This window comes from Bufo gargarizans, chromosome 9 (genome assembly GCF_014858855.1).
Source record: "Bufo gargarizans isolate SCDJY-AF-19 chromosome 9, ASM1485885v1, whole genome shotgun sequence".
NCBI lineage: Eukaryota > Metazoa > Chordata > Amphibia > Anura > Bufonidae > Bufo > Bufo gargarizans.
The window spans coordinates 140,794,450-140,866,538 of record NC_058088.1 but is presented as its reverse complement, the minus strand read 5'-3'; the positions used below and the strand labels follow the sequence as shown (position 1 = coordinate 140,866,538).

The window sequence follows — 72,089 nt, the reverse complement described above, 5'->3', positions numbered from 1 at the left end:
AAGCAGTAATCAAAGCAAAAGGTGGCTACTTTGAAGAACCTAGAATATGACATATTTTCAGTTGTTTCACACTTTTTTGTTATGTATATAATTCCACATGTGTTAATTCATAGTTTTGATGCCTTCAGTGTGAATCTACAATTTTCATAGTCATAAAAATAAAGATAACTCTTTGAATGAGAAGGTGTGTCCAAACTTTTGGTCTGTACTGTATATAATGGTGTCCATAGTTGGTGATAGATTGTCTACGGATATCTTCACCAAGTTAACTGATTGCAATACGTTATTGCGATATGAAAGCTGTCACCCCAGACCCTGTTTTGAATCCTTACCACGCAGTCAATTACTGCGTGTGAAGAGAATTGTACAGGATCCAGAGAACTTACCTGTCAGATATGGGCAAATGGTTAACAAATTTAGACAGAGAGGGTACCCTCAAAGAAATCTAGTAAAACATCTGAGGAGAATGCAGCACCCGCTGGGGGAGGAGGAAAAGAAATCTAAACCAAAACAGATCCCATTTGTAACAACGTACTCAGAGCAGAGTAAGGATATAGCTAGTATATTGAGGAAACACTGGCCTATCCTAAAGAGTAATTTCCCTAAAATTGAATCACTGGCTAGGCCTCCACTCCTATCATATAGACGGCCGACCAACCTACGTGATAGGCTGGTGAGAGCTGATGTCCCTACTAAAAAGAAGGTGCAAACATTCCTTGATACAAGAAGGACGGGATGTTTCACGTGCTTACATGCGTGAATTGCACGTATATGATTAAGGGTAATGTATTCACACACCCAGGTACTGGAGTACAATATGACATTCGTCACTATCTGAAGTGTGATAGCACGTATGTCATATATGTGTTGAAATGCCCATGTGGTCTCCTCTATGTGGGGGAGACCACATGTGACATAAAAACACGTCTGAATAACCACCGGTTCTCGATAAGACGCAAAAGATTAGATCTACCTGTCCCAAAACATTTTCTGGAATATAGTCTTACTGAAAAAGATCTAAAATGTATGATTATAGATCAGGTGTGGACGAGGTGGGGACCGTACAGTGACACTTAAACAACGGCAACTGCGATGGATACATTGCCTATAGTCACTCAAACCACAGGGCCTGAATGTGGATTTTAAATGGAACATTATGTAGTTTGTTGGGGTTCATGAGGATGCGGGGTGTAGACAACACTCTGTGCCCTGTAGTCCTATAGGTTTGTAGGGATGATCACTTACGTGACGCATCCATATATGCCGCACTCTTTTTCTTCATTAAATACATGTAATGCCCCTATCAAGGACTACAATCCTCCGATATTTATAGTTTGACATCCTGATTTATTCACAATAATCATCTGCAACAATCTAGCTATTAGTAATTGACAACCCGATCATTCCCTATGTGGTCTTTTTTTCCCCTATACAGGCCTCACTGCTGTGCTCTGACCAACCCTGGAGATTGCGGTGCGCCGAGGGTGAACGCTTCCTTGTTGCCAGGCTACGGTTTACATGACTTGTCATGTGACCTGGAGGCTGGGCATGGAGGCGTCACCTCCTGTATCGACATGCTTCGGGGGCGGGGCCTGGCGGCTGGTGCGTGCATCACGACCGACGTCATCATTGAGCGCGGTCTGTGATTGTGTACACCAGTTGCTAGGATGCTGAGCATGCCCGGTGGAGGTCCGGGGACGCCGGGACGGCTGCCATCATGTTGCTCCACGCTGTAAGTTTTTAAATCACGCCGCCTATTGACCGCCTAATTAGCACATTCAGGTGATCACTGAAACTAAAGCACGAGGCACTTTATAAATTAGGCAAACTTTGTTTGCGATCTTTGAAAATTATCTATGAAGTTTCACTATGTATGTAAAATCGTGGCTTTACCATATGATATATGTAATGAATTTACAGACAACTATGGAAAATTTTTATGTAATTAATGTTTTTACACATTATTGATCATGTTATTGTCAATCACTTTGTTAATTTGACCCATTAAGCATTGTGGGTATAAATGTAGATGCTGTGACACCAATTGTTATGCTTGAGAAAGACTGCAATGAGCAGTTAAAATGTTGCACAGGGGAAATAAAGCGGGTCGCTTTTCACTTTTATCCTGGAGTGCTGCCTCTTCTTTGAAAAATCTCTCTATCTATATATATATATATAGAAGGAAAACAATGGCGGCACCGGAATACAAAAAGGGTGCTATGTCCAGGGATGTAGCAGCTTACCCCATCAATAGGAAACGAAAAAAGGACAGCACTCCAAGTAAAAGTGATGATGATTTAATCACCCATGTGCAGGCAACGTTTCAGCTCATACAAGAGCCTTTGTCAACGTTTCAGCTCATACAAGAGCGCTTGACAAAGGCTCTTGTATGAGCTGAAACGTTGCCTGCACATGGGTGATTAAATCATCATCACTTTTACTTGGAGTGCTGTCCTTTTTTCGTTTCCTATATATATATATATATATATATATATACATATTTATATACATATATATATATATATATATATACATATATATATACAGACGTGGACAAAATTGTTGGTACCCTTTGGTCAATGAAAGAAAAAGTCACAATGGTCACAGAAATAACTTTAATCTGACAAAAGTAATAATAAATTAAAATTCTATAAATGTTAACCAATGAAAGTCAGACATTGTTTTTCAACCATGCTTCAACAGAATTATGTAAAAAAATAAACTCATGAAACAGGCATGGACAAAAATGATGGTACCCCTAACTTAATATTTTGTTGCGCAACCTTTTGAGGCAATCACTGCAATCAAACGCTTCCTGTAACTGTCAATGAGACATCTGCACCTCTCAGCAGGTATTTTGGCCCACTCCTCATGAGCAAACTGCTCCAGTTGTGTCCGGTTTGAAGGGTGCCTTTTCCAGACTGCATGTTTCAGCTCCTTCCAAAGATGCTCAATAGGATTGAGGTCAGGGCTCATAGAAGGCCACTTTAGAATAGTCCAATTTTTTCCTCTTAGCCATTCTTGGGTGTTTTTAGCGGTGTGTTTTGGGTCATTGTCCTGTTGCAAGACCCATGACCTGCGACTGAGACCAAGCTTTCTGACACTGGCTAGTACATTTCTCTCTAGAATTCCTTGATAGTCTTGAGATTTCATTGTACCCTGCACAGATTCAAGACACCCTGTGCCAGACGCAGCAAAGCAGCCCCAGAACATAACAGAGCCTCCTCCATGTTTCACAGTAGGGACAGTGTTCTTTTCTTGATATGCTTCATTTTTTCGTCTGTGAACATACAGCTGATGTGCCTTGGCAAAAACTTCGATTTTTGTCTCATCTGTCCACAGGACATTCTCCCAGAAGCTTTGTGGCTTGTCAACATGTAGTTTGGCATATTCCAGTCTTGCTTTTTTATGATTCGTTTTCAACAATGGTGTCCTCCTTGGTCGTCTCCCATGTAGTCCACTTTGGCTCAAACAACGACGGATGGTGCGATCTGACACTGATGTTCCTTGAGCATGAAGTTCACCTTGAATCTCTTTAGAAGTCTTTCTAGGCTCTTTTGTTACCATTCGGATTATCCGTCTCTTAGATTTGTCATCAATTTTCCTCCTGCGGCCACGTCCAGGGAGGTTGGCTACAGTCCCATGGATCTTAAACTTATGAATAATATGTGCAACTGTACTCACAGGAACATCTAGTTGCTTGGAGATGGTCTTATAGCCTTTACCTTTAACATGCTTGTCTATAATTTTCTTTCTGATCTCTTGAGACAGCTCTTTCCTTTGCTTCCTCTGGTCCATGTCGAGTGTGGTACACACCATATCACCAAACAACACAGTGATTACCTGGAGCCATATATAGGCCCAATGGCTGATTACAAGGTTGTAGACACCTGTGATGCTAATTAGTGGACACACCTTGAATTAACATGTCCCTTTGGTCACATTATGTTCTGTGTTTTCTAGGGGTACCATCATTTTTGTCCATGCCTGTTTCATGAGTTTATTTTTTTACATAATTCTGTTGAAGCATGGTTGAAAAACAATGTCTGACTTTCATTGGTTAACATTTATAGAATTTTAATTTATTATTACTTTTGTCAGATTAAAGTTATTTCTGTGACCATTGTGACTTTTTCTTTCATTGACCAAAGGGTACCAACAATTTTGTCCACGTCTGTATATTAATTATATTTAGACTTTAAAATAATATTTATTTATATATGTAGTTAAGGCTGCTGGGCAGCCTGTATTTGTGGGAGGGGCTGAGGCCACGCCCCTTGGCCTTATAACACCTGCAGGTTCAAGGGACGGGACATGCAGCCAGGTACTTCCGGGTTACATTTACATGCCTGGTTCCCTGCACGTCCAGCACCATCGCGTCCAGGTTTAGGTAAGTATCATGGCAGGTCGGCGGTTTCAACATTTCATGCGGCCACAGGTAAGCGGTGGAGTCCGGTGCCGGGCATCGGCGTCGACTGCTCGCACTGAGCATCGCATTTACTTACCCCAATGCAGGGGGGTGGATGTCGGGTCCTCAGCTCGCGACCACGGGGTGGGCCGGACGGTGCAGGCCCTCTCACGTCAGTCACATGTTCAGGGTGCGGCGGTGGCCGCGGGTGCCGGTTGCTAGGCACGCTCGGCGGCTCCACCCCCTGCCACGTTCGCTCCTACTAGGGGGATCTTGTATTGAATTACATCTATCGCCTGCAGGAGCCTCCATATGTTCATGTCCTCCATATATACAGGTCCTTCTAAAAAAAATTGCATATTGTGATAAAGTTCATTATTTTCTGTAATGTACTGATAAACATTAGACTTTCATATATTTTAGATTCATTACACACAACTGAAGTAGTTCAAGCCTTTTATTGTTTTAATATTGATGATTTTGGCATACAGCTCATGAAAACCCCAAATTCCTATCTCAAAAAATTAGCATATCATGAAAAGGTTCTCTAAACGAGCTATTAACCGAATCATCTGAATCAACTAATTAACTCTAAACACCTGCAAAAGATTCCTGAGGCTTTTAAAAACTCCCAGCCTGGTTCATTACTCAAAACCGCAATCATGGGTAAGACTGCCGACCTGACTGCTGTCCAGAAGGCCATCATTGACACCCTCAAGCAAGAGACACAGAAAGAAATTTCTGAACGAATAGGCTGTTCCCAGAGTGCTGTATCAAGGCACCTCAGTGGGAAGTCTGTGGGAAGGAAAAAGTGTGGCAGAAAACGCTGCACAACGAGAAGAGGTGACCGGACCCTGAGGAAGATTGTGGAGAAGGACCGATTCCAGACCTTGGGGGACCTGCGGAAGCAGTGGACTGAGTCTGGAGTAGAAACATCCAGAGCCACCGTGTACAGGCGTGTGCAGGTGTATAGGTGCCGCATTCCCCAGGTCAAGCCACTTTTGAACCAGAAACAGCGGCAGAAGCGCCTGACCTGGGCTACAGAGAAGCAGCACTGGACTGTTGCTCAGTGGTCCAAAGTACTTTTTTTGGATGAAAGCAAATTTTGCATGTCATTCGGAAATCAAGGTGCCAGGGTCTGTAGGAAGACTGGGGAGAGGGAAATGCCAAAATGCCTGAAGTCCAGTGTCAAGTACCTACAGTCAGTGATGGTCTGGGGTGCCATGTCAGCTGCTGGTGTTGGTCCACTGTGTTTTCTCAAGAGCAGGGTCAATGCAGCTAGCTAGCAGGAGATTTTGGAGTACTTCATGCTTCCATCTGCTGAAAAGCTTTATGGAGATGAAGATTTCATTTTTCAGCACGACCTGGCACCTGCTCACAGTGCCAAAACCACCAGTAAATGGTTTACTGACCATGGTATTACTGTGCTCAATTGGCCTGCCAGCTCTCCTGACCTGAACCCCATAGAGAATCTGTGGGATATTGGGAAGAGAAAGTTGAGAGACGCAAGACCCAACACTCTGGATGAGCTTAAGGCCGCTATCGAAGCATCCTGGGCCTCCATAACACCTCAGCAGTGCCACAGGCTGATGGCCTCCATGCCACGCCGCATTGAAGCAGTCATTTCTGCAAAAGGATTCCCAACCAAGTATTGAGTGCATAACTGAACATAATTATTTGAAGGTTGACTTTTTTTGTATTAAAAACACTTTTCTTTTATTGGTCGGATGAAATATGCTAATTTTTTTAGATAGGAATTTTGGGGTTTTCATGAGCTGTATGCCAAAATCATCAATATTAAAACAATAAAAGGCTTGAACTACTTCAGTTGGTGTGTAATGAATCTAAAATATATGAAAGTCTAATGTTTATCAGTACATTACAGAAAATAATGAACTTTATCACAATATGCTAATTTTTTTAGAAGGACCTGTATGTGTTCATGAAGGCATGTGGGTACAGACTTTACTAGTGTTTCCACATGATGGTCCCTGGACAGGGCGTCTTTATTCATTGAGCATTGCTTGGCCATACTGCTGCGGCAAGCATTTATATATGTGCTGCCATATAGGTGGTGAATGCCACATGAAGTTGTGTCTATTTTTTGCACTTTTACCTATTGCTATTGAGTTTTCAGGGTATACATTATGCCCTGTGTCACAAATATCACTAAGTCAATTGGTGCTGCAGGGGATTCTTTAAACTGGTACACATAACAGTAGGTTGCTTGGGGTACTACATGGGACGCGGTCACATTCTGGTTTCTTTTTTTTTAGTCCATGGTATTTATCAGTTCGCTTGTATGCTAGTCTGTGTTAGCTGAAGCTATGGTTCATAGGTTAATATTGCACTAGAGGTTTTGAGTTGATGGGGTCCCCGTTCTGGATCCGCGGTTGGCCGTGTTCAGTTGTAGACCAGTGGCTCCGGCTGGAGGACCTAGCCTGTCCTAAAAAAATAAAAAAAACATGTTCTGGTCTTATTGGTAATTTGTCTCGCCTATACATATGCAGTGCTTTTAATACATCGTCATATTTCAGTGGCTGTGTTCGGGTCACATAGCTGACGCTTTACGCCGTTCCAAGGACATCCTTTACATCCTTTGCAAAACAGTAGGTGGTACGTCCTGATTTACATGCTTTTATGTTCTAGGCCTTGCTGCCCACGCTGGCTTGCAAGGGGCGGTGGTATTGGGATTCCGGCACCTGGTGCGGCCAGGCAGCTTGTCCGCACGGCACGTCATGTTAAGGCTAATGATTGACCAGGGTCACCTCGGCTTGGGGGGCCGGTTCTTTGCATGGCACCGGTGGAGGTTAGGCGTCCTGCACAGTGGCACCATGTTGGGATACTATCTTTTAGGGGCCATGTTCGTCAGTCCTCGTTGCACGTCCGTCAAGCGGTCACTCGCTATTGCACGTCCGCCGCTGCGGTGGCATGTTGTCTGGCCTGGTACCAACAGGTTATGTACGACTATGTTTTTGTTACTTATGGGCCTGAAGCGTTCAGGCACGTTGTCACGTCTGCCGCCTGCGGTGGCATGTTGTCCTACCGGGAACGTCCCGGTTGTCATACTCGTTATCTTGTCACACGTCTGCTTGAAGCGTTCAGGCAATGTTACGTCTGTGTCATGGTCTTACCTTCTTGCTGTTCTCCTTCGTTTGACATGTGCTGGCGGCCATCTTGGTTTCTGGGTTTCTTGTAGCCTCCCACCCTGCGGCTTCTCCTTCCCACTGGGAGGAGCTGGATGCCTAGCTCATATATATAGGAGGTCTGTGGCTTCAGTTCCTTGCTTGGTCCTCCTGTGTTCACATGCTTCTAAGACTGCTGCTGCTTCTGGTTTCTGATCCTGGCTTCGTCTGACTACCCTGCTGGTTCCTGATCCTGGCTTCGTCTGACTACCCTGCTGGTTCCTGATCCTGGCTTCGTCTGACTACCCTGCTGGTTCCTGATCCAGGCTTCGTCTGACTACCCTTCTGGTTCCTGACCTCTGGCCTCGCAAGACCCTGCTTCGGTTTAGCCATCCGTTTGGACTTTTGCTTACAGCTTGATTTGCAATAAAGCCTTCTTATTTCCACTTATCTCTTGTTGTACGTCTGGTTCATGGTTCCATGACATTAGGACCAAGCCATGAATTCTGACGGTACAGGGCCATCCTCGCTACCTACGCTGGTTGCCAGACTTGATCAGCAGGATCACCTGTTGGGTCGGTTCGCTGTGGCGTTGCAAACCCTGCTTGAACGCACGGCTCATTTCGCTCCCGTTGCCGATGGGTCGGTTGTCGCTCCTACTGCCTCTCCGGTTGTTGCGCCAGAGTCTACCCCGACACCTGTTGCTGCGCCTGCGGTTTTTCGGGGTATGACCGGTTCTGCCCCCCTTCCACAGCGCTTTGGGGGAGAGCCAACTCAGTGCCGAGGTTTCCTTAACCAGGTGGGCATTTATTTCGAGTTGCTGCCACATGCCTTTCCTACTGAGAGATCAAAGGTGGGCTTCTTGATCTCGCTGCTCTCGGACAAGGCCTTGGCCTGGGCCAGCCCTTTATGGGAGAACAACAATCCGGTGGTTGCCGAGTTTTCCGGTTTTGTTGCTTCTCTTCGGAAGGTATTCGATGTACCGGCTCGTGCTGCCTCTGCTGCGAAGCTCCTTATGTCCATCAGACAGGGTTCACGATCCGTAGCTGAATACGCCATTGAGTTTCGTACCCTGGCAGCAGAGGTGGGCTGGAATAATGAGGCTCTGGTCGCTGCTTTCTCTCATGGACTCTCGGATGCCTTGAAGGATGAGGTTGCAGCTAAGGACCTACCAGTGGAGCTCGAGTCTCTTATTTCTTTCCTGATTTTGATTGACACCAGACTCAGGGAGAGACCTTCCTTTAAGGAGAGCCTGCGGAGGCCTTCTAACAGATTGGCGCCTACGTTTGCTGTCCCACCCGTGCCTCCCTCTCCTCCCACGCCTCCTGGGGATGACTTGTCTGGGGGTGAACCCATGCAGCTGGGGTTTGCTCGCCTGTCCGAGGGGGAGAGGGTACTCCGGAGACGCGAGGGCCGATGCATGTACTGTGGTCTCGGTGGGCATTTTCGGTTGGCATGCCCGAACCGTCCGGGAAACGCTCGCACCTGAGATCCTGTCGGGGGCAGATCCTGGGTGGAGTCTCCTCGTCCCCGGTTTCCCGTGTTGACAAACCACTGATCACTGTTGTCCTCTCCTGGGTCGGGGGCTCGGTGACGACCCAGGCGTTGGTGGACTCTGGTGCTGGTGGTTTGTTCATTGATAGTGTGTTCGCTGCCGCCAATTCCATTCCTCTGCAGCCTCGAGGTTCCCCACTGGCTCTTGAGGCGATAGACGGCAGACCCCTTCTGCCGCTACACGTGACTCAGGAGACCCTTCCAGTGGGGATAGCCATTGGTGCCGTTCACAGAGAGTCGGCCTGTCTCCAGGTTATTTCGTCTCCACACTACTCGGTGGTCTTGGGGTACCCCTGGCTCCAGAAGCATAATCCGACTTTCGATTGGAGATCGGCCGAGATCCTCTCGTGGTCACCACAGTGTGGGGCTAGTTGCATCCATGGGCCTGTCAAGTTGCTGTGTACTTCCTCGGACTCTCTGTTGCCTCCTGAATACGAGGAGTACCGGGATGTATTCGATAAGGTGTGCGCGGTTGCCCTACCTCCGCACCGCCCATACGATTGTGCCATAGAGTTACAATCTGGTGCCGTTCCTCCTCGTGGCAAAGTCTATCCACTGTCGGTAGCGGAGAATGAGGCCATGGAGGAGTACGTGAGGGAGGCGCTTTCACGCGGACACATTCGCAAATCCTCGTCCCCGGCAGGGGCTGGATTTTTCTTTGTGAAAAAGAAGGGCGGTGAGTTGAGGCCTTGCATCGATTACAGGGGTCTCAATCGCATCACGATCAAGAACGCTTACCCGATACCCTTGATTTCCGAGCTGTTCGATCGCCTCAAAGGGGCCACGGTCTTTACCAAACTCGACCTGAGGGCGGCATATAACCTGGTAAGGATCAAGGCGGGCGATGAGTGGAAGACCGCGTTTAACACCAGGACCGGTCATTATGAATCCTTGGTTATGCCCTTTGGGTTGTGCAATGCGCCCGCAGTCTTCCAGGAATTCATCAACGATGTTTTCCGTGACCTGTTGCAGCAGTGTGTGGTGGTCTATTTGGATGACATCTTGGTATATTCTGAATCCATGGAGGCCCACATTCTGGATGTCAGACGAGTGTTGCAACGGTTACGAGAGAACAAGCTGTTCGGTAAGCTTGAGAAATGCGAATTTCACAGATCCCAGGTAACCTTCTTAGGTTACATCATTTCCGCTGAGGGGTTCACCATGGATCCTGAGAAGGTTTCGGCTGTCTTACAGTGTCCCCAGCCCAGTGGTCTTCGTGCCCTGCAGCGCTTTTTGGGCTTCGCCAATTATTATCGGAAGTTCATCAGGGACTTTTCCATGCTAGCCAAGCCTCTCACGGATCTGACCAGGAAGGGCAGTAATCCCCAGGTCTGGCCGCTCGAGGCCATCCGAGCTTTTGAGGCTCTAAAGTCCGCCTTTGTGTCGGCTCCGATTCTGTCGCATCCCAACCCTGGGTTGCCCTTTGTCCTCGAGGTGGATGCGTCTGAGACGGGAGTAGGCGCCCTCCTGTCTCAGCGTAGAACACCAGAGGGTCCTCTGCTTCCTTGTGGGTTTTACTCCCGGAAACTGTCTTCCGCGGAGTGCAACTATCAGATTGGTGACAGGGAGTTATTGGCCATCGTGCAGGCCCTTAAAGAATGGAGGCACTTGCTCGAGGGTTCAGTGGTTCCGGTTCTCATCCTGACGGACCACAAGAATCTGACCTACCTCTCTGAGGCCAAGAGATTGACACCACGTCAGGCCAGATGGGCTCTGTTCTTGTCACGTTTTAATTACGTGGTCTCCTATCTACCCGGTTCCAAGAACATCAGAGCGGATGCCTTATCACGGCAGTACTCCGAGCTGTCCGGGGAGGAGTCGATTCCGACTTCGGTCATACCTCCGAATCAGATCCTGGCCGCCATTCGCACCAGCCTGACCTCTCCCCTGGGTGAGCAGATTTTGGCGGCTCAATCTGGTGCTCCCTCTGGGAGACCCAACGGCAGATGTTTTGTGCCTGAGGAGTTGCGCACTCGGTTGTTGCGAACCTACCATAACTCCAAGGCCGCGGGGCATCCTGGAAAGAATCAGCTGTCCTGGGCTGTTTCACGTCTGTTCTGGTGGCCTTCTCTACGTTCCGACATCGCCGCATATGTAGCGGCATGCTCCGTTTGTGCCCAGAGTAAGTCCCCTCGGCACCTTCCGTTGGGCCTTTTGCAACCCATAGCCACCGGGGAGCGCCCATGGTCACACCTGGGGATGGGTTTCATTGTGGACCTCCCTGCATCCCGAGGCCATACGGTCATTCTCATGATTGTGGATCGGTTTTCCAAAATGTGCCACTGTGTTCCTCTCAAGAAGTTACCCTCTGCACAAGAGTTGGCCACGATTTTTGCCAGGGAGGTCTTCCGGTTGCACGGTTTGCCCAAGGAGATTGTGTCGGATCGGGGGAGTCAGTTTGTGTCCAGGTTCTGGCGCGCCTTTTGCTCCCAGTTGGGGATTCATCTCTCTTTCTCCTCGGCCTACCACCCTCAGTCCAATGGGGCCGCAGAACGATCCAATCAGGCCTTGGAGCAATTCCTTCGTTGCTATGTCTCCGATCACCAAGACAATTGGGTTGACCTCCTGCCTTGGGCTGAGTTTGCCAGGAACACGGCGGTGAACTCTTCCTCTGGGACGTCTCCCTTCATGGCCAATTATGGGTTCCAACCTGCCGTGTTACCGGAGGTATTCTCTCCCCAGGATATTCTGGCTGTGGAGGATCACCTTTCCGTCCTACGTGCTTCTTGGGTACAGATCCAGAGGTCCCTTGAGGTCTCTGCGCGGCGCCAGAGACTCCAGGCTGATCGCAGACGAGCGCCCGCTCCTTCCTACCAGGTCGGAGACCGTGTATGGTTGTCCACCCGCAACCTCAACCTTCGAGTGCCCACTCCCAAGCTGGCGCCTCGCTTTGTTGGTCCCTTCCGAGTGCTTCGCAGGGTAAACCCGGTAGCCTATGCCCTTGCGCTTCCTCCTGGCATGCGGATCTCCAACGTGTTTCATGTCTCCCTGTTGAAGCCACTGGTGTGCAATCATTTCACTTCCTCGGTTCCTCGGCCTCGTCCGGTCCAAGTGGGCAATCGTGAGGAATATGAGGTGAGCAATATCCTGGACTCACGCCTGGTCCGCGGTCGGGTGCAGTTTTTGGTCCATTGGCGTGGTTATGGTCCAGAGGAGCGTTCCTGGGTTCCCTCCGCAGATGTCCATGCTCCTGCCTTGCTCCGAGCCTTCCACGCACGCTTCCCTCAGAAACCGTTCTTTACTCCGCGGAGGAGGGGCCCTTGAGGGGGAGGTACTGTCATGGTCTTACCTTCTTGCTGTTCTCCTTCGTTTGACATGTGCTGGCGGCCATCTTGGTTTCTGGGTTTCTTGTAGCCTCCCACCCTGCGGCTTCTCCTTCCCACTGGGAGGAGCTGGATGCCTAGCTCATATATATAGGAGGTCTGTGGCTTCAGTTCCTTGCTTGGTCCTCCTGTGTTCACATGCTTCTAAGACTGCTGCTGCTTCTGGTTTCTGATCCTGGCTTCGTCTGACTACCCTGCTGGTTCCTGATCCTGGCTTCGTCTGACTACCCTGCTGGTTCCTGATCCAGGCTTCGTCTGACTACCCTTCTGGTTCCTGACCTCTGGCCTCGCAAGACCCTGCTTCGGTTTAGCCATCCGTTTGGACTTTTGCTTACAGCTTGATTTGCAATAAAGCCTTCTTATTTCCACTTATCTCTTGTTGTACGTCTGGTTCATGGTTCCATGACAGTCTGCCACCCCGGTGGCACGTGGTCCTGCCTGGAACGTCCAGGTTGTCATACTCGTCTATCTTGTTGCTTGTCTGCTTGACGCGTTCAGACAATGTTACGTTACATCTCCTCGGCACAGCCAAATAGGAAGGAGGAGCTGGACGCCTCTCTATATCAGGTCACCGATTTGGGTCACAAGTATGGGGGCTTGGCGTTTTACGATTATCATCGTTCCTTTGCCGCTAAAGCCGCAGCCTCCCTAGCACAGTTTCAATTCATGACCAATTGGGCTGTGCTCGATATGGAGCTCTTCTGCAGGCATTTTGCAGGTCTCCGAGCCCCCACTTGTGGATCGTGCCAATCCATTTTTCATGCCACAGAATGGTGCCCCAACGAGGCTGTCTCCCATCCAGATAGAGCCCTTCCAGGAACATCAGGGGTCCCCAGGGGCTCGGCCCTCATGGACAAGTTTGGTAGGCCTATTGTGTATCTGGGCAAAAGTCAGATATGCAATAACTTTAACTTCGGTCACTGCATGTTCAGTGGGTGCAGGGCCCTCCACGTTTGCACGGTCTGCTTCCGTGCGCATCCCAGGTCCACCTGTCCAAAAAAGTCCTCTAAGCAGGCGTGACTGACCGACATCATCGTTGACCTCCTGGGGGCGCTCCTAAAAGGTCATGGCGACCAACAGTTTGTGGTACATTTGCTTACGGGTCTGTCACAAGGGTTCCACACGGGGTTGGTGGCCCTTCCGCATTCCAACTGGGAGTGTGAGAACCTCCTCTCTGCCAGACAGGATCCAGAGGCTGTGCAAGCTGTGATTTCCTTGGAACTGGAGATAGGGTTCCTCATCGGTCCGTTTGATTCAATTCCCTTTGATGTATGGAGGGTCAACCCCATTGGAGTGGTGGCCAAGAAGGACTCAAATAAAAGAAGGCTTATCTATGATCTCTCGGCTCCTCATTCTTCCCACATACCCAGTATTAACTCCCTCATACCATCGGAAGAGTTTAGTATGAAATACTCATGTTATAAGCTTGGTTCCTGTCCTGTATATATGTCATGAGGTTGGTTTTGGTGCTATATATATGTAATGAGGTTTGTTCTGGTGCTGTTTATATGTAATGAGGTTGGTTCCTGTGCTGTAGATATGTAATGAGGTTGGTTCTGGTGCTGTAAATATGTAATGAGGTTGGTTCTGGTGCTGTAAATATGTAATGAGGTTGGTTCTGGTGCTGTATACATGTAATGAGGTTGGTTATGGTGCTGTATACGTGTAATGAGGTTGGTTCTGGTGCTGTATATATGTAATGAGGTTGGTTCTGGTGCTGTATACATGTAATGAGGTTGGTTCTGGTGCTGTATATATGTAATGAGGTTGGTTATGGTGCTGTATATGTGTAATGAGGTTGGTTCTGGTGCTGTATATATGTAATGAGGTTGGTTCTGGTGCTGTATACATGTAATGAGGTTGGTTATGGTGCTGTATACGTGTAATGAGGTTGGTTCTGGTGCTGTATATATGTAATGAGGTTGGTTCTGGTGCTGTATACATGTAATGAGGTTGGTTCTGGTGCTGTATATATGTAATGAGGTTGGTTCTGGTGCTGTATACATGTAATAAGGTTGGTTCTGGTGCTGTATATATGTAATGAGGTTGGTTCCTGTGCTGTAGATATGTAATGAGGTTGGTTCCTGTGCTGTACATATGTAATAAGGTTGGTTCCTGTGCTGTATATATGTAATGAGGTTGGTTCCTGTGCTGTAGATATGTAATAAGGTTGGTTCCTGTACTGTAGATATGTAATGAGGTTGGTTCCTGTGCTGTAGATATGTAATAAGGTTGGTTCCTGTGCTGTAGATATGTAATGAGGTTGGTTCCTGTGCTGTAGATATGTAATAAGGTTGGTTCCTGTGCTGTATATATGTAATGAGGTTGGTTCCTGTGCTGTAGATATGTAATAAGGTTGGTTCCTGTGCTGTAGATATGTAATGAGGTTGGTTTCTGTGCTGTAGATATGTAATGAGGCTGGTTCCTGTGCTGTAGATATGTAATGAGGTTGGATCCTGTGTTGTATATATGTAATAAGGTTGGTTCCTGTGCTGTAGATATGTAATAAGGTTGGTTCCTGTGCTGTAGATATGTAATAAGGTTTGTTCTGGTGCTGTATATATGTAATGAGGTTTGTTCTGGTGCTGTAGATATGTAATAAGGTTGGTTCCTGTGTTGTAGATATGTAATAAGGTTGGTTCCTGTGCTGTATATATGTAATAAGGTTGGTTCCTGTGCTGTAGATATGTAATGAGGTTGGTTCCTGTGCTGTAGATATGTAATAAGGTTGGTTCCTGTGCTGTAGATATGTAATGAGGTTGGTTCCTGTGCTGTAGATATGTAATGAGGTTGGTTCTGGTGCTGTAGATATGTAATGAGGTTGGTTCTTGTGCTGTAGATATGCAATGAGGTTGGTTCTGGTGCTGTAGATATGTAATGAGGTTGGTTCCTGTGCTGTAGATATGTAATGAGGTTGGTTCCTGTGCTGTATATATGTAATGAGGTTGGTTCCTGTGCTGTAGATATGTAATAAGGTTGGTTCCTGTGCTGTATATATGTAATAAGGTTGGTTCCTGTGCTGTATATATGTAATAAGGTTGGTTCCTGTGCTGTAGATATGTAATGAGGTTGGTTCCTGTGCTGTAGATATGTAATGAGGTTGGTTCCTGTGCTGTATATATGTAATGAGGTTGGTTCTGGTGCTGTAGATATGTAATGAGGTTGGTTCCTGTGCTGTAGATATGTAATGAGGTTGGTTCTGGTGCTGTAGATATGTAATGAGGTTGGATCCTGTGTTGTATATATGTAATGAGGTTGGTTCCTGTGCTGTATATATGTAATAAGGTTGGTTCCTGTGCTGTATATATGTAATGAGGTTGGTTCCTGTGCTGTAGATATGTAATGAGGTTGGTTCCTGTGCTGTCGATATGTAATGAGGTTGGTTCCTGTGCTGTAGATATGTAATAAGGTTGGTTCCTGTGCTGTAGATATGTAATAAGGTTGGTTCCTGTGCTGTAGATATGTAATAAGGTTGGTTCCTGTGCTGTAGATATGTAATAAGGTTGGTTCCTGTGCTGTATATATGTAATAAGGTTGGTTCCTGTGCTGTAGATATGTAATGAGGTTGGTTCCTGTGCTGTAGATATGTAATGAGGTTGGTTCCTGTGCTGTATATATGTAATAAGGTTGGTTCCTGTGCTGTAGATATGTAATGAGGTTGGTTCCTGTGCTGTAGATATGTAATGAGGTTGGTTCCTGTGCTGTAGATATGTAATAAGGTTGGTTCCTGTGCTGTAGATATGTAATGAGGTTGGTTCATGTGCTGTAGATATGTAATAAGGTTGGTTCCTGTGCTGTAGATATGTAATGAGGTTGGTTCCTGTGCTGTAGATATGTAATAAGGTTGGTTCCTGTGCTGTATATATGTAATGAGGTTGGTTCCTGTGCTGTATATATGTAATAAGGTTGGTTCCTGTGCTGTATATATGTAATAAGGTTGGTTCCTGTGCTGTAGATATGTAATGAGGTTGGTTCCTGTGCTGTAGATATGTAATGAGGTTGGTTCCTGTGCTGTAGATATGTAATGAGGTTGGTTCTGGTGCTGTAGATATGTAATGAGGTTGGATCCTGTGTTGTATATATGTAATAAGGTTGGTTCCTGTGCTGTATATATGTAATAAGGTTGGTTCCTGTGCTGTATATATGTAATGAGGTTGGTTCCTGTGCTGTAGATATGTAATGAGGTTGGTTCCTGTGCTGTAGATATGTAATGAGGTTGGTTCCTGTGCTGTATATATGTAATAAGGTTGGTTCCTGTGCTGTATATATGTAATAAGGTTGGTTCCTGTGCTGTATATATGTAATTGCAGTGTCCCAGGGGGGTCAGTAGTGTATGCTGGGCTTTGTAGTGCAGATTAACCCACTAACCTGGGATCCACTGTCGTCTTCAATCGGGGCAAATACTGGAACAGGCAGGTGATTAAAAGTTCGTGACGCCAGTGTCAATTAAACGGTGACACGCCGTGTATGGTATTGTAGAAGAATGAAGCAACCACAGGATAGCCAACCAAAAACTGGAACTTTACTGAATATCAGTGATAATCATACATGGACGCAGTTGGAAGCACAGTTCCATGGAAGACAGTTGGTTTCTATTTGAATACAGCTGGTTCTTAGAAGTACAGAATGGCCGGTCTTAGCAATGTTCTTTACAGAGTGTTAATTACAGGAGATGCAGTACAGGCGGCTTGCACACTATTCCTGACTGGTCCTGAAACATGTGACTTTTTCTCCAAGGTCTAATGCCCTATAGCTGGCGCATCCTTGAAGCTGTCCTTATCTAGTACCTCCTCTGTTATCTTGAGTACCTCTTGCTTTATCAGATTGGCCTCTGTGGTATTCTGTGTCCCGGCTGGTGGCTTGCTTATGATGTTTCAGCTAAACGGATGATGACTCAGGAGGGGAACCTTTTCCTTGGATCCGGAACCCGGTTACAGGACCTTTACTACCCTCTCCTAGTCGGCAGGCTTCAGGCCTGCTTTACTCTCACAGGCCCATAGCCTGGCCTTGCCTCAGACACAGGATCATCTCTGACTCCTTTTCCCACAGTCTGTCCTACTACTACTTCCTGACTGGGCCTTATATAAACTAGGGTTCCCTAGCTCCCTCTAGTGACTCAGAGCTGGAATGACACCCTAGCCGGCCTGCACATGCACATTTCACAGTAACAGGAAATACATAGCATTACATTAACAAGATGTTTTATACCAACCTCCCCTTAAATACAGGGGGAACGACAGTACCCAAGTGACCCTTCTGTAGTGACGGGGTATTACTCTCCCGTACACTACATACCCCGCTGCTTTAAGCTGAGTACGACCTCGTACTCCATCAGGGCCCGCCCAACTGGAATCATTACCTGAAATAGAGAAAGACACATGCATACATACATATATGTCAATTACACTCATATCAGACCCAATTGGCAAAGGTGAAGTGTGGTGACAAGGGCCGTCGTTCTCTTCTTCTCAGGATAGTGAGTGGAACGGGGGCGCTGACCTGGCACAGCGGATGTTTAAAGAACCAGGATAGTCCATGACAATAAATAAGTCCATAATAAAATTAACCTCTCAGAGGCTTGCACATAGGAAGTCCATCTCTGGGCACATAGACGTGAATAAAAACCGGTTATTAAATACGGTCAGCAGCACATATATAAAATGACAATACAGGACTCTGACAATACCAGGGCCATGTTATCCTGGCAAGTCCTGCTTACCCTTTAAAACAGTGCTGACATAAAAATTTCTTTTCAACCTGAAATGGGGGTAAAAAGGGGAAAAAATGGTGCAAAACTTTAAGGCACAACTGGGATATTAGCAGCAGACCGGATGTCCCAAACACAACAGGGGCAGCTGGAAGCTGTGGTATGCAGTGGCACTATCATTCGGTTAGAATGCCACCGGCCGTGTATAACTGGCAGCAAGCTTGACCAGCTCTGCCAACCGGAGGGACAAAACGGCCATTAGGGAGACGGACATGAAGAAAGGCCTACTCACAGGCGAGTGTCATATTCTTCATCCGATGACGACTCCATAAAAGGTTCCTGCAGCAACTGTTCTGGTAAGGCCGGCCACATCTGGAATCCATCTCCTCTGACGATCCTTAAAGGGGGAGGCTTGTCCTTCATTGCCTCCATTTCTGCATCCGTTCTGGGAAACGGGATACACTGCACGCATCCTGCGTACCCGAGGTCCTCCACCCAGTAAACTCTTTTGCGTAGAGCCTCTATGTCAGCCTTGGTGCAGGTCATCGGGGCTACCGGAGGTCCGGTGACAGTGGCCTCTGGGGTAACGGTGGCAGCCGCTGCTTGACGTCGGGCCTCTGCACATTCTTCCGCCCGCTGGCAGCTGTCCAGCCTCTCTCTCTCCTCACCGCATCGGGAGGGGGGTATGGTTCCTCTGGCCCCTGCAAGATGATAGGCTCCCAGAAGACATTGCTGCTTAAATATATCTGACTGTGCCGGTGAGTGGTTCGGGCCGGCCCAATTCTCGCTTCCTCGGCCTCACTTGGGTCTATCTCCATCTGAGGCCCGCCTCCCAGGCGTAACTCACCAAGGAACTCAGCCACATCATCACTCCTCAAGGTGGGTGGCGCTCCAGGGCAGTCTCCTCCTCCTTCTTGGAGGATGCTGGCGCCAAATATTCGCGCCTCTGTACCTCGTGGTGGCGCAGCAAAAAGCCTCATGGCGTCGGCGGCCATTTTAAGTGTCCTGATGCCGCAATTCAATGACAACAAGCAGGTTGACGAAAAGTCCAATAAATCACAGTCCACAAATACGATTTTCTCTCTGGGGGTAGCGCAACACAGTACAGCGTCTCTAATTCCTCCCAGGCACAATTGTAATCCACAGATTTGGGAATAAAGGTTACAGTCTTTGCAATACGGTGGTGGAATAGTTAAAGCACACAGTTCACACTTCTCTGCACTTCAGAAGTATGCGAATCCTGTTCGTGACGCCAAAAAGAGCGATGCAGTGTCCCAGGGGGTCAGTAGTGTATGCTGGGCTTTGTAGTGCAGATTAACCCACTAACCTGGGATCCACTGTCGTCTTCAATCGGGGCAAATACTGGAACAGGCAGGTGATTAAAAGTTCGTGACGCCAGTGTCAATTAAACGGTGACACGCCGTGTATGGTATTGTAGAAGAATGAAGCAACCACAGGATAGCCAACCAAAAACTGGAACTTTACTGAATATCAGTGATAATCATACATGGACGCAGTTGGAAGCGCAGTTCCATGGAAGACAGTTGGTTTCTATTTGAATACAGCTGGTTCTTAGAAGTACAGAATGGCCGGTCTTAGCAATGTTCTTTACAGAGTGTTAATTACAGGAGATGCAGTACAGGCGGCTTGCACACTATTCCTGACTGGTCCTGAAACATGTGACTTTTTCTCCAAGGTCTAATGCCCTATAGCTGGCGCATCCTTGAAGCTGTCCTTATCTAGTACCTCCTCTGTTATCTTGAGTACCTCTTGCTTTATCAGATTGGCCTCTGTGGTATTCTGTGTCCCGGCTGGTGGCTTGCTTATGATGTTTCAGCTAAACGGATGATGACTCAGGAGGGGAACCTTTTCCTTGGATCCGGAACCCGGTTACAGGGCCTTTACTACCCTCTCCTAGTCGGCAGGCTTCAGGCCTGCTTTACTCTCACAGGCCCATAGCCTGGCCTTGCCTCAGACACAGGATCATCTCTGACTCCTTTTCCCACAGTCTGTCCTACTACTACTTCCTGACTGGGCCTTATATAAACTAGGGTTCCCTAGCTCCCTCTAGTGACTCAGAGCTGGAATGACACCCTAGCCGGCCTGCACATGCACATTTCACAGTAACAGGAAGTACATAGCATTACATTAACAAGATGTTTTATACCAACCTCCCCTTAAATACAGGGGGAACGACAATACCCAAGTGACCCTTCTGTAGTGACGGGGTATTACTCTCCCGTACACTACATAATGAGGTTGGTTCCTGTGCTGTAGATATGTAATGAGGTTGGTTCCTGTGCTGTAGATATGTAATGAGGTTGGTTCCTGTGCTGTAGATATGTAATGAGGTTGGTTCCTGTGCTGTAGATATGTAATGAGGTTGGTTCCTGTGCTGTAGATATGTAATAAGGTTGGTTCCTGTGCTGTATATATGTAATAAGGTTGGTTCCTGTGCTGTAGATATGTAATGAGGTTGGTTCCTGTGCTGTAGATATGTAATGAGGTTGGTTCCTGTGCTGTAGATATGTAATAAGGTTGGTTCTGGTGCTGTATATATGTAATGAGGTTGGTTCCTGTGCTGTAGATATGTAATAAGGTTGGTTCCTGTGCTGTAGATATGTAATTAGGTTGGTTCCTGTGCTGTAGATATGTAATAAGGTTGGTTCTGGTGCTGTATATATGTAATGAGGTTGGTTCCTGTGCTGTAGATATGTAATGAGGTTGGTTCCTGTGCTGTAGATATGTAATAAGGTTGGTTCCTGTGCTGTAGATATGTAATGAGGTTGGTTCCTGTGCTGTAGATATGTAATAAGGTTGGTTCCTGTGCTGTAGATATGTAATAAGGTTGGTCCCTGTGCTGTATATATGTAATAAGGTTGGTTCCTGTGCTGTAGATATGTAATAAGGTTGGTTCCTGTGCTGTAGATATGTAATAAGGTTGGTTCCTGTGCTGTAGATATGTAATAAGGTTGGTTCCTGTGCCGTTTATATGTAACGAGGTTGAATTGAAAAGGGTGAAATTTGGCACCGCAAAAAAGTAGTGAATGCAATGCAGGATGCGGATCGCAGATACCATTCAAGTGAACGGATCCGCATCCGCAGACAACGGGCACGCGGTCAGTTTCTGTGCATTGCGGACCGTAGTATGTGCTCGTGTACATGAGGCGTAAGGCCCCTTTCACATGAGCGAGTTCCACGCATTGGACTCGCAGAGTGTGCCAGAGCAGCTGTCCTGATCTCCCAGCAGTGACACGGTGGTGTTCTGCCAGATTTCTATAGTTTGCCGAAAGTCTATAGCGGAAGTGACGTGGTGCGCTGCGCAAGCGCACAAGCGTACTCCAGCGAAGCATTCCTGCTGCCTCCACTGGAGTAGTTCGCACACCGCGCGTGCGCAGACTTAAGGGCATAGCTTTCTTAAAGTGACAGTCATCTCGCTGCGCTCGGCATTTAGTAAAACTAACTCTATGCCGCCATTGATAGTAAAGAAGGAAACGGATAGTAAAGAAAGAGATGGATAGTCTCTTTCTTTACCATCCATTTCCTTCTTTACTATCAATGGCGGCACAGAGTTAGTTTTACAAAATGCCGAGCGCAGCGAGGCCGTGCCCGATGCGTGGCGAGCGAAGCGAGCCCGCGAGGGTACAAATTCATGTAGATTAATGGAGATGACTGTCACTTTAAGGCGATGATTCGGATGATTTGTGGAAGTGCGCTTGCGCAGCGCACACGTCACTTCCGCTATAGACTTTCGGCAATCTATAGAAATCTGGCAGAACAGTGGCATGGCATTATATTGATTTATGCTATGTAACCCTTACAGTTCTGGAATGTATTTCATTAACACTGACAGCATGTGTCCCCGTCAGTACTGGGAGGTCAGGATGCAGGCACGGACTTAGGGTGGCCAGACGTCCGGTTTAAGGCCAGACGTTCGGTTTTCTGGCTCCCTGTCCTCCGTCAGTCACTAGAGCCGCAGACATGGCTCCCTGTGGCTGACTGAGGGGGAGAGAAGCACCCCAGCTCACCTTCCATTTAGCAAGTTCTTCCCTCTCCTCCCTCTTTTTTTCCCCCGGCCGGTGATGGGGGCGTGGCTTCATATAGGCGGGCGTGGTCTGTGAGGTGAGGCTTTCTGGGGTGAAGCCAGTGGACACCCTACGTGGACTGGAAAAAAAAACTAAAAGTGGTGGGTGGGTCCAAACTGACAGAAGGTGGGGCCAGTAGTACTGTACTGCAGGACAAAATACTGCCCTAGCAGAACCAGATACCATAGTGTAGCACAAAATACTGCCACTCACCCCACAGTATGAAGCTGTATCGTCGTCATCAGGATGGCACTATTATTGAACTTAGGAGGGCACCTGCGGCCACTGGCCAAGTGCACATGTGTCTGATGATCTTACATTAATTAAAGGGGTTTTCTCAACATGCAGGTTTATACTTACCTGCTCCCGGCGCGCCGTCCACTTCCTGGTTTCGACACTCGGCAGGGGGCGGGCTCCATCTTGATTGATGTCTTCTCCTGGCCGGGCCGCTCGCTGTACTGAGCGCGCACGCTGAGTCCGCGCATGCGCCCTGGTGACTTCTTCCTGGCCAGTATAATATACTTGCCAGAAAGAAGTCGCCAGGGCGCATGCGGGGACTCGGCGTGCGCGTTCAGTACAGCGCGCGGCCGGCCAGGAGAAGAAAAGAAGCCGTCTGCGCACGCGCGGCCACTGTGATTCCTGAGAAGAGCGGTGGTCGTAACCAGGGGAGACGGAAGACAACAGTCAGGTAAGTATAGGTTTATTTTTTTCTAAGGGGTGGGGATTTGTTAATGAAATTGATCACTGTTAGATCATTAACAGATTTAACAGTGATCATTAAGATGATAATACCCCTTTAATGCAGAGAGCATCAGATCTTTCTGTACCTTGCTAATGGCCAAGGTGTGGGATTAAGTGGCCCCCTGGGCATCGGCTCACCGGGAGATTTCCCTGTAGGGTCCATGTCAGGACGGGTGCTTTCGCTGACACACGCTGCAAGCCCAATGCATGGAACTTGTTCGTATGAAAGGGGCTTAAAGGGCAACATAAGAAACATACCAATCACTGGAAACATAAACATTGTGTGTGAAGCCATCTGGTTTTCTGTTTTTTCAAGCCAATGTCAGAGGTGGATACCACGGATACATTCATCTCTTCTATCTATTCCTATCTATGGCAAAAAAAATAAAAAATACGAGAAACGAATGCGTGAAGCCAGCCTGAGGCGAGACACAGCCCTCTCCTCCAAAGGCGCTGAAGAGATAAAATGCAGTAGCACTCCAGCTCAGCAGAGGGCGCTACGTTAAGTAGCACACACGGAAGTCTTGTCCTGCGTGCTCGTCGTCTGTGGCGTAAGGTTATCCTGCCAGCTCCGGAAGAAGGAGGCCTTTTCTATTCCCGACGCAGCCATGGTGAGACTTGTTTTGCGTTATCCCAGAAATTCTATCCAACCCCATCCTCTGTCCTCCCCTCATTCCCTTCTCCGAAACCTTGATGCGAACGTTGTACGAGCCCTAGACACCCACTCCCGCCTCTCATTGCTGGGGACACCGGCCCGCCTAGCAGTCATGGCCTTGTCCGGGCTCGCTGTGAGCGCTCCCGGGGCACGCGCTATGTTGGAGCCGCTGCGCCACTCACCGGGGACCCCAGACATGGGACAGAACGTCTTGTGACCATGGTTCCATGATGTGCGGGGATCATTGCGTGGCTGGGAATCCTGCCCGGCCATCTCCGGTGTGGTCACTGGCAATCTTCTAGAACTGATCAGTTCCTTCTCTTTTACTAAAGGCTCGTGGACCCAAGAAGCATTTGAAGCGTGTTGCAGCCCCCAAGCACTGGATGCTGGATAAGCTGACTGGTGTCTTTGTGAGTATCCTCCATGTTGTCCACCTGTGATCTTAGAGTGGTTTTTACATTTGACATATTTGGACCTGCTGCAGTTAGTTAATTCCGTGTAAAGTGACCGTAATTGTATGAACCACTGACTTACAGGCGCCACGTCCATCCACTGGTCCTCACAAGCTTAGGGAGTGTTTGCCTCTCATCATCTTCCTGAGAAACAGGCTGAAGTATGCTCTGACCGGAGATGAGGTGAAGAAGATTTGTATGCAGCGCTTCATTAAGATTGATGGCAAGGTCCGCACAGACATTACATACCCTGCTGGATTCATGGGTGAGTGATTTTGGAAGCTTTATGGCATGATGCTGCCTAGTTTACTTGTTAGTTGCTGCAGAGTGCCAATACCTAACATAATGACGTATGTTCTCTTCAGTGCTGGTTAGGGCCTACATTGTACCGCTCATTATTCCCATGCACACCCTATTTAAGCTAAACACCTTGAATACGTGTTTTGTACTATTGGACCTCTTTCATAAGTCTTTGACATCTGTTAGGTCATCCATGAAAACATCTGAAAAATCTGTATTTGAGCTAGTTTTGGCCCTTTGTGTGTCATTGGTGTTCCATAGATATTGCTAGGCTGTAGGTTGTTATCCAGAGTCTATCAATGATCTGTGAAAACCATGGACCCACAAACTGTGGGCTGGATTTATCATTACACTTACATCTTACTCAACTTTAACATAAGTCAGAATTATAACCGGTCCTTTAATACTGTGATAAAGGTGGTTTGACGGTAGCAGTTTATATCCTTCAGTAAGCAGCTTTACTTACAAAAGTCACATGTCTTTATGAAAATTGCATGTTTATTAAAAAGTTGCATAAGATGAGCATGGTCCTCACTGGAGTAAAATTGCTCAATTTTTATAACTTTTTTTTTTTTTTTTAATTGTTGCAACAGTAAATCTTTCTAGAAATGTACTTGCTTGAGAACATGCCCACTTTCAGAAAACTGGCCAGCATAGCTTAGAGCCAATAAGTCACACAGTTTTAGCTATTGCGCAAAAATTTGACTTTTTCACTCAATTATTTTGACTTGCGCTAATGCTAAATCTGGCCGTGTGTTAGCAGCGGTCCAAATAATGCCTGTACAAGCGTCATAGATGCCAGTTCAGGCCTTTTTACTCAATTTAAACAAAAGGTCTAAGGCTACTTTCACACTTGCGTTCAGAGTGGATCCGTCTGAGGTCTGCACAGACGGATCCACTCCTATAATGCAGACGATGGGATCCGTTCAGAACGGATCCGTCTGCATTATAGTTTAGAAAAAAGTGTGAAAGTAGCTGACGGATCCGTTCAGTCTTTACATTGAAAGTCAATGGGGGACGGATCCGTTTAAAAATTGAGCCATATTGTCAACTTCAAACGGATCCGTCCCCATTGACTTACATTGTAAGTATAGATGGATCCGTTTGCCTCCGCACGGCCCGGCAGACACCTGAGGGCTGCAAGCAGTGTTCAGGTGTCCACCAGCAGAGCGGAGGCCAAACTGTATCCACTCAAAATGCGTTAGGGCAGTACGGATCTGTTCGGGGCCGCTTGTGAGAGCCTTCAAGCGGAGCCCCGAACGCTTATGTGAAAGTAGCCTAAGGCATACCAATATGACTTTTCCCTGCCATTATCAGTGCAAGGCAGGCTGTGAAGGGCACAGGCAGTGCGTCGATGCTGTCGTTGTCTGAAGTAACTAATAACAAAGCTCCTTGCAGAAAGGAGCGCGCTGTTGCTGCACTCTGGAGGGTATGGGGGAGTTGTGCGCTGTGCCTAAGGACACTAGCGAATATGGTGGCTGTGATGCTGTAGAGGATTCTACAACCCGGACATCCAGTTTGAGGTACAGTACAAGGTGACAGCTCCTGATGTTATTTAGACTAGTAATGGTTCCCCTGCATAAATGCCCACCTCTTACGCCCTGTTCACACCACCGCTATTCATTTCTGTTGTGCTCTATTAGATGAGCAGAGCAACGAAAATAACGGAAGTGCTGTATTGGGCACATAACTGATCTGAACAGACTCCATTTACTATGATGGAGTCCATTCAGTTTCTCTTCAGGTTCCTGTCTTTTTATCAGTCGTGTGTGTGTGTGTGTGTGTGTGTGTGTGTGTGTGTTTTTTTTTTTTTTTTTTTTTTTAAGAATCTGCAGAGACTGCAAATGCCAGATGTGAAAAAGTGTAGGCATGCGTATTATGTATCTAACATCGCTCCAGATGGCGTCCAAAACAGTCGCCAATTTACCTTAAAGGGAGTTAGTCACCAAAATGACATTGTACACACCTATCTGATTAACATGGTACCCGCCCGGCCTGCAAGTCCCATGCGTCATCCACAGGACCGGCCTATATCCTGGGCATGCGCACTGTAATGCCCATTGTGGCCACTGCATCGCTACAGTTTCTCTCTCCCCCCCCCCCACCTTCCTCATTGGTGGGGCAGTGGCAGCTTCTGATCAGAGTCCCAGCAGTGTAATTGCGGGGCTCCAATCGGTTGCCAGGGCGCTACTGAAGCCCTGGCTGCCATAGTCGGCTCCCTGCTGCTGTGTGTACTATGCACAGGACAGCAGGTAGTGTGAAGTCCTATTCACCCTAATAGAGATCTATTAAGGTGAATAGGACAAGGGATTAAAAGATCCCAGGATGCAGATTGTGAGGGGGGGGGGGGGGCATATATGGAGAGCGCTGATGTGGTAACTGGTTGCAGTGGTGCCTCTCAAATGATTAGTTTTTAACCACCTTAGCCCCCCTAGCTTAAACCCCATTAATGACCAGACCACTTTTTACAATTCTGCATTACACTACTTTCACAGTTTATTGCTAGGTCATACAACTTACCACCCAAATTAATTTTACTTTCTTTTCACTAATAGAGCTTTCATTTGGTGGTATTTTATTGCTGCTGACATTTTTAACTTTTTTTTATATTAATCAAAATTGACTGACATTTTAGCAAAAATGAAATTTTTCCCTTTCTGTTGTAAAATTTTTCAAATAACTCCATTTCTATATCAATTTCTCTATTTATTATTCTACATGTCTTTGATAAAAAAAAATGCAATAAGTGTATATTTATTGGTTCGGGTAAAAGTTATAGCATTTACAAACTATGGTGCAAAAAAATTAATTTACGCACTTTGACTTTCTGAGCACATGTGTCCTGAGGTTCTACAATGCCCAGACAGTAGAAACACCCCACAAATGACCCCATTTCGGAAATTAGACACCCTAAGGTATTCGCTGATGGGCATAGTGAGTTCATGGAAGTTTTTTATTTTTTTGTCACAAGTTAGCGGAAATGGATGTATGTGTGACAATCTCATATTCCACTAACTTGTGACAAAAAAATTAAATTTTACATGAACTCGCCATACCCCTCACGGAATACCTTGGGGTGTCTTCTTTCTAAAATGGGGTCACTTGTGGGGTATTTATACTGCCCTTGCATTTTAGGGGCCCCAAAGCGTGAGAAGTAGTTTGGAATCCAAATGTGTAAAAATGCCCTGTGAAATCCTAAAGGTACTCATTGGAATTTAGTCCCCTTTGCGCACCTAGGCTGCAAAAGTGTCACACATGTGGTATCGCCGTACTCGGGAGAAGTAGGGCAATGTGTTTTGGGGTGTATTTTTACATATACCTATGCTGGGTGAGATAAATCTCTGCAAATGACAACTTTTTTCTTTGTATTAAAAAAAAAAAAAAAAAAGTTGTCCATTTACAGAGATTTCTCTAACCAAGCATGGGTATATGTAAAAATACACCCCCAAAACACATTGCCCTACTTCTGAGTACGGCGATACCACATGTGACACTTTTTTTGCAGCCAAGATGCACAAAGGGGCCCAAATTCCAATGAGTACCTTTAGGATTTCACAAGGCATTTTTACGTATTTGAATTACGTGAGGGGTATGGTGAGTTCATGTAAGATTTAATTTTTTTTTGTCCTAAGTTAGTGGAATATGAGACTTTGTATGAAAAAAAAAAAACAATTTCTGCTAACTTGTGCCAATAAATAAATCTTCTATGAACTCGCCATGCCCCTCAAAAGTGATCTTTACAGCGCCGCAGCGATTTTACGATGTTTTTGCAGTGATCAGAAAAAATAATTCAGTCACTGAGGTGGGGTGGACTGAACGCAAGTGTCCGCACAAGATCAGGCCTGATCTGGCGAACACTGCGTTTTTTTTTTTTTTTTTTTGTAGAGCCTATAGAACATGTCCTATTCTTGTCCGCAATTGCAGACAAGAAAAGGCATTTTCTATATAGCTCTGGCAATGTGCGGATCTGCAAAACACATACGGATGTCTGAATGGAGCCTTACAAAGGGGGTGATCAGGGAGTATATAGGGGGTGGGTGTAGTGTGGTGGTTGGTGCTACTTACAGAGCTGCCTTTGTCCTCTGGTCGATCCAAGCAAAAGACCACCAGAGGACCAGGTAGCAGGTATATTAGACGCTGTTAACAAAACAGCGTCTAATATACCTTTTTGGGGTTAAAAATCGCATCTACAGCCTGCCAGCGAATGATCGCTGCTGGCAGGCTGTAGATCAACTTCTTAGCTGCGCGTCGCTGTGAGCTCGTGCACGTTCACGCAAAATCTCGGCTCTCGCGAGATGACGCATCGATGCGTCAAGGAGGAATAACCCGGGCCGCCCGCAGGACGCATCCCTGCGTGAGGCTGTCGGGAGGAGGTTGAGTGCAGTGGGGATTTTTTTTTTTTTTTTTTTTTTTTTTCCATTCTGTGTCACATATAGAAGAATATTGGTTTGAAACCTCCCTTAAAAAAATAACTCCTTGAAGAGTTGGTATACACTAATTTCTGAGACTGGCAGGACCTTTGGGTCCCGGCTTGTTTGCTTGTCTTGAGTGCCTTCATGAGAACTTCCTGTTTGACGCCTTTGCAACCAATAACTGACCACTGCTTCCCTTGCATTATGTTAACTGGACATGTGATGCAAGGGGAGAAGATCTCCACTGTGGCCAGTGATTGGCTGCAGCGGCATCAAGATAAGTTCATCAAGAAAACCCAAGACTAGCAGTGGTGGCCTGGAAGCGAATGAGCCTAGAGATCAAGGTAGCATGATCAGCAACATGAATCTGGCTAGTCTGAGAGTTCATAGAAATTAGTGCACAACCCCTCAAGAGCCTCAAGATTGGGGTTAGAAGAATTAATCAAAAGGAGAGACAAATGGGCAAAAACGCAACATAAGACACGTCCTAGATATAGATAGAGATTAAAAGGCAGCACTCCAAATTGTGATGGGGAAAAAAGTGGATGGTTTATTCACCCATCTAGCAGCAACGTTTCAGCTCTTTGGAGCCTTTGTCCAGCTGAATAACGTGCAAATCGGCATACATAAATGGTGCAAGTAATTATCAAAATTCCAAGTTGATGTACAACAAAGTGCAAGTGCATAAAAAATATAGCCATGTAGAAAGTATAATTCATCCAGCTCCATAGTTCAATCCCACATAGCTGTGAACATGATCATATAAAATTACATAGCATGATCAATACAGTGCAAAATCACAGAATATACATAATTGCCAATAAAGTGTGGTAAAGTGTCTCAAGGAGACTAGGTCTTTTGAAGACGTCTTTTTTGTTTTTGAAGCCCTTCAGTCTCCGATGCCGTTTGGTTATAGGACTGCAGTCAGCACCAGTTAGGGCCTTAATTTGGGTCGAGGATCGTCCAGTGTCTTGACACAGCCAATTGGATCTTCCGGCTCACTGCTGGTGAATTTTATTTTTTTGGGTCTTCCACTTGACTTTTTTTGTTCCATAGCCCTCAGGATCATTTAAGAAATTCCAAATGACTCTTACTGCATCCCACCTCAGCAGCGATGGCGCGCTGTGAGAGACCCTGCTTATGCAGTTCAACAACCCGACCACGTTCAAAAAGGGAGTTTTTTTTTGCCTTTGCCATCACAACATGTCAGACAGATAATGACAATGAATCCACATCTTTGCACAGATTTGGCCTTTTAAAAGGCATGTGGTCCTAAAATTTGGATCTGCTGAAAAACAGCCTGTTTCAGTTTTATCGTTATTTTCAATTAATTGAATGCTCAAATGTGTTCTCACTCATTTCTTCTTGTTGCATGTTAAAGCTCTACTTGGAACCTTGTTAAGATCCAACAATGTAAAATGTTTTTTTTTTTGCCTTTTTTTTCAAGTGGTACTAAACTTTTGATCAGGACTGTATGTGAACAAAAGGTTCACATATATGTGATGTTCATCTAAATCACAACAATAGACAATCGCAGTCTGCTTAAACTAATAAAACACAATTAAATGCCGTATTTATATTGAACACACCATGTAAACATTCACAGTGCAGGTGGAAAAAGTATGTGAACCCTTAGGTTTATTAACTGGTTGAACTAGGGGTGGGCGATATATATGCAATATGGACGATGTGAATCTGTGCAATGATACAGATTTTGTCCATATCGCCGGACCTCGATATGACCAGGAGCGGTAGTGAATAGACTAAACCGAACCTTCTCACTGCCGTGTCTCCGACTCCATTCCACAATGCCTCCACTCAAAATACCGGAATGCACCCGCACTAAATCTGGACCCATTCACTTCTATGGGGCTGTGCACATGAGCGGTAATTTTCACTCATCACTTGTGCGTTGCGTGAAAAATCGCACGCTTTTTTTTTTTTTTTTTTTTTTTTTTTTTTTTTTCACGCATGGTTGCTAGGAAAAGTCTATTCACTGTAGTATTTTCCCTTATAACATGGTTATAAGGGAAAATGGCGTTCTTTAATACAGAATGCTTAGTAGGAGGTCAATATAATAAACATTATATACACCCCAGTATAATAAACATTGGTGGCACAGTGGGCAGTGTCTATGAGGGTTAAAAAATAAATACATTTAACTCTCCTTCTCCAATTGATCATCTCCTGTTCTTTCTTTAGGACCTGTCAAAGGACCTGTGGTGACATCACTGTGCTCATCACATGATCCATCACTTTTTATCCACCGTTGTACAGGTTTTGTTCCCAGTCAGCCTTTATTCTCTAGGTCAGTATGGTTACAACAATACCATATATGTCTAGTTTTTTTTTTGTAAATGGTGTAAAAAAAAATTTTTTTACATCACCATATTCTTACCCCCATAACTTTTTTTTTATTTTTTTTTACTGAGCTGTGTAAAAAAGGCAAATTTGTGTCACCATTTTTTGGCATGAATCTCTATACTTTATATAATAGTTCTAACAAGCCGTGCTGTAGTGGAGGACTCCCGAAAAGAAAATTACCGGTAAGCATGATTCAGTTATTGATCCTGATACAGGATGTCCCCTTGTCGGTCACAGTCCTGCGGATAAATAGATCTTTGTACTGACCCCTGATATATTTATACATAGTAATAAGATCTCCCCTCAGTCGTCTTTTTTTCTAAATCATGCCAAAAAATGGTCTGCAGCCCCTTGAAATCCCTTGCGATTTGTTATAAGAAGCTGGATTATCCCTTGGAGAGAGCACTAATGGTAATGTGGCTTCTGTTTATGGCCACTGCACCTCACTTTGCCAATGAATCTAGGGTCTTCTGACGTTTCCCTCCCCCTTTGGCAGGCAAATTAAATGCTTTAGTAGGTTATTTAGTGATTATGTAGCTTCACTTATCAGGGAACAAACACAAAACAATTCTACACCATAGAACTTTATTGTTCTATACTTTCTTGGTGTAGCATACCCCCCCCCCCCCCCAAAGACTGACCCTTCTCTGATATGGATTGGTAGTGTTTGTTTTTATTTTTTGCTGTTGTGTAGTAATATATTATATATTAAAGTGGGTTTCACCAGCCATAATACGTTTTCAAACATACCCCTGGACATGCAAAAATCATGTCCCCACTGCATATCAAAGTACCTGGCCCATGCCTAGGCATGTGTGAATTGTAAAATAGGATTTATTCTTCTGTCTTGTTTTACAGATGTCATCAGCATTGACAAGACTGGTGAGCACTTCCGTCTGGTATATGACACCAAAGGGAGATTTGCGGTGCACAGAATCACAGCTGAAGAGGCAAAGGTAAGGGACCTCACTTGAGGGCCTGTGCATTAACCTATGTCTATTTGTGTTAGTGTGCACAGTTAATACACTGCAAATGCAACACACTGGTCTGCAACGTAGTGTGAAAAGTTTTTAATTTGTGGTTTGTGTTTGAGTTTTAAAGGGGTATCTCCTCCATAGGCTAATATGTGTAGAATATGCCATAAATATCCAAGGGCAGGTCCCTCCCGTGCCCCACCTGGTGTGGTGGCTTCAGCTGCTAAATCTTAGCAGAAAATGGAGATAAGATTGCTTATATGTGAATGTTTCGGCTGAAACGCCCAAGTAAGGCTACTTTCACACTGTCGTTTTGGCTTTCCGTTTGTGAGATGCGTTCAGGGCTCACAAGAGGTCCAAAATGGATTAGTTTGTATTCTAAATGTCAAGGGATCCTCTCAGAATGCATCAGTTCAGTCTCCATTCCGCTTTGGAGACTGGCACCAAAACGCTGCTTGCTTGTCCGTCTGAAACTGAGCCAATCAGATCCGTCCTGACACACAATGTAAGTCAATGGGGGCGGGTCCATTTTCACTGACCATCTGGCACAATAGAAGACTGATCCGTCCTCCACTGACTTTCAGTTGTGTTCAAGACTGATCCGTCTTGGCTATGTTAACGATAATACAGATGCATTCTGAACGGATGCACGTCAGTTTCGGGGCTCTCGCAAGCGGCCCAAAACGGATCAGTTTAGCCCCAATGCATTCTGAATGTTTAAGATCCGTTCAGAATGCATCGGTGTGCCTCAGATTAGTCTCCATTCCGCTCTAGAGGCGGACACCAAAACGCTGCTTGCAGCATTTTGATGTCCGTCTGACGAAACTGAGCCAAACGGGTCCGTCCTGATTTACAATGTAAGTCAATCGGGACAGATCCGTTTTCACTGACATAATATGGTGCAATTGAAAAATGATCCGTCTCCCATTTGATTTTCAGTGCAAATCAAAACGGATCCATTTGCATTATCATGGTAATGCAAACTGATCCGTTCTGAACGGATACAAGCGTTTGTATTATAGGTGCAGATATGTCTGCAGATACCAGATGGATCCGCACCTAACGCAGGTGTGAAAGTAGCCTTATATGGTGCAGACTGTATTTTACTTGGTTAAGGTCAGTGGTAACTGCGTTCCTGACTGTTTAACCCTCCCCTCAGCTTAGTGGCAGGTGTAATTTCCAACCAGGAGACCACTACAGAGTACTTTAGTGAAGCTTTGCCTTGGGTGCATGCAAGAATAAAGGATCTCTGCAGAATGCAAGTTATCACATAGGTTGTGGTATCTATGCCCATTATAAAAATCCATATCATTCTGTACTTCATTGACTTGTAACAGATTTATTCTTTGACTACTTAGGGTTTATTTCATAATACCACTCTGCTCCAGTTCTGATGTTAGTGAACAGTCCATACCTACTGATCTATATATGTAGTCCTTTGCCATTTACAGTACAAGCTTTGCAAGGTGAGGAAGACCTGGGTGGGTACAAAAGGAATCCCTCACTTGGTAACCCATGATGCCCGCACAATCCGTTATCCTGACCCCCTCATCAAGGTCAATGACACTGTTCAGATTGACCTGGAAACTGGCAAGATTACAGACTTTATCAAGTTTGATACTGGTAAGTGTGCTCACGACATAAATGGACATAAGTCATCCAGCTCTGTACCGTGATTTACATCTCCTTCATGCAAGGAATCTAAAATGTTTTGCATGACCCCTTTCCCTGCCCGTTGACTGCACTTTCTGACTGTTCAGTTTGTCCATATGTTCAATCTGCGTGGCATCAGTATGTTAAAAACTGAAGAATTCGCCCACAGCATCTGCTAACAGTCAATGAAAGATGGTGTACATGTGCTGTCTCTTCCCTGAACCATTGACTTGAGTGGGCCTGTTAAGTATGTAAGCCACACAGATTATGCATGTCGCAGTTTTACTTAGAATTCATCTGTTGTGTCCGTACCACTCTTAGCAGGTGACATGCATGGGACTGCAAGGGATACATTTACTAAATCTTGTACTAATTTTTCATTAAGGCTAGGTCTACACAACGACATGTCGTGCGACAGATGGGGCACAACTACATTGCAACATTTGTCGCACCAATGTTGTGCGACAATTTTTATAATGATAGTCTATGGTGTCGCATATTGAATTAATTTTTTGTGACTGTCGCAGTTCGACACCATAGACTATCATTATAAAAGTTGCCACGCAACAAATGTCGTTGTGTAGACCTAGCCTAAGACTGCAAATCACACAGCATACTACCGCCTACTGAATTCCAGGCCAATAGGTACCCCAACACATAAACTGCTGTCCAGCAGTCAGACAAGGCACTTCAAAGAGAATGTGTCATCAGGAAACATACTATTGTTGAAATCATGTTGTGTGTTTTTTTTTTTTGTTTTTTTTTTTATAAACATATTTTTAAAGAACTTTGGTGATCTCAGTTTTCCATGTCAATATCTATATAAAAACCTTAAAATACTGCAGTTTTCAAACTGGTCACTAATCCTAATAGGTGCCACTTCTCGATCTGTACTGATCACTTTACTGCATTTATATAATATTCGAAACATGCGCATAAGGAGATATGACCTCTGTGTATAGATTAGACATGATCCACCATTCACAATAGGTGATTGTCAGAGCTAATCTATTCTTTCTTTGTACAATTACCTCTGCATAGGTCAGAGCAAGCCTCAAACTCATCAGTACAAGTCAATTAGGTCCCCTTCTGTCAGTTGTCTATGGCAATGTGGCTGCCGTATATATATATATTATATTTATATTTATATTTATTGAGGGCGCGTATTTCAAATTGTATCAGCGCTCCTCTTTTTTTCAGTCCAGGAGCCAAGGAGAGTGGAGCGCTGCGTCGGATCTCCAGCCAGCACCCCCATCTGTAAAAAGCTCAGAATAGTCAGCCAGCACCCCCATCTGTGCCCCAGCACCACCAGGTATTTAGGGAAAGGTTAGTTTAGGAAGGGATATTTAGGGAAAGTTAGTGGAAGAAAAAAGTTACTGATTGCATCACGCTAAATCGGGTGTCTGGGGTCCACATATACGTAAGCTGACTGTGGCCGGCACTCTTAGATCAACTAGTCCCAGTGAGGATGACCCCACTTTCCTTCTGTCATCCGCGTCATCTAGCCATGATAAGCCGCCAGGCGGAGCAATGGGACCGCCATGCTAGGGACCCTGTGGCCCACCCTAGTACGAGCAGCTCTGGGGCTTGTACTAATTTTCCGGCCCACCAGTTTAGTCCACCGGAGCTCCCTGCTAGTGAACTTGTCTGGTATACCCCAGAGCGGTTTGAGCCCGTGATGCCTGAATTTGTAAGCCAACCAGGAATCCAGATTTCCACAGTGGGCTTCACTGAATATGACTTATTTTTTTATTTTATTTTTCGGTGACCACTTTGTAAATCTAATGGCGGCGCAAACAAACCTGTACGCCCAACAGTTTGTTGCTCAACACCTGGGCTCCTTTTTGGCTAGGCCCAGGTCAGTGCAGCAGGCCCTGGTCAGTGCAGCAGAGATGAGGACATTTGGGGGCCTCGTGTTGCACATGGGCCTAGTCAAGAAACCTAGTGTCATTACCAGACCCCTCTTTACAGTACAGCCATAACACTCTCCCGGTTTAAGGCCACCCGGAAATTCCTGCATTATTCAGATAAACAAAAAAAAGTTGCGGTCTACTTGGAACAGGTTGCCTTGTACAACTCTTTTGTGCTGTCCCGGAGCGCTGGCAATACAGGGACATTCCTTCAGTTCTATGAGGCAGTCCTCAAGGCCCTGATCTTTTCTGACCGGGAAAGAGCAGGCCGGAGTACCTCGGAACTGGAGGAGCCCGGATTGTCCCTGGCCAACACTTTCTAGGTGTAGTCCACCATACTGGAAAGAAGGGACGGACCCAAAGAAAGTGCAGTGTGTGTCACAAGAGGGGGATACGGAAGGACACCACTACTCAATGTGACACGTCCCCTGATCATCCGGGCATCTGCATTATTCGTTGCTTCAGGAAGTACCACACTTCCATGGAGTACTAAATTTAAATCCTAATTTAGCCACTGACAATCTGATAAAAAAAACTATGGTTCTCAGACTTGAGTCTAAGGCTACTTTCACACTAGCGTTGTTTAAATCAGCATTCAATTCTGACACTGGAACTGCCTGCCGGATCCGGAAAAACGTGTGAAAACGGACTACATTTGAATCCTGATCAGGATTTTGATCACAATGAAAAAATGCAAAAACGGATCCGCCATTTATGGACTTTAACTTTTTTGTTCACATTTTTCGGGTTTAACATGCAAAAGCCGGATCCGGTTTGACTGGACACACGGTGCCGGATCCGGCGTTAATGCAAGTCAATGGGAAAAAGACCGGATCCGGCGTTCAAAGTGTTCAGGATTTTTGGCTGGAGGTAAAAATGCAACATGCTACGGTTTTCTGAAAAGCCTGATCAGTCAAAAAGACTGAACTGACGACATCCTGAACGGATTACACTCCATTCAGAATGCATTAGGATAAAACTGATCAGTTCTTTTCCGGATTTAAGGGTTCTTTCACACCTGCGTTCTTGTCTTCCGGCATAGAGTTCCGTCATGGTAAAGTGTAGCGGGGAGCAGCATACTTACCGTCCGTGCGGCTCCCGGGGCGCTCCAGAGTGACATCAGGGCACCCCAGGCACATGGATGACGTGATCGCATGGCACGTCATCCATGCGCATGGGGCACTCTGACGTCATTCTGGAGCGCCCCGGGAGCCGCGCGGACTGTAAGTATACTGCTCCCCCTGCTCCTACTATGGCAACCAGGACTTTAATAGTGTCCTGGCTGCCATAGTAACACTGAAAGCATTTTGAAGACGGATCCGTCTTCAAATGCTTTCAGTACACTTGTGTTTTTCCGGATCCGGCGTGTAATTCCGGCAAGTAGAACACACGCCGGATCCGGACAACGCAAGTGTGAAAGAGGCCTTAGCCCCTAGGACAGAACTCTGTGCCGGAAAAGAAAAAACGCTAGTATGAAAGTACCTTAAAACAAACATTTTATCAAAAATATTTAGTAAAACTAAAGTAAGGCTACTTTCACACTAGCGTTCAGAGCGGATCTGTCTCAGACGGATCCGCTCATATAATGCAGACTGTGGCTCCGTTCAGAACGGATCAGTCTGCATTATATTGTTGAAAAATGTCTAAGTGTCAAAGTAGCCTGAACGGATCCGTCCAGACTTTTACATTGAAAGTCAATGGGGGACGGATCAGTTTGAAGATTGAGCCATAGTGTGTCATCTTCAAACGGATCCGTCCCCATTGACTTACATTGTAAGTCTGGACGGATCCGCACGGCCAGGCGGACACCCGAACGCTGCAAGCAGCGTTCAGGTGTCCGCCTGGTGAGCGGAGGCTGAACGCTGCCAGACTGATGCATTCTGAGCGGATCCGCGTCCACTCAGAATGTATTAGTGCTGGACGGAAGCGTTCGGGGCCGCTTGTGAGCCCTTTCAAACGGAGCTCACAACCGGACACCCGAACACTAGTGTGCAAGTAGCCTAAAAAAGAGCACCAACCTGCCCCATCTAGATCCAAGCGCACCTTCGGAGCTCAGTCCTCCGGTACTAGGAACCAGTCCTTTCGTCGCTTCTCTTCCAGGTCTGCTGCGGCCCCCTTCCCGGATGGCTCTCAGGACTCCTGCAAGAAACCTGCCTTTAAGCCCCAACCTTCCTGGCGCCTGCGGCCCCCCAAGCAGTCCTCCACCTGAAGGGGCGCCCCCACCTCTTGCGGTGGGGGGCAGACTGCTCTCCTTTCAACAGGTTTAGAGAGCTCACATCCAGGACGCCTGGGCCCTGGAAATTGTAACATCCGGTTACAAAATAGAATTCGCCTCCGGAACGTTTCTTCCCTTCTCGGGTTACGGGGCATCCGGTCCGGGCCTCGGCCCTTTTGCAGGCGGTCTCTTCCTTTTTGGACAGGGGGGTGATTTGTCCCAGTTCCCCTGGAGGAGCAACGCGCAGGTTTCTACTCCAACCTATTCGTTATGCCAAAGGAGGGATCAGTGCCCCCGGTCCTAGAGCTGTAGCTATTAAACAGGTCCCTGTGGGTTCGGAAGTTCCGGATGGAATCCCTCAGCTCCGTTATTGCTTCTCTTCTTCCAGGAAAGTTCCTCGTGTCTGGACATCCAAGACGCCTAACTGCATGTCCCTATCGCAGAATCTCACCACAGGTTCCTGCGCTTCTGTCGGCGGACAGCATTACCAGTCTGGCAACAGCCCCTTGGGTATTTACGAAGATCTTGGCGCTTCTCCGTACCAGGGGCATATCTCTGTTGCCCTACCTGGACGACATACTGATAAAGGCTCCCTCCCCCAGGCCAAGGACAGTGTCCAAATCACTGTTCAGACTCTGGAACAGTTCGGCTGGCTGATCAATGTCCAGAAGTTTCCTTCCTTCCTTCCTTCCTGCGCTCCCGATGTCTTTCCATCCAGGAGTGCATGTAGAATTCCATTGGTGGCTTGGAGGTCCTTCCTTCCAATCTCCTGGACAGTCATCACCACCAACGCCAGTCTCCTGGGTTAGTGCTTCTCCAGGCCAGGACTGTTCAGGGGGTTTGGTCGGCGGCAGAAGCCCACCTTCCGATCAACGTGCTGGAGCTCAGAGCAATTTTCCTCTCCCTTTCTCATTGGACTCCCCTCCTAGCAGGTCACCCGGTAAGGGTCCAGTCGGACAATGCCACTGCTGTGGCTTGCGTCAACCATCAGGGTGGAACCTGCAGGAGGAGGAAAGAATCCTCCAGTGGGCGGAGACTCATGTTCCAGTACTGTCGGCAGTGTACATCCCAGGGGGTCGACAATTGGAAGGCGGACTTTCTCAGCCGCAACACAGTGGACCCGGGAGAGTGGTCTTTACATCCAGAAGTATTCAAGGACGTCTGTTGGGGTCAGAATCCACAACAAGGTTCCCACGTTTCTAGCCCGTGCTCGGGAGGCGTACGGGGTGGACGCGCTGGTGTCTCCGTGGTAAGGGGATACTAGTATAAAAGTTACCCACGTACAGGTGGTAACCCTTATATAGCAGTGGGTGCATAAGGTCCCACAAGTTTCCCGCTAACACCCAGAGTGGGGGGACATTCTGTGGGTTGCATACGGGAATCTCGCCCCTCGTACACACTAAACTTGTACGTGTACCCTGAGGTACTCTCGCAAAGTTTGTACAGCTTCACGCCATACCTCGCCTGCTTGGAGGGAACATACTGGCGGAAAAAAGTCTCCACTTGAAAGCAATGACACTCTTCAACCGCGATCTCCCTTCCAGGTACATAGGCTTCCAAAAATTTGGCCCCAAAGTGATCGATGACCAGCCCGATTTTGTTCAGGTGGTCATAGGCAGGATCACCTTGGGGATGACATGCTGCTTTACTTGCCTAATGCAAGCATTTCTGGATGGCCTCAAACCGGGAGCGTGTCATGGCCGTACTGTAAAGTGGGGTCCGGTAGAGGACGTCCCCACTCCAGTAATGCCCTACACTGTTTTTTTTGACTAGGCCCATGTGCAGCACGAGGCCCTAAAACGTCCTCATCTCACGTGCACTGACCAGAGTCCAGCCACCGGCCCTAGCCAAAAAAGGAGCCTGGGTGTTGAGCAATGAACTGTTGGGCGTACAGGTTTGTTTGCGCCACCATCAGATTCCCAAAGTAGTCACTGAAGACTAAAATAGTCATATTTAGTGAAGCCCACTGTGGGAATCTAGATTCCTGCTTGGCCAACAAAATCAGGAATCACAGGCTCAAAATGCTCTGGGGTACACCAGAAAGGTTCACCGGTAGGGGGCTCAGGTGGACTTATCTGGTGGGCCGGAAAATTAGTACGAGCCCCAGAGCTGCTTGTACTAGTGTGGGCCACAGGGTCCTTAGCATGGCGATCCCCTTGCTCCACCTGGCAGCGTCTCCACCGCCTTGGGGGCTCATCATAATAGCTAAATGAGGAAGTGGATGACGAGAGTAAAGTGGGGTCATCCTCATTCTCAATGGGGCTCTGAATTGGAGGCAAACGGGGCGTATGCCTCCTCGGCCGAGAACGTCTGGCGGGCCATAGGGGAGTTTGTGGAAAACTTTATTCAGTGTGTGGGGGACGGGTGTTCACGGACTTTGCCCTACACCCAACAAAAAAAAACACTTGCACCCCAAACTAATGTGTGTGTGGGGGGGCCGCGCTGCAGCACCCCTAGGGGGGGTTCTGTAGCACCCCTGGGGGGGTTTAGGGTCACACAGTTGAGTGCCGTGGACCCCAGACAAAAGAATTACTATCCAGCCAAGCTCCTCCTCTCCCGCTGGACGGACCTGTATGAGCGGGGAGAGGAGCTCCAGCAATTCAAAACTGCCGCCCTGCCCAGCCGACCAATCAGAAGCGATCCTGAGAGGTGGCGTGACCGCCAGACCTCAGTATCGCAGGATGGTTATTGGTGGTGTATTACACCACCGATCACCATCCTATTCTGGGTTATCTGGTCACCAGAGACCCGATTAACCTGGTAACGCAGCAAACCGCAGGACCCCCGCCCCCCTCAGGTTTTTATTTTTTATTTTACGGTGTTCACCACATAGGAGATATTTTAATAGTTTTGGACTTCTGGGATGTGGCCATATGTAATGTTTGTTTATATATGTAAAATTGGGAAAGGGGGTGATTTTTCTTAACTTTTATTTAATAACTATTTTCCCCCTTAGGGGCTAGAATCTGGGTTCTTGTAATCCCTTGTCCTACTAACCCTAACCCTGGGTTCACACCTGAGCGTTCCGAAAGGAGCGCTCTGTATGCGCGATTGTACGGGCGTTTGCAATCGCGCATACAGAGACAAGCAAACGCTTATTGTCGCGCGTTCCCGAAAGTATGTACGGGAACGCGCGACAAAACGCCCCAAAGAAGCTCAAGAACTTTTTTGAGCGTCGGGCGTTTTACAGTGCAATCGTACGCGCTGTAAAACGCCCAGGTGAGAACCATTCCCATAGGGAAGCATTGGTTTCTCCTTGTTGTGAACTTAGGGTAATAGAGCTCTATTATGGCGAATAGGACTTTGCACTCTCCCTGCTGCCCTGTGCATAGTACACACAGCAGCAGGGAGCTGACTATGGCAGCCAGGGCTTCAGTAGTGTCCTGGCTGCCATGGTAACCGATCGGAGCCCCAGACTTACACTGCTGGGGCTCCGATCAGAAGCTGCCACCAATGATTTTAATAGTACCAACAAAACTGCCACCTTATCCCGTAGTATCCAGATTTGGGTCTTTTTTGTTTCTACTGTAGGGGTGCATCAGGGGGTCTTCAAATGTGACATGGCAACTTAATTATCCCAGTGAAATCTTCCCTCCAAAAACTAAATGGTGGTCCTTTCCTTCTGCGCCCTGCCATGTGCCTGTACAGCAGTTTACGACCACTTATGGGGTGTTTCTGTAAATTACAGTATCGGGGCAATAAACATGGCTATTTGGCTGTTAACCCTTGCTTTGTTAGTGGAAAAAAATTGAATTAAAATGGAAAAACCAAAAAAGTGATTCTGAAATTTCATCTCCATTTTCCATTTCATGAATTCTTATGGAACACCTAAAGGGTTTAACAAAGTTTGTCAAATCAGTTTTGAATACCTTGAGGGGTGTAGTTTCTAAAATGGGGTCTTTTTTGGGTGGTTTCTATTATGTAAGCCTCAAAGTGACTTCAGACCTGAACTGGTCCTTTAAGGCCCCTTGCAGACGAGCGTGTCCGGATGCGTTGCGTCTGCGATCAGCGTAAATCGTGTGAGTAGGTACGCAATTGCAGTAAGTTTTGACTGAGATTGCGTTCTGATGTTCAGTTTTTATCGTGCGGGTGCAATACGTTTTGTGGTACCCAGACCCAAACCCAATCTTTACTGAGGTTCGGGTTAGGGGTTCTGTGTATATTTTCCCTTATGTTATAAGGGAAAATAATAGCATTCTTTAATACAGAATGCTTAGTAAAATGTGGCTTTAGGGTTAAAAAAACAAACAAAGAAAACCTCGCCTCATTCTGTTTGCGCAGGACTTTTGATGTAATCGTGCTCACCACGTGGTCAGCGTGATTACATCAAAGGTCCTTTGGCAGGTCCAGAAAGAAGATGCTTGAACAGGATGAGGCGAGTTAATGTTTTGTTTTTTTAACCCCTAAAGCTACATTTTACTAAGCATTCTGTATGTTATTTTCCCTTATAACCAGTGAGAACTGGCCTGGGGTTGAAAGGATTAAGGCACATGTTATGTTTGCATTTTGTCTCGGCGGAATCTGCTGACTTCATTTGGTTCCTCTTTTCTTGCAGTCTGTAAAAATCTGACATTTTTGTAACACCTAAGCAGACAGGCACATTTGACCTGTAGTGTTAAAATTGAGTATGTGTGTAATAATTGGATTTGCAACGTTTTATGTTGGCACTGGGTTTGGAATTTTCTTCTTGGTACCCTCTGCATAGTAAATGGAGGGTGCTGCCTAATTGGTGTCATCACTAACAGGGAGAGGCACCCACAGGTTCCTTTTGATCATGTTGAGGATACTTTGCCACCAGGCTGTCCAATATTTTCGTCATTGGTAACGTAATCTCTTCTAAGCCATGACCCCCTTTAAAAATAAAAATATGTAATTGCTCACCACATAAGGGTTTTTGCTTCCTACTTAGTCTTAAAATGGAGTATGTGTGATAGAGTGCAATGATACCAACATTGGCTGTTTCAGGCTGGAGCTGGCTTCGGAACTACACCTCTCCTTTCTTTGGTTACTGCACAGCTGCTCCCGTTCACTTTGATGGGGGCTAATGGCCCAGTCTTAGACTGGTTAAGGCCCTGTCATTGCATCGGAAGTGTAGATGTAGGTTTCTATGGGGCAAATGCATGGCCAGTGTCTTGTGTCTGAGTAATGTTTTAAAAGTGTTGCAAGCCATAGCCTGTGACATCACGCGTCACAGCAATAAAGTTTTAACTTTCCTTTATATGCTTTGACTTGGATACCTAAATGCTTTTCTGGGATGCAGTGTAATTTATAGAATTTCTTTTTTCCTTCTACTTTTTATAGGTAACCTCTGCATGGTAACTGGAGGTGCTAACTTGGGCCGAATAGGTGTCATCACCAACAGGGAGAGGCACCCAGGTTCCTTTGATGTTGTTCATGTCAAGGATGCTAATGGAAACAGCTTTGCCACCAGGCTGTCCAATATTTTCGTCATTGGCAAAGTAAGTTCTAAGCTATGAACCCCTTTTTTTGAAAAATGTAATTTCCCACTACATATGGTTTTGCTTCCAACTTATTGTCCATAATATTGGGCGGGCAAGTCAAGCAATCTTTTACACTGTAAATAACTCTTATAAATTTCAATCATAACTGGTGATATTATAGTTAATATATCAAGCATCTTATGTAAAACAATGGTTCTAACTATGGAGCAGTTTGGTTCCTGAGTTTCTCAGTTTTCCCATTTGTGTGTATAATTATTGTAAGCCAAATTTTGAACTGTGGCCGTTAAGAATTTTGTACCATACTGCAGAGGTCAGCAACTCTAGGCAACCGGCATTAAAATATCAAGTGTTCAGGAGCAAGCTTGGGAAAACCATTTTTTTATGCGCATAGAAAACCTGTAGCCATATATGCAGTGTATTGGTTCACATGTCTACAATATGCACTGCAGTGAGCACTGTACTGGCAGGAGCACAGATTGCTGCTCCTGCCTGGGCATACTCCACTGAAAACTTTCATGGTGTACCTGTCAGCTGCCTCCCTACATTTGCAGTCTATTTTCAACGCCCCTTCTGCATCCCTTCGCATCTAGAACTTACTATCGTCAGTAATGTCCTGGCAGCTAGTTTTTGATGGCTCCTAATAAAAGGCAACATTTTCTGCATGGGTCTAAAACATGCCGTTGGCACTGATTGCTGCCTGCCCAGCTCTCCTCTAACTTCCTAGTGCTCATTAGCCCACCGCTGGGAAGAGGATAATGCGGTTGTTGGAACTTATTGAAGACAGCAGGTTTTAGAGGCAGAAGGGGGCAACATGAGGTTAATGTGAGCATTTTTATTTTTTGCCAAACATTGTGAGGAAGTACTTTGTGGGGGTCACTTACTAATATAAAAGTATGTGCTTCAATTAATAGTAACCCCATCATTGTGAGGTAATGGACAACATTGTTAATGAGGTAAATGTTGGGGTTACTGTTTGTGAGGCACATGGACTTATCAAATTGGACCTCTATGTGCCTTACATTAATAGTTAACACCTTGAAGTACCACACATTAACCCCATGTTCCCCATTATGTGAGCAGGTACATGTTGGTAATATTTACTATTGGGCTGCAGGAAACCATATGTCGTGGTCAGTACGCCCCACTGCAGTGACAGAATTTTTTTTTTTGATCACGGCAAAAACTGTAAAATCGCTGCAGCGCTATAAAGATCACTTTTGAGGGGCACGGCGAGTTCATAAAAGATTTATCTTTTTTGGGCACAAGTTAGCGGAAATTTTTTTTCGTTTTTTTTTCCTTACAAAGTCTCATATTCCACTAACTTGTGACAAAAAATAAATTTTCACATGATCTCGCCATACCCCTCACGCAATCCAAATGCGTAAAATGTTTTAGACATTTATATTCCAGACTTCTTCTCACGCTTTAGGGCCCCTAAAATGCCATGGCAGTATAAATACCCCATAAGTGACCCCATTTTGGAAAGAAGACATCACAAGGTATTCCGTAAGGGGCATGGCGAGTTCCTAGAATATATATATATATATATATATATATATATATATATATATATATATATATATATATATATATATATATATATAAAAGAGGCAGCACTGGAAGTGCTGCCTTGTTTTTTCATCTTCTGTATACTGTGGAGGAGTGGCCTGCCTCTGTGGGGATTTGCACCCAGTCCACTGGCTCTGACTGTGCTGCTGCACTATTTGTGTTATGATATATATATAATATATAAAAAAAAAAAAATTAGATAGATAGATATATAGATATATAGATATATATATATATATATATATATATATATATATATATATATCTAATTTTTTTTTTTTATTTTTTATGGAAAATGATTTTGTAAGAAGAAAAAAAAATCATTTTCTGCTAACTTGTGCCCAAAAAAAATATTCTAGGAACTCTCCATGCCCCTCACGGAATACCTTGGGGTGTCTTCTTTCCAAAATGGGGTCACATGTGGGGTATTTATACTGCCCTGGCAGTTTGGGGGCCCTAAAGCGTGAGAATCCAAATGCCTAAAAATGCCCTCCTAATACTCATTGGAATTTGCGCACCTAGGCTGCAAAGTGGTGTCGCATGTGGTATCGCCGTACTTGGGAGAAGTAGGGCAATGTGTTTTGGGGTGTATTTTTACATATACCCATGCAGGGTGAGAGAAATCTCTGTAAAATGACAACTTTGTATAGAAAAAAAATGGGAAAAGTTCTGTTAGAGATATTTATTTCACCCAGCATGGGTATATGTAAAAATACACCCCAAAACACATTGCCCTACTTCTGAGTACGGAGATGCCACATGTGTGACACTTTTTTGCAGCCTAGGTGCGCAAAGGGGCCCAAATTCTAAAGAGCACCTTTAGGCTTTCACAGGGCATTTTTTACACATTTGGGTTCCGAACTACTTCTCACACTTTAGGTCCCCTAAAATGCCCGGGCAGTATAAATACCCCCACAAGTGATCCCATTTTGGAAAGAAGACACCCCAAGGTATTCCGTGACGGGTATGGTGAGTTCATTATTCATTTTCTGCTAACTTGTGACAAAAAATAAGAACTTCCATGAACTCACTATGCCCATCAGCGAATACCTTAGGGTGTCTACTTTCCGAAATGGGGTCATTTGTGGGGTGTTTCTACTTGTCTGGGCATTGTAGAACCTCAGGAAACATGACAGGTGCTCAGAAAGTCAGTGTGTAAATTCACATTTTTGCACCATAGTTTGTAAATGCTATAACTTTTACCCAAACCAATAAATATACACTTATTGCATTTTTTTTATCGAAGACATGTAGAACAATACATTTAGAGAAGAAATTATATAGAAATGTAGTTTTAATAGAAAAATGTTACATATAAAGTGAAAAATTTCGTTTTTTTGCAAAAACTTCGGTCAATTTCGATTAATATAGAAAAATGTCAGCAGCAATTTAATACCACCAAATAAAAGCTCTATTAGTAATTCATTTGGGTGGTAAGTTGTATGACCGAGCTATAAACTGTGAAAGTAGTGTAGTGCTGAATTGTAAAAAGTGGTCTGGTCATTAAGTGGGTTTAAGCTAGGGGGGCTGAAGTGGTTAAGGGAACCAGTGTCGGCTCAGTCCTGGCGGAAGCACATCGCTGCCCCTGCCCACTCCATAAAGCCTGGCACCGCACTTTAGCTCAAGGTCACCTGTACTGACAGGTTATGCAGAGATTTAAGAATTATCTTCTACACTGGCCCAGATTTAGGCCTCATGCACACAACCGTTGTTTTGGTCCGCATCAGAGACGCATTTTTTTTGCGGCTTGAAAGCGGACCTATTCACTTCAATGGGGTCGCAAAAGATACGGACAGCACTCCGTGTGCTGTCTGCATCCGTTGCTCTGTTCCGTAGCCCCGCAAAAAAATAGAACATGTCCTATTGTCTGTTTTGCGGTATTGGGTATTTCTACAATAGGCCACACGTTCTGTTCTGCAAATTGTGGAAGCACACGGGCGGCTTCTGTTTTTCTCGCCCATTTTCCTTGGGGGACACAGACCTTGGGTATAGCTCAGCTCCCTAGGAGGCGTGACACTAAGTAAAACTGTTAAGCCCCTCCTCCATCAGCTATACCCTCAGCCTGGAGATAGAGGCTACCAGTTTTAGCTTAGTGTCCAAGGAGGCAAGACACTCCCTGCTACTGCAGGGCTGTTTTCTCCTTGTTATTTTTACTTTTTCTTCTAATTTTGTTATTTTATTTTTTCCTAGGGATACCAGAGACGCATTTGACCTCTCTGCTCTCCCGGGGTTGAGCTGCGCCAGTGCAAACTTATCTGCACTGCTGCCTCCCCCACAGAAGCAATAGGAGGATCTGGGCAGCAATGGCTCCCCTACATCCCGCCAGCTAGGGGGTCGCCCGCACGCCAAGCCCCTCTTCCAGCTTCCTGCCACTGCGGTGCCAGTGGCTGAAGGGGCGACCCTGCTGGAAAGGACTGAGGGTGAAGACGTCGCACGGTGAGATGGCTATTCCAGCCCATACCCCGTCCCTATCTGCAGCATCTACCCCTCTGGGTAAGGGGGGCACCCGTGGTCGCTCATTCTGAGCGCTCATCTGCAGGACAATGCAGCACAGCAGCATCCTCAGCACCCCCACGCTTTTCCCCCCCACGCTGCTATCTTTCTCCCCCCCCCCCCCCCCCCTCCCCCTTATCGGGGCTGACTCCATTTTTCTCTTCTCTCTCTCTCCCCCTTCCCGCCGAGAACGGGGGGCGGGGCTTAGCGGTCCCGGCAGGGGGCGGGGCTTCCGCGCGTCATTTTGGGGGCGGAGCTACGTTCTCCTTCACAGGAGACATTTCAAGCGCTGGAGGGGGCGGAGCTTGTTCCCCGCGCTTTCTGCTGAGGTTTCCCGCGCTTCCTCACTCCTGACAGGAAGCTGGGACACGGTGGGGGACTCTAACCTCCTGTGTACATCGCTCGGCTTCTGTGGGCGCTCTCTGCTGCTCACTGCTGTTCACTGCTTCTCTGCTGCTGCTGATCTGGGCCATCTCCTGACGTTCTTCTGAGGCACTGGTAGGACAGTTAACCCTCTCCTAACCCTCCTGGTCATAGCTGCTATAACCCTTTGTGGTCTCTATATTAGAGTACAACCACACTTCAGCATGTCAGATCCCACAGGTGCCCCCAAACCCTGGTACCATGCCTGTACCGCCTGTAAGGAACTTTTTCCGCGTGGGCAATCTGAGCCGCATTGCCTTGCATGTCAGGCCCCGGTGCAGGGCCCGCTTCCCGCTGCGCCCCCCGGTGCCTCTGAACCCCCTGACTGGGCTAGGTCTCTGTCTCAGGCGGTGGAAAGCCTTACACACGTAGTGGGCCGTCTCGTGGATAGACCGCCTCTCCCGCAGGCTGCCACAATCCCTGTCGCACCCGCTGGGACTACCGTTTCTGCCGCCCCCACTGGTTCCCTGCCTCCCAGCGAATCTTCCAGGGCCCGGCATACTCAGAAACGTTCAAGGGTTGAGCGCACATCTTCTCCAGATGCTTCGCTCTCTCCGCCATGCGTGCGAGCTCAGTCAAGTCTATCCTCTCAAAGGGATACGCTTTCTGAGGGAGAACTGGCGGATTCGGACGTGGACATGGACTCAGAGCTTCCGTCCAAATTGGCGTCCGCGGTGGGGCATCTTGTCACTAGCATCCGTGATACCTTTCAGCTACACGATGACCCCCCCAGCTCTGAACAGGCCGGCGTGTCCTTTCTCCGCCCCAAACAGGCCTCCAAGGTTTTTCCCATACACGCTGATTTTTCTTCTGTGGTATCCAAGGCTTGGACTCGGCCTAACGTCCGCTTTATTACACCCAAAAAGCTGGACATTTGTTATCCCTTTCCAGCGGATTCTGTGACCACGTGGACATCCCCGCCTAAGGTTGATCCTCCCGTGGCTCGCCTGTCCAAAAGCACTACTATTCCTGTACAGGACGGATCTTCCCTCCAGTCTGTTGAGGACCGTCGTACGGAATCCCTCTCCAAGGCCATATTTACTGCCTCTGGTTCGGCCCTTAGACCGGTCTTTGCCTCCGCCTGGGTTGGCAAAGCGGTCTCTGAATGGGGTTTGCAACTGGAACGGGAGTTAGGGTCGGACGTCCCTGTTCAGGACCTCCGTTCCTTAGCCCAACTAATTGTTCAGGCCGGAAAATTCGTCTGTGAGGCCTCCCTTGATGCGGGTGCCCTCATTGCCCGTTCCTCTGCCCTGGCAGTTTCTGTCAGGAGGGAACTCTGGCTGAAGGTTTGGGCGGCGGACGCCGCTTCCAAACGCTCTTTGGCCGGCCTACCATTCACGGGTTCCCGCCTGTTCGGAACCCGTCTGGACGAACTTATATCAGAGGCCACGGGTGGGAAGAGTACTCACCTCCCCCAGTCCAGGCCAATGGGCGCCCCCCGTGGTCGCGCTGGTTCGTCCCGTTTTCGGTCCTTTCGCAAGCCTACCGGGTCTAGACCCGCGGCCAGTTCTTCTTCCTCTGGCCCAGCCCAGGATAGACGCAAGAAGCCGTTTTTTCGGACGCAACCTACCTGGCGCAAGTCCCAGCCTGCACGGGCTCCCACAGGCCAGCAGCCCTCTGCCTGAAGGTGCGCCCCCACCCACCCGGGTGGGGGGCCGCCTTCTCCTATTCAGGAACGTATGGCGGGCCCACATCTCAGACGCATGGGCGCTCGAGATTGTATCTTGCGGATACAAAATCGAATTTGCGTCCATTCCGCCAGACCGTTTCTTCCGATCCCGTCCTCCGCGAGATCCCGTACGAGTGGCCGCCTTCTTCGCGGCCATTCACTCTCTAATGGACAAGGGTGTCGTCGCCCCCGTGCCTCCGACGGACAGGTTCAGGGGGTTCTACTCGAACCTCTTTGTGGTTCCCAAGAAGGAAGGCTCAGTGCGTCCGATCTTGGACCTAAAACGCCTGAACCGTTTTCTCCGACTGCAGAGATTCCGGATGGAGTCTCTCAGGTCCGCAGTGGCCTCCCTGGAAAGAGGGGATTTCATGGCCTCAATCGACATTCAGGATGCATACCTCCACGTTCCGGTTGCTCCATGTCATCACCGCTTCCTGCGCTTTGCGGTGGGGGACGATCACTTCCAATTCGTCGCCCTTCCCTTTGGTCTGGCGACTGCTCCTCGAGTGTTCACCAAGGTCCTGGCCCCTGTCTTGGCCCTTCTACGTTCAAGAAGTGTTTTTCTTCTCCCATACTTGGACGACATCCTGGTCAAGGCACCCTCCTTCTCTCAGACATCCCGCAGTGTGGAACTCACTCTGGAGACCCTGACGCGGTTCGGTTGGATTATCAACCACCCCAAATCTTCCCTTACCCCCTCCAGACGGCTGATCTTCCTGGGGATGCTCCTGGATACAGAGTTGGCGGAGGTCCGCCTTCCGTCGGACAAGCGTCTGGCCCTTCGCGGGTCGGTTCGCAGTCTCCTCCGTCATCACCGCCCTTCCCTCAGATCCAGCATGCGGTTGTTGGGAAAGATGGTTGCCTGTTTCGAAGCGGTGCCGTTCGCACAATTCCGATCCCGCACCTTTCAGAGGGCAATTCTGTCGGCCTGGGACAAATCACTGAGGAGTCTGGACAGGACCTTTCTTCTGCCTCCCCTGGCTCGAGCTTCCCTCGGCTGGTGGTTGCATATCCCTCTAAGGGGGAAGTCCTTCCTTCCACTGAACTGGCTGGTGATTACCACAGATGCCAGCTTACGGGGGTGGGGGGGGTTTTCCCTCCCCGGTCCGTCCAGGGCGTTTGGTCTCTATCGGAGTCCAGACTTCCAATCAATATTCTGGAACTGAGGGCGATTCTTCTGTCCCTCAGACACTGGACCCATCTGCTGAGGGCCACCCTGTTCGGATCCAATCGGACAATGCCACGGCTGTGGCATACATAAACCATTAGGGAGGCACTCGCAGCGATGCAAGAGGTGACCCTGATTCTCCTCTGGGCGGAGACGCACGTGCCGGCCTTATCTGCGATTTACATCCCGGGGGTGGACAACTGGGCGGCGGATTTCCTCAGCCGGTCCACCATCGACCCGGGAGAATGGTCCCTGCACCCAGAGGTGTTCGAAGCCCTTTGTCTTCGCTGGGGTCGCCCCGACGTGGACCTCATGGCCTCCAAATTCAACCACAAGGTCCCCCTATACCTGGCCAGGGCACGGGACCCGAAGGCATACGGCGCCGACGCGCTCGTCCTTCCGTGGCGCGAATTCTCCCTTCTGTACGTCTTTCCTCCTTTTCCCCTCCTGCCACGGGTTCTTCGGAGGATCGCGGCAGAGGGCGTCCCCGCGATTCTAATCGCCCCGGATTGGCCCCGCCGGTCTTGGTACGCCGACCTAATGTTGCTGTTGGCAGACGCACCGTGGCCACTGCCCTCCAGGGAAGACCTTCTCTCTCAGGGACCGATCTTCCACGAGCATTTAGGCTCGCTACGTTTGACGGCGTGGCTATTGAGACCGCCGTCTTAACGCGACGGGGTTTCTCCGCGGACGTAGTCCGCACCATGATCCGGGCTCGTAAGCCCGTATCCTCTAGGATCTACTATCGGGTTTGGAGGTCCTATCTGGGGTTCTGTGAGTCCCGGAGCATCCCACCTCTCCGGTTTTCTCTTCCCACAATCCTGTCCTTCCTCCAGTCGGGTCTGGACCTGGGGCTGTGCCTCAGTTCTCTGAAGGGTCAGATTTCGGCGCTGTCTATTCTTCTCCAGCGTCCCCTGGCCCCTCTAGGGCCAATTAAGACCTTTTTACAAGGGGTGGCTCACTCTGTTCCGCCGTACCGCCCTCCAGTTCCTTCCTGGGACCTGAATGTGGTGCTCTCGGCGCTCCAATCAGCCCCCTTCGAGCCTTTACGGGAGGTCTCCCTTCGCCTTCTGTCCTGCAAGGTCATCTTTCTTGTGGCCGTCACGTCTCTCCGACGGGTGTCGGAGTTAGCGGCTCTTTCTTGCTCCGAACCTTTCCTGATCTTCCACCAGGATAAGGTTGTGCTTCGGCCTGTCCCGACTTTCCTGCCAAAGGTGGTCTCCGCCTTTCACATCAATGAGGACATCGTCCTTCCGTCGCTCTGTCCCTCTCCTTCCCACCCCAGAGAACGGGAACTGCACCGTCTGGATGTGGTCAGGGCGTTGAGGATTTACTTGGAGGTCACCGGGTCCTTTCGGCGCACGGACTCCCTGTTTGTGGTTCCGGAGGGTTCGCGCAAAGGGTTGGCGGTCTCCAAGGTGGCTATTGCCCGTTTCATTAAACTGGCAGTGTCTGAGGCTTATCGAGCCAAGGGCAGACCTCCGCCTTTTGGCGTCACTGCTCATTCCACCAGAGCAGTCGGAGCTTCCTGGGCGCAGAGGCATCGGGCCTCGGCTGAACAGTTGTGCAAAGCAGCCACTTGGTCCTCTCTGCACACTTTCACAAAGTTCTATAGGGTGCATACGCATGCATCAGCGGATGCTGCGTTGGGCCGCCTGGTTTTGCAGGCAGCGGTTTCCTGATGCTCTGGTGGTGGTCCGCCTTGGGTTTGTGGTCCCTCCCTTCTTGGACTGCTCTTGAACGTCCCAAGGTCTGTGTCCCCCAAGGAAAATGGGCGAGAAAAGGAGATTTTTGTATAACTTACCAGTTAAATCTCTTTCTCGCTCTTCCTTGGGGGACACAGCACCCACCCTTCTGTGTTTGGTTACAGGGTTATGGTCTGGCGCCCCGTTGGGTTGCTGGCTGGTTGTTTCCGTTATTGGTTGTTATCCTTTCACTACTTGGACACGCAACTGGTAGCCTCTATCTCCAGGCTGAGGGTATAGCTGATGGAGGAGGGGCTTAACAGTTTTACTTAGTGTCACGCCTCCTAGGGAGCTGAGCTATACCCAAGGTCTGTGTCCCCCAAGGAAGAGCGAGAAAGAGATTTAACTGGTAAGTTATACAAAAATCTCCTTTTTGCGGACCGCATAGATATAATTTTCATTGGTGGCGCAATGCGCCAGCCCCTCTCCTCTCATTTGGCAGTGGCAGCACATGGGGGACATGCTCATGTTCTGTGATACTGGACTGCGCAGAAGCACATCCTAGTATCTATAAATGGCAAGTCCCGGTACCGAACTGATACGGGACAAGTCTGTATACCTGCAACAACCCTAGCCGGTACATCTATTATAAATCTACTACTCTATACTTTAGGACATTGCATTACATGCCCTTTCAGCCTAGGTTCTACACTGGTTCTAATTTCGATGGCCATCTTTGACACATTCAAACAGGTTTTGACCCATTTCTTTACTGTATAACGGTTTACTCTCCATTTGACCATTGACTAGTGATTTGTGACCAAGGTCTGAACTGACCGAAACGTCAAGATTTGGAGTCACAAAAATAAGCATTTTTGCTTATCTATATATTCATTGTAGGATATGTCACAATAAAATAATTTTACTTGCATGTTAACCTTGAGTGTGCAGTGGCATTTCTCTTACTGTCGATTTGGATTATATCCTGTACAGAGGGTTACTCATCTCTATATACAGTGTACAGGGGTGGGGGTCATCCCTGTGTACAAGGATGTCTTATAAACAGCATAGATATACAGTATAAGACCCACCTGTACACTGTGTAGACATGTGACCCCCTTCCTTCCCTGTACGCTGTATGTGATCTTCCTGTGCAGTATTTGGATGGGGGGGGGCACGGGGGTCACATCTCTATAAACAGTATAGTTGTGTCCTGTGACCCCTACCACTGTATAAAAAGGTACTTTGTACACAATCTACCTGTAAGGCTACTTTCAGACTAGCGTTCGGGGCTCAGCTTGTGAGTTCCGTTTAAAGGCTCTCACGAGCGGCCCCGAACGGATCCGTCCAGCCCTAATGCATTCTGAGTGGATGCGGATCCGCTCAGAATGCATCAGTATGGCTCCGTCTGTGCTCCGCTCAACAGGCGGACACCTGAACGCTGCTTGCAGCGTTCGGGTGTCCGCCTGGCTGTGCGGAGGCAAACGGATCCGTCCAGACTTACAATGGAAGTCAATGGGGACGGATCAGTTTGAATTTGACACTATATGGCTCAATTTTCAAACGGATCCGTCCCCCATTGACTTTCAATGTAATGTGTTTTTTTTTTTTGTTCATGGTAATGCAACGGATCCGTTCTGAACGGATCTAAGCGTTTGCATTATAGGTGCGGATCCGTCTGTGCAGATACCAGACGGATCCGCAAGTGTGAAAGTAGCCTTAACTGTATATAGAGATGTTGTGAGCAGGACAGGAGGGGTGTGGCTTACAATGACAAGAAAACTAGGCACATTTGCATAAGGAGTTACATTAAGTGTAATATTTTCCACCTTTTTTATAGTTTAAGTGCTAATAGTTGCCAACCCTTTTAATAATGTATTATTCATATTGACTCCTTTGATTCATTTTTTTTATTGCATTGTACCCTGCTCATTTCCATGGTCACCTTGCAATCCATCAATGTTTGCCATCCTTGCGGAGTATAGGAAAAGGGGCCAGCCTCTCTGGCCATAACTGTGGGAATTGACTGCTGATGGATTGTAGGGTGGTCATAACCATGGAAACTAGCAGTGTATGTGATTTAAAAATTAATCTAGACAGCAAAGGAAGCAATAGGGGTAATATTAGTACATTTAGTAAGTGACTTTCTCTACATGATAAATGCTATTTGCTGAAGTGACACAACCCCTTTTAAGGATCAAACAAAGTTGCATCCTTAACCACTTCAGCCCCGCTAGGTGAAACCCCCTTCATGACCAGGCCACTTTTTACACTTCGGCACTACACTACTTTCACCGTTTATCGCTCGGTCATGCAACTTACCACCCAAATGAATTTTACCTCCTTTTCTTCTCACTAATGGAGCTTTCATTTGGTGGTATTTTATTGCTGCTGACATTTTTACTTTTTTTGTTATTAATCAAAATGTAACGATTTTTTTGCAAAAAAATGACATTTTTCACTTTCAGCTGTGAAATTTTGCAAAAAAAACGACATCCATATATAAATTTTTCGCTAAATTTATAGTTCTACATGTCTTTGATAAAAAAAAAATGTTTGGGCAAAAAAAAATGGTTTGGGTAAAAGTTATAGCATTTACAAACTATGGTACAAAAATGTGAATTTCCGCTTTTTGAAACGGCTCTGATTTTCTGAGCACCTGTCATGTTTCCTGAGGTTCTACAATGCCCAAACAGTAGAAAAACCCCACAAATGACCCCATTTCGGAAAGTAGACACCCTAAGGTATTCGCTGATGGGCATAGTGAGTTCATAGAACTTTTTATTTTTTGTCACAAGTTAGCGGAAAATGATGATGATTTTTATTTTTTTATTTTTTTCTTACAAAGTCTCATATTCCACTAACTTGCGACAAAAAATAAAAAATTCTAGGAACTCACCATGCCCCTCACGGAATACCATGGGGTGTCTTCTTTCCAAAATGGGGTCACTTGTGGCATAGTTATACTGCCCTGGCAATTTAGGGGCCCAAATGTGTGAGAAGAACTTTGCAATCAAAATCTGTAAAAAATGACCAGTGAAATCCGAAAGGTGCACTTTGGAATATGTGCCCCTTTGCCCACCTTGGCATCAAAAGTGTCACACATCTGGTATCGCCGTACTCAGGAGAAGTTGGGGAATGTGTTTTGGGCTGTCATTTTACATATACCCATGCTGGGTGAGAGAAATATCTTGGCAAAAGACAACTTTTCCAATTTTTTTATACAAAGTTGGCATTTGACCAAGATATTTTTCTCACCCAGCATGGGTATATGTAAAATGACACCCCAAAACACATTGCCCAACTTCTCCTGAGTACGGCGATACCAGATGTGTCACACTTTTTTGCTGCCAAGGTGGGCAAAGGGGCACATATTCCAAAGTGCACCTTTCGGATTTTGCAGGGCATTTTTTACACATTTTGATTGCAAAGTACTTCTCACACATTTGGGCCCCTAAATTGCCAGGGCAGCATAACTACGCCACAAGTGACCCCATTTTGGAAAGAAGACACCCCAAGGTATTCCGTGAGGGGCATGGCGAGTTCCTAGAATTTTTTATTTTTTGTCGCAAGTTAGTGGAATATGAGACTTTGTAAGGAAAAAAGAAAAAAAAAAGAAAAATCATCATTTTCCGCTAAATTGTGACAAAAAATAAAAAATTCTAGGAACTCGCCGTGCCCCCCACGGAATACCTTGGGGTGTCTTCTTTCCAAAATGGGGTCACTTGTGGCGTAGTTATACTGCCCTGGCAATTTAGGGGCCCAAATGTGTAAGAAGTACCTTGAAATCAAAATGTGTAAAAAATGGCCTGCGAAATCTGAAAGGTGCCCCTTTGCCCACCTTGGCTGCAAAAAAGTGTCACACATCTGGTATCGCCGTACTCAGGAGAAGTTGGGGAATGTGTTTTGGGGGGTCATTTTACATATACCCATGCTGGGTGAGAGAAATATCTTGGCAAAAGACAACTTTTCCCATTTTTTTTTTATACAAAGTTGGCATTTGACCAAGATACTTTTCTCACCCAGCATGGGTATATGTAAAATGACACCCCAAAACACATTCCCCAACTTCTCCTGAGTACGGCGATACCAGATGTGTGACACTTTTTTGCAGCCTAGATGCGCAAAGGGGCCAAAATTCCTTTTAGGAGGGCATTTTTAGACATTTGGATCCCAGACTTCTTCTCACACTTTCGGGCCCCTAAAAAGCCAGGGCAGTATAAATACCCCACATGTGACCCCACTTTGGAAAGAAGACACCCCGAGGTATTCAATGAGGGGCCTGGCGAGTTCCTAGAATTTTTTTTTTTTTTGCATAAGTTAGCGGATATTGATTTTTTTTGTTTTTTTTTCTCACAAAGTCTCACTTTCCGCTAACTTAGGACAAAAATTTCAATCTTTCATGGACTCAATATGCCCCTCACGGAATACCTTGGGGTGTCTTCTTTCCGAAATGGGGTCACATGTGGGGTATTTATACTGCCCTGGCTTTTTAGGGGCCCTAAAGCGTGAGAAGTCTGGAATATAAATGTCTAAAAATGTTTACGCATTTGGATTCCGTGAGGGGTATGGTGCGTCCATGTGAGATTTTATTTTTTGACACAAGTTAGTGGAATATGAGACTTTGTAAGAAAAAACGAAAACAAAAACAAACAAAAAATTTCCGCTAACTTGTGCCAAAAAAAATGGCTGAATGGAGCCTTACCAGGGGGAGTGATCAATGACAGGGGGGTGATCACCCATATAGACTCCCTGATCACCCCCCTGTCATTGATCACCCCCCCCCTGTAAGGCTCCATTCAGACATCCGCATGATTTTTTTACGGATCCATGGATACATGGATCGGATCCACAAAACGCATGCGGACGTCTGAATGGAGCCTTACAGGGGGGTTATCAATGACAGGGGGTGATCAGGGTAATCACCCCCCTGTCACTGATCACCCCCCCTGTAAGGCTCCATTCAGACGTCCGCATGATTTTTACGGATCCATGGATACATGGATCGGATCCACAGAACGCATGCGGACGTCTGAATGGAGCCTTACAGGGGGGTTATCAATGACAGGGGGTGATCAGGGTGATCACCCCCCTGTCACTGATCACCCCCCCTGTAAGGCTCCATTCAGACATCCGCATGATTTTTTACGGATCCATGGATACATGGATCGGATCCACAAAACGCATGCGGACGTCTGAATGGAGCCTTACAGGGGGTTATCAATGACAGGGGGTAATCAGGGTGATCACCCCCCTGTCACTGATCACCCCCCTGTAAGGCTCCATTCAGACATCCGCATGATTTTTTACGGATCCATGGATACATGGATCGGATCCACAGAACGCATGCGGACGTCTGAATGGAGCCTTACAGGGGGGTTATCAATGACAGGGGGTGATCAGGGTAATCAGGGTGATCACCCCCCTGTCACTGATCACCCCCCCTGTAAGGCTCCATTCAGACATCCGCATGATTTTTTACGGATCCATGGATACATGGATCGGATCCACAGAACGCATGCAGACGTCTGAATGGAGCCTTACAGGGGGGTTATCAATGTCAGGGGGTGATCAGGGTAATCAGGGTGATCACCCCCCTGTCACTGATCACCCCCCCTGTAAGGCTCCATTCAGACATCCGCATGATTTTTTACGGATCCATGGATACATGGATCGGATCCACAAAACGCATGCGGACGTCTGAATGGAGCCTTACAGGGGGGTTATCAATGACAGGGGGTGATCAGGGTGATCACCCCCCTGTCACTGATCACCCCCCTGTAAGGCTCCATTCAGACATCCGCATGATTTTTTACGGATCCATGGATACATGGATCGGATCCACAGAACGCATGCGGACGTCTGAATGGAGCCTTACAGGGGGGTTATCAATGACAGGGGGTGATCAGGGTAATCAGGGTGATCACCCCCCTGTCACTGATCACCCCCCTGTAAGGCTCCATTCAGACATCCGCATGATTTTTTACGGATCCATGGATACATGGATCGGATCCACAGAACGCATGCGGACGTCTGAATGGAGCCTTACAGGGGGGTTATCAATGACAGGGGGTGATCAGGGTGATCACCCCCCTGTCACTGATCACCCCCCTGTAAGGCTCCATTCAGACATCCGCATGATTTTTTACGGATCCATGGATACATGGATCGGATCCACAGAACGCATGCGGACGTCTGAATGGAGCCTTACAGGGGGGTTATCAATGACAGGGGGTGATCAGGGTGATCACCCCCCCCCTGTAAGGCTCCATTCAGACATCCGCATGATTTTTTACGGATCCATGGATACATGGATCGGATCCACAGAACGCATGCGGACGTCTGACTGGAGCCTTACAGGGGGGTTATCAATGACAGGGGGTGATCAGGGTAATCAGGGTGATCACCCCCCTGTCACTGATCACCCCCCCCTGTAAGGCTCCATTCAGACGTCCGCATGATTTTTACGGATCCATGGATCCATGGATCGGATCTGTAAAAATCATGCGGACGTCTGAATGGAGCCTGACAGGGGGGTGATCAATGACAGGGGGTGATCAGGGAGTGTATATGGGTGATCACCCCCCTGTAAGGCTCCATTCAGACGTCCGCATGATTTTTACGGATCCATGGATACATGGATCGGATCCGTAAAAATCATGCGGACGTCTGAATGGAGCCTGACAGGGCGGTGATCAATGACGGGGGGTGATCAGGGAGTGTATATGGGTGATCACCCGCCTGTCATTGATCACCCGCCTGTAAGGCTCCATTCAGACGTCCGCATGATTTTTACGGATCCATGGATACATGGATCGGATCCGTAAAAATCATGCGGACGTCTGAACGGAGCATGACAGGGGGGTGATCAATGACAGGGGGGTGATCAATGACAGGGGGGTGATCAATGACAGGGGGGTGATCAATGACAGGGGGGTGATCAATGACAGGGGGGTGATCAATGACAGGGGGGTGATCAATGACAGGGGGGTGATCAATGACAGGGGGGTGATCAATGACAGGGCGGTGATCAATGACAGGGGGGTGATCAGGGAGTTTATATGGGGTGATCAGGGGTTTATAAGGGGTTAATAAGTGACCGGGGGGGGGGGGGTCCTCTGGTGGTCGATCCTAACAAAAGGGACCACCAGAGGACCAGGTAGGAGGTATATTAGACGCTGTTATGAAAACCGCGTCTAATATACCTGTTAGGGGTTAAAAAATTCGGATCTCCAGCCTGCCAGCGAGCGATCGCCGATGGCAGGCTGGAGATCCACTCGCTTACCTTCCGTTCCTGTGTGCGCGCGTTCACAGGAAATCTCGCGTCTCGCGAGATGACGCGCCGATGCGTCCAGGAGGAGAAAAGCAACCACCTTCCGGACGCATCGGCGCGTTAGGCGGTCCGGAGGTGGTTAAAGGTGTTTTCCAAGAATTTTATTAATGACTCATCCTGAGGATAGGCCATCAATAACCAAATCATGATGACCTCTTAAGGGGTTAACTAGTAATGTCTCCCATTGTGCTAAACCTGGTTTCTATAGATGTGAATTGACTGATGAATGCTTGTTCAGCGCTATAGTTTTGAGGGTTTTTTCCATAATGTTTTTGATGGTTCTAAACAAGATTTTATTTTCTCAATAGGGTAACAAGCCCTGGATTTCATTGCCACGTGGAAAGGGTATTCGTCTAACCATTGCTGAGGAGAGAGATAAAAGATTGGCAGCCAAGCAGACCAGCGGTTAAACCCAGACTGTGTGAAGCTTTAATAAATACAATCTTGTTCCAACTTCTCTTAAGAAATTATTTGTACATTTAGTATATACACTATATAATCATGTGCACATGATAGAATAGGGGTGTTATAGAAAGATTCTAAATCACTGGAAGAATGGCTCACCCTTCCAGATTTGAATGTTACTAAAAGGGCTCATGCACACGAACAAGTGTGCTGGCAGTGCCTGTTTCTACTAGATAGAGAGATAGAGATCACAGGTCCTTCTAAAAAAAATTAGCATATTGTGTATATAAAGTTCATTATTTTCTGCAATGTACTGATAAACATTTAGACTTTCATATAGTTTAGATTCATTACACACCAACTGAAGTAGTTCAAGCCTTTTATTGTTTTAATATTGATTTTGGCATACAGCTCATGAAAACCCCAAATTTCTATCTATAAAAAAATTAGCATATCATGAAAAGGTTCTCTAAACGAGCTATTAACCTAATCATCTGAATAAACTAATTAACTCTAAACACCTGCAAAAAATTCCTGAGGCTTTTAAAAACTCCCAGCCTGGTTCATTACTCCAAACGGCAATCATGGGTAAGACTGCCGACCTGACTGCTGTCCAGAAGGCCATCATTGACACCCTCAAGCAAGAGGGTAAGACACAAAGAAATTTCTGAACGAATAGGCTGTTCCCAGAGTGCTGTATCAAGGCACCTCAGTGGGAAGGAAAAAGTGTGGCAGAAAACGCTGCACAACGAGAAGAGGTGACCGGACCCTGAGGAAGATTGTGGAGAAGGACCGATTCCAGACCTTGGGGGACCTGCGGAAGCAGTGGACTGAGTCTGGAGTAGAAACATCCAGAGCCACCGTGTACAGGCGTGTGCAGGAAATGGGCTACAGGTGCCGCATTCCCCAGGTCAAGCCACTTTTGAACCAGAAACAGAGGCAGAAGCGCCTGACCTGGGCTACAGAGAAGCAGCACTGGACTGTTGGTCCAAAGTACTTTTTTCGGATGAAAGCAAATTTTGCATGTCATTCGGAAATCAAGGTGCCAGAGTCTGGAGGAAGACTGGGGAGAGGGAAATGCCAAAATGCCTGAAGTCCAGTGTCAAGTACCCACAGTCAGTGATGGTCTGGGGTGCCATGTCAGCTGCTGGTGTTGGTCCACTGTGTTTTATCAAGGGAAGGGTCAATGCAGCTAGCTATCAGGAGATTTTGGAGCATTTCATGCTTCCATCTGCTGAAAAGCTTTATGGAGATGAAGATTTCATTTTTCAGCACGACTTGGCACCTGCTCACAGTGCCAAAACCACTGGTAAATGGTTTACTGACCATGGTATTACTGTGCTCAATTGGCCTGCCAACTCTCCTGACCTGAACCCCATAGAGAATCTGTGGGATATTTGGAAGAGAAAGTTGAGAGACGCAAGACCCAACACTCTGGATGAGCTTAAGGCCGCTATCAAAGCATCCTGGGCCTCCATAACACCTCAGCAGTGCCACAGGCTGATTGCCTCCATGCCACGCCGCATTGAAGCAGTCATTTCTGCAAAAGGATTCCCGACCAAGTATTGAGTGCAGAACTGAACATAATAATTTGAATGTTGACTTTTTTTTTGTATTAAAAACACTTCTTTTATTGGTCAGATGAAATATTTGGTTTTCATGAGCTGTATGCCAAAATCATCAATATTAAAACAATAAAAGGCTTGAACTACTTCAGTTGGTGTGTAATGAATCTAAAATATATGAAATTCTAATGTTTATCAGTACATTACAGAAAATAATGAACTTTATCACAATATGCAAATATATATATTAGAAACAGTATAAATATATATTTATATATTTTTATTTAAATGGGTACGCAATCGAAGATACAGAACGGAAGGCTACTGAGCTCTTCTGTGTCATTTCAGTCCTTGCCTCCACATCGCAAAAAAGTTGTATTTTTTTTGTTTTGTTTTTTTGCTGCATGTAGACAGATCTCGAACCCATTCAAGTTGAGTGGGTCTGCATCTGTCAGCGCAGGCCACTGAGTCTTGAAGAAAGTAAACTATTTAAATGGATGTCAGATAAAATTGGAAACCACCTGGGATTATTTGTTAGGCCTCTTGCACACAGACCATTATCAAAATTTGTGGTGTACAAATGGATGCGGTCATGTGAATGCACCTTAAAAAAAGATCTTTCATGGGTGTGTCACGCACACTCCATTCATCCTGTTTACCATTGCCTGCTGTAAACAAAGCAAATATGAGATGACCGACAGCAAATCTGATTCAGATCATTTAAAAAAAAAAAAAAGCTTACCAGTTGACAGCACGTATCTGTTATAAAAATCAATGTGTGCCTGTCCATTTGTAGAGGCATCCAGGCTCCTGAACCATTGGACACAAAGTTTTGCACATACTGTAGGTACATCAGATGCCTGGGAAGGATTTCATAAAGGTTTCAGCTCTCTAGGAGGTACTGTTCTTGAGAAAAAAATGTATTGGCCAATAAAAGCTCACAGGTTCTTCACTCATCATAACTGCCATACAGTCACATGATCCTTATTGGCCAATAGAACTTTGCAGATCCATCGCTCTTGCCGCATAGTTTTACACAAGGTTTTTGTAACAACTCAGCCGTTTATCTTCACTGTTGAGGGCAGGTCACTGTTAAGGTAGTAGAGTGCCCTGGAGTTCACGGTTAACTTTGGTTTCTCGTGTTGTCTTTCTCTGGTTACCCATGCATTTCTATGGAGCCGTTAAAATTGCGGTGTAGTCAGCCATTTCTTTTCCGCGTCCGCTGTCTGTCTACTGTCCGAAAAAAAAAAAGTATCGTATGCCCTATTGTCCACAATAAACGTTTCAGACCCATTGAAGTCAATGGGTCCACAAAAAAAATGCGGTTGGCCAACTGAAGCCATCCGTATGTCATCTACATACTTTTTTTTGCGGATGGTTGTTGGGAATCCTGTATATTAAATTTCAGGAAATTACAGCCTCTGGTTTTTTATTTTTTTTTATTTTTTATTTTTTTGTTTTTGACTGCAAAGAAAAAAAACTGAAGACACACGGAAACAACCTACAAAATTTGCAGACGAACGGATGTGAATGTAAAAATAAGGAACACGGATCCGCTATTTGCGGAGCACAAAAAATTTGTGCATGTAGCCTTAATTATATATATATCTCAATTAAGTGTACAAGGGTGTGGAAAGAGACAAGCTAACAGAGCTTCTAGGAGCTCCTAAAGGCTAATTTGCATATTAAAGTTTGTTTTTTCTAAACAGCGGCACATAGTGACATGGGACTAATATGTTTAGCTGACATTAGTACTTCGCTATTGTCAACCAGGTTAATAACCATTTTTCTGATGACAGAAACCCTTTAAGAGCCCTTCAAAAATCTTTCCCACAATAGAAGTTAAACTAACTGGTCTATAATTACCTGTGGAGGACCTTGATCCTTTTTTTGAATATGGGCACCACGTTTGCCTTGCGTCAATCACTTGGCACTGTACCAGTACCTTTAAAAATTATAAACCGGGGCACAGCAATGACTGATCTGAGCTCTTTAACCACCTTCCGACCGCTGTACGCAGATATGCGTCCGGGAGGTGGTTGCTTTACTCCTGGACGCATATACGCGTCATCTCGCGAGACGCGAGATTTCCTGTGACCGCGCGCACACAGGCACGGAAGGTAAGCGAGTGGATCTCCAGCCTGCCAGCGGCGATCTGAATTTTTTAACCCCTAACAGGTATATTAGACGCTGTTTTCATAACAGCGTCTAATATACCTCCTACCTGGTCCTCTGGTGGTCCCTTTTGTTAGGATCGACCACCAGAGGACACAGGTAGGTCAGTAAAGTCGCACCAAACACTACACTACACCCCCCCCCCCCCCCCGTCACTTATTAACCCTTTATGAACCCCTGATCACCCATAATCACCCCATATAAACTCCCTGATCACCCCCCTGTCAGGCTCCGTTCAGACGTCCGTATGATTTTTACGGATCCATGGATCCGAACCGCAAAACACATGCGGACGTCTGAATGGAGCTTTACAGGGGGGTGATCAATGACAGGCGGGTGATCACCCATATACACTCCCTGATCACCCCCCTGTCATTGATCACCCCCCCCCCCCCCCCCCCGTAAGGCTCCATTCAGACGTCCGCATGTGTTTTGTGGATCCGATCCATGGATCCGTAAAAATCATGCGGACGTCTGAATGGAGCCTAACGGGGGGTGATCACCCCCTGTCATTGATCACCCCCCTGTAAGGCTCCATTCAGACGTCCGCATGTGTTTTGTGGATACGATCCATGTATCCGTAAAAATCATGTGGACGTCTGAATGGAGCCTTACAGGGGGGGGTGATCAGTGACAGGGGGATGATCAGGGAGTCTATATGGGTGATCACTCCCCTGTCATTGATCACCCCCCTGTAAGGCTCCATTCAGACGTCCGCATGTGTTTTGCGGATCCGATCCATGGAGTGTATATGGGTGATCACCCGCCTGTCATTGATCACCCCCCCTGTCAGGCTCCGTTTAGACGTCCGTATGATTTTATCGGATCCGCAAAACACATGCGGACGTCTGAATGGAGCCTTACAGGGGGGTGATCAATGACAGGCGGGTGATCACCCATATACACTCCCTGATCACCCCCCTGTCATTGATCACCCCCCCGTAAGGCTCCATTCAGACGTCCGCATGTGTTTTGTGGATCCTATCCATGGATCCGTAAAAATCATGCGGACATCTGAATGGAGCCTTACAGGGGGGGTGATCAGTGACAGGGGGGTGATCACCCCCTGTCATTGATAACCCCCCTGTAAGGCTCCATTCAGACGTCCGCATGTGTTTTGTGGATCCGATCCATGGATCCGTAAAAATCATGCAGACATCTGAATGGAGCCTTACAGGGGGGGTGATCACCCCCTGTCATTGATAACCCCCCTGTAAGGCTCCATTCAGATGTCCGCATGTGTTTTGTGGATCCGATCCATGGATCCGTAAAAATCATGCGGACGTCTGAATGGAGCCTAACAGGGGGGGTGATCAGTGACAGGGGGGTGATCACCCTGATCACCCCCTGTCATTGATCACCCCCCTGTAAGGCTCCATTCAGACGTCCGCATGTGTTTTGCGGATCCGATCCATGGATCCGTAAAAATTATACAGACGTCTGAATGGAGCCTTACCAGGGGGGTGATCAATGACAGGGGGGTGACCAGGGAGTCTATATGGGTGATCACCCCCCTGTCATTGATCACCCCCCACCTGTAAGGCTCCATTCAGACATTTTTTTGGCCCAAGTTAGCGGAAATCTTTTGTTTGTTTTTGTTTTTTCTTACTAAGTTTCATATTCCACTAACTTGTGTCAAAAAATAAAATCTCAAATGAACTCACCATACCCCTCACGGAATCCAAATGCGTAAACATTTTTAGACATTTATATTCCAGACTTCTTCTCACGCTTTAGGGCCCCTAAAAAGCCAGGGCAGTATAAATACCCTACATGTGACCCCATTTCGGAAAGAAGACACCCCAAGGTATTCCGTGAGGGGCATATTGAGTCCATGAAAGATTGAAATTTTTGTCCTAAGTTAGCGGAAAGTGAGACTTTGTGAGAAAAAAACAAAAAAAATCAATATCCGCTAACTTATGCAAAAAAAATAGAAAATTCTAGGAACTCGCCAGGCCCCTCATTGAATACCTTGCGGTGTCTTCTTTCCAAAGTGGGGTCACATGTGGGGTATTTATACTGCCCTGGCTTTTTAGGGGCCCGAAAGTGTGAGAAGAAGTCTGGGATCCAAATGTCTAAAAATGCCCTCCTAAAAGGAATTTGGGCCCCTTTGCGCATCTAGGCTGCAAAAAAGTATCACACATCTGGTATCGCCGTACTCAGGAGAAGCTGGGGAATGTGTTTTGGGGTGTCATTTTACATATACCCATGCTGGGTGAGAAAAATATCTTGGTCAAATGCCAACTTTGTATAAAAAAATGATATAAAGATATTTCTCTCACCCAGCATGGTTATATGTAAAATGACACCCCAAAACACATTCCCCAACTTCTCCTGAGTACGGCGATACCAGATGTGTGACACTTTTTTGCAGCCAAGGTGGGCAAAGGGGCACATATTCCAAAGTGCACCTTTCGGATTTCACAGGCCATTTTTTACAGATTTTGATTGCAAGGTACTTCTTACACATTTGGGCCCCTAAATTGCCAGGGCAGTATAACTACGCCACAAGTGACCCCATTTTGGAAAGAAGAAACCCCAAGGTATTCCGTGAGGGGCATGGCGAGTTCCTAGAATTTTTTATTTTTTGTCACATGGTAGCGGAAAATGATGATTTTTCTTTTTTTTTCTTTTTTCCTTACAAAGTCTCATATTCCACTAACTTGCGATAAAAAATTCTAGGAACTCGCAGTGCCCCTCACGGAATACCTTGGGGTGTCTTCTTTCCAAAATGGGGTCACTTGTGGCGTAGTTATACTGCCCTGGCAATTTAGGGGCCTAAATGTGTGAGAAGAACTTTGCAATCGAAATGTGTAAAAAATGACCGGTGAAATCCGAAAGGTGCACTTTGGAATATGTGCCCCTTTGCCCACCTTGGCATCAAAAAAGTGTCACACATCTGGTATCGCCGTACTCAGGAGAAGTTGGGGAATGTGTTTTGGGGTGTCATTTTACATATACCCATGCTGGGTGAGAGAAATATCTTGGCAAAAGACAACTTTTCCAATTTTTTTATTGGCATTTGACCAAGATATTTTTCTCACCCAGCATGGGTATATGTAAAATGACACCCCAAAACACATTCCCCAACTTCTCCTGAGTACGGCGATACCAGATGTGTGACACTTTTTTGCAGCCAAGGTGGGCAAAGGGGCACATATTCCAAAGTGCACCTTTCGGATTTCACCAGTCATTTTTTACACATTTCGATTGCAAAGTTCTTCTCACACATTTGGGCCCCTAAATTGCCAGGGCAGTATAACTACCCCACAAGTGACCCCATTTTGGAAAGAAGACACCCCAAGGTATTCCATGAGGGGCATGGCGAGTTCCTAGAATTTTTTATTTTTTGTCGCAAGTTAGTGGAATATGAGACTTTGTAAGAAAAAAATCAAAAAAAAAAATCATCATTTTCCGCTAACTTGTGACAAAAAATAAAAAGTTCTATGAACTCACTATGCCCATCAGCGAATACCTTAGGGTGTCTACTTTCCGAAATGGGGTCATTTGTGGGGTTTTTCTACTGTCTGGGCATTGTAGAACCTCAGGAATCATGACAGGTGCTCAGAAAGTCAGAGCTGCTTCAAAAAGCGGAAATTCACATTTTTGTACCATAGTTTGTAAACGCTATAACTTTTACCCAAACCATTTTTTTTTATCAGACATGTAGAACTATAAAGTTAGCGAAAAATTTATATATGGATGTCGTTTTTTTTGCAAAATTTTACAGCTGAAAGTGAAAAATGTCATTTTTTTTGCAAATAAATCGTTACATTTCGATTAATAACAAAAAAGTAAAAATGTCAGCAGCAATAAAATACCACCCAATGAAAGCTCTAAGTGAGAAGAAAAGGAGGTAAAATTCATTTGGGTGGTAAGTTGCATGACCGAGCGATAAACGGTGAAAGTAGTGTAGTGCCGAAGTGTAAAAAGTGCTCTGGTCATGAAGGGGGTTTCAGCTAGCGGGGCTGAAGTGGTTAAGCACTCTTGGGTGTAATCCATCTGGACCCGGAGCTTTGTTCACATTTATGCTATTTAACTTCTCTTGGACCATATCTACAGTTAGCCAATTGAGTCTATCACTAGATGTTTTGTCCCTACAGTGTTCCCTTTGCAACAAAACTGACCTGTGCCCTTTTTTCTCTGGGTCAGTAGGATTACGATAACACATAGCTTTTTTTTTTTTCTTTTTTTTTTCTTTATATATATATATATATATAATGTCTAGTGTAAAAATATATAAACTTTGAAGAAAATATTTTTTTTAAGCGCCTCCGGACCACCTAACGCAGGATCGCGGTCCGGAGGCAGCAGTGTGAGGCAGAGTCGCACATATACGCGTCATCTCGCGAGATGATGCTCTCAGCCGGCCCGTGCATGCGCATTGCGGGCTGGCAAAAGTTTGAGGGGGAAGGGTTACATCATCAGCCTGCCAGCCAATGATCGCTGGCAGGCTGATTTAAAAAACAAAAAAAACAAATCGCAAGCCAGTTAACACTTTATATTTATAAATATAAGGTGTTAAATGGCTGCTGTGCGCCTCTGCTGGTCCTTTTCGTCGGCACACTTAGCCCCCAGATCACCCCCAATTAACCCCTTAATCACCCCTGTCAATCACCTAGTGAAAGGGAAAAAAGTGATCAGTGTAAACTTGTCTGTTTTTTTTTTTTTTCCCCTCTGGTATTGACTGATAGGTTTTAGGATAGTTTAGGCCCCTTGGTTAGGTAGTTGGTAATCATTTAGCGCCCAGCCCACAGCACCGCAGTCACTGATTTGCTGAATAGCGTATCGCTAAACAGCATTTGTACTTTTATAGTATCTGTAAGTGATCAAAACTGATCAGTCAGATCTATAATAGTATTAGTGTCACCTTAGCTCGCCTCCACCCAAAACGCAGTGTTTGCCCGATCAGGCCTGATCGGTTGCCCACACGTGCGTTCACCCACGCCCGCCGCAGTGATAAAAAAAAAGTTGATATTTTTTATCAATCGCAGCGGCCTCCGGTACTTCGCTAGCCTCCCATTTGTAAGACAGGCTTGCTTTTTTTTCTCGGGTAGTCTCAGGGAATACCCCCTAAATTTAGTAGTCCAAATGGCAAACAAGGGGTATTCTTCTGAAGAGGCCTACAGGCTTCTGACCCAGTCGGATGAGGAATGGGAACCCTCATCTGACGAATCCAGCGGCTCAGAATATGAACCTGTAGAAAGCAGTGGCAGTCTGACCCAAAGTTTGGACGAGGAGGTTGAGGTCCCTGATACTAACAGGCGTACGGCCCCAAGTTGCTACACCACAGGTTGCGCAGGATCTGCTTCAAGGGCAGCAGAGTGGGGCTGGTGCTGTCAGATTACGTGGTGAGGCATACACCAGCAGCGCAGCCCACCCTGGACCTAGTAGCAGCACTGCTGTACAACATGGTGAAGTGGCGAGCACCAGAAGGGCAGTTGAAGGTCATTTAGGGTGTTTAAGCTAGGGGGGCTGAGGTGGTTAAGTCACAATATTCTGGCCCCCATAACTTTTTTATTTATGGTTCTACTGAGCTGTGTGGGGGGATTGTTTGCAGGATGATCTGTGGTTTTTATTGATACCATTTTGGAGTGTGACTTTATCAAATAATTTTTGGGGGTAAAAAGCCATAAAAAAAAAAATGGTGAATCGGCTGGCTGACTTAGGCGTTTGGGCCCAGAGTTAAAAGGAGGTCAAGGCGCGCTATAAATGGCAGCTAGAGAAGGCTGCCAGCTGTGCATTTGTGCGCACAGTGCTGTGCAGGATCCGGTGTCTGGACACAATGTCGGAGCCATGTGATTCAAGACGCGCCAATCCCTTGGAACCCTTGCGGCCCACAAGTGTGGTATTGGACCTGAGGAGTGGGAATGTTTTCCTCTTCAAATGGTGAGAAATATCCTCTCAATAATGTTGGGCTTTATTGTTATAGGCAGCAAAAACACTAAATTGTCCTGCAAGTCTGAGCATAAAGAATGTGGTGGATGTACAGTAGCCAGATTCTTATGCAAGACCAGTATGTCAAGCGTGTGGGTAAATTGGTTATGGAAGAGTCACACAATTTGTCTGAAAGTATAAAGGGGTTGTCTGAGTTATAAAAAAAAATAATATAGCACTGTAATTCTGCTGGGCAGCAATATATAACTAAGCAAGTTTTAGGCAAAAAATAAATAAAAATATATATATATTATTTTTTCCCCCCTCATTTCCCTGGTTCTCGTCTGGCCCTTTGTTTACCTGCAATAACAACAACAATCTCTGCCCCTCCCCCTGCTCTGCAAAGGAAGTGACTAAAAGTGCTGCCCTGAGAGACGTCTGCCTGCTGAGATGCTCAGCAGCATGTTGTATTTGTAGGATAGTTCTTGTGCAATGCTCTGCAGAACTGTCAGCTCCTGTGTCCTGCTTCTGTCTCCGCCCTGCCTGCAGCTACTCAGTAAAGCCTTCAGCCCCGAGTCTGTGCAGCTGAAGGGATAAATGTTTTTCCTCAAGAATCTAGGGAGGGTGCAATAACCAGCAGACCGCAGTGCAGGGGGTGTGGCCAGCACAGTGACATTTAGTGTTCAGACTCATATTTGCTCTCAGGCTTGTGCACTAAACATCCTCAGAGCAGGGAGAGAAGATGACATCACAAGTCATGTGACACTCAGTAAAATCTGAGAAAGCAGCAACTGGAGATAAAGGAAGTGAATTGTAAAGTCCTTACATTTGTCTAGTTAGAAACATACAAAGAATAAAAAAAATAACCCAGACAACACCTTTTTAAGGCTTTGGTAAGATCAGAAGTTGTCATCTATTAAGTTACTTAAACAGAGTTGTCCTGCTGTGAAGATACGAGATGTGCAGCACCTGAAATTACGGATACTGGAAGCCTGTGCTAGCATTTCTCCTGCGGTGTTGCTATCAGTGTGTGAAGAGGGTTGCATTGACAATCAAACACAATGGGCAGCACATTGAACACATTTTATAAGTGGTCAGAAACTTGTAAATAACTCATGAAAGAATAAAGTTACGTTAAAACCAAGCACACTATTGTTTTTCTTGTCAAATTCCCAATAAGTTTGATGTGTCACATGACCCTCTTCCTATTGAAAAAACAAAAGTTGGATTCAAAATAGCCGACTTCAAAATGGCTGCCATGGTCACCACCCATCTTGAAAAGTTTCCCCCCTCACATATACTAATGTGCCACAAATAGGAAGTTAATATCACCAACCATTCCCATTTTATTAAGGTGTATCCATATAAATGGCCCACCCTGTACATCTAATCGTAAAAAAAACAAAAAACTGTAGAACATCACTGGAGAGAGAACGGAACGCAGGGAGGTCCTTCTGAGACAATACATAGAAACATAGAATGTGTCGGCAGATAAGAACCATTTGGCTCATCTAGTCTGCCAATACAATTGGAGATTGTACATTGCAATTCTGAGCAGGTATCTGTGTCATTCTGAGTTAAGTTTGCATCAACTATGTAAAGTAGTGAGTCTTAAATGGGATTACATAAGATGTACTAGAGCATGATAATCGGATAAGTACAAGTACTAGGTATGATTGATCTAGTAAGGAACCAGGTCCACTAATGATAATTAGCGCTTACTAAGTTGCCAGAGAGAGTTATAGACAAGAGGAATGAAGGAACTATATTTATTGGAGTGCTGAAGTTTCTAGGTCTATCTCTGCGGGCTAGGAACCCACAACCACAGCACCCATCAAAAAACACGACAAGAGTGCCACGCCTTTTGCACCTTAGAGTCTTCGTGGATGTTACCATTGAGGAAAGATCTTTACCAGGGTCCACTAGTGCAGTGTTTCCCAACCAGTGTGCCTCCAGCTGTTGCAAAACTACAACTCCCAGCATGCCTGGACAGCCTTTGGCTGTGCGGGCATGCTGGGAGTTGTAGTTTTGCAACAGCTGGAGGCACACTGGTTGGGATACACTGCACTAGTGCATCCCGGTCCAGAAATACTACATCTCTGTGGAATTTAAAAGGGAAGTTTGGTCTAGGAGAGGGTTATATGATAAAGCAGGGATGCTCAGCCTGTGGCCCTCCAGCTGTTGTAAAACTACAACTCCCACCATGCCCTTCTGTAGGGAGTTGTAGTTTTGCAACAGCTAGAGGGCCGCAGGTTGAGTTTGCCTGTGATAAAGTATTTTCCACTATGTTGAAAAGTAGGACGTTGGTCACCTCTAAAAATTACATTACAGTGTGGAATATTTGTTTTATACCTTCCTAGGTCACAGTCCAGATCCTTTTAAAGTTC

At 46.5% G+C, this 72,089-nt stretch overlaps 1 protein-coding gene across 1 annotated transcript; it reads left to right on the top strand.

The window, feature by feature from the left end:
- The first annotated feature begins 23,477 nt into the window (after positions 1-23,477).
- Positions 23,478-60,133, top strand: RPS4X (ribosomal protein S4 X-linked). The gene is made up of 7 exons (XM_044268388.1): positions 23,478-23,554; positions 23,931-24,008; positions 24,135-24,315; positions 31,985-32,082; positions 33,552-33,723; positions 43,180-43,337; positions 59,989-60,133. Exons 1-7 carry the CDS (start codon positions 23,552-23,554, stop codon positions 60,088-60,090), a joined length of 792 nt encoding a protein of 263 aa, XP_044124323.1. The 5' UTR covers positions 23,478-23,551; the 3' UTR covers positions 60,091-60,133.
- The last annotated feature ends 11,956 nt before the right edge of the window (positions 60,134-72,089 follow it).

What these genes read in the sequence shown, in the direction of transcription:
- RPS4X (XM_044268388.1), top strand. An exon ending in CTTTATCAAGTTTGATACTG is followed by an intron (nt 33,724 to 43,179) that starts GTAAGTGTGCTC and finishes TACTTTTTATAG; the next exon opens with GTAACCTCTGCATGGTAACT. An exon ending in ATATTTTCGTCATTGGCAAA is followed by an intron (nt 43,338 to 59,988) that starts GTAAGTTCTAAG and finishes TTTTCTCAATAG; the next exon opens with GGTAACAAGCCCTGGATTTC.